The 72,089-nt window shown below is 45.5% G+C and overlaps 1 protein-coding gene and 1 long non-coding RNA gene across 2 annotated transcripts in view; one reads left to right on the top strand and one right to left on the bottom strand.

Annotated features, from left to right (window-relative positions):
• PIK3R3 (phosphoinositide-3-kinase regulatory subunit 3) overlaps positions 1 to 7,938 on the bottom strand; it is a 311,112-nt gene extending 303,174 nt beyond the window's left edge. The window contains exons 1-2 of the mRNA XM_083157435.1: positions 7,774 to 7,938; positions 6,628 to 7,240 (exon numbers count right to left, since the gene is read on the bottom strand). The gene's annotated coding sequence lies outside the window, so the exon portion shown is untranslated. The remainder of the gene's footprint in view (positions 1 to 6,627; positions 7,241 to 7,773) is intronic.
• Positions 7,939 to 18,652: 10,714 nt separating this feature from the next.
• LOC146027141 (uncharacterized) lies at positions 18,653 to 59,268 on the top strand. The gene is made up of 5 exons (XR_014454702.1): positions 18,653 to 18,866; positions 29,310 to 29,461; positions 30,927 to 31,073; positions 49,975 to 50,073; positions 59,194 to 59,268. It is a non-coding gene; the product is annotated as an uncharacterized LOC146027141 (long non-coding RNA).
• Positions 59,269 to 72,089: the final 12,821 nt, after the last annotated feature.

Genomic DNA, 72,089 nt, shown 5'->3' with positions numbered 1-72,089 from the left:
TACAGTACCGCCACAACCATAAGTACAGAAAGAACCCAAAAAAACTCAATGGGGTAAATTGGGAGTTATATGGGAGTTATATGGGGTAAGATGGGAGTTATATTAAAATGGGATGTTGCCCATAGTAACCGATCAGATTCCACTTCTTATTTAGCACTTTCTAGAAAATAGACAGAAATATTATTGGTTGCTATGGGAAACATCCCTTCTGAAATTGAACTCCCACCGTAGTAAATTTACCCCAATGAGTTCAACAGTCAGGGTCCAGCTGCATGAGCACATAACTGAATACAAAGAGCGAGGAGCACTGATAATTACTGAGCCGTGGTGCTGTCCAGCTGCCATAAATGCTCATCTGTATCTGATGAAACACTAAGCATCGATACGGAGAAAAGACAAAGGTTCCAGGTGATAAAGAATCAGCTGTTTCTTAATGACACGGACAATCTCCCGCATCAGAGAAATGACTGCCAAACAAACCTATTATCTGTTGTGACAATATGAACAGAGATTATAGCAGAACCCCAACAGGATAACCGAATTTGCGGACAGTTATCAGACGATAATAAAAGTCAGCATGTGACGGTGCAGTTTTACTTACATGCAGAATATGAGGGTACATCCACAGAGAAGAGTGTAAATACAATTGTACTATGCAGATGTCTATCCATACAGATTGAGTGCAGCTTACAGGAGCCGTGGGTCAATAACTGCTGTAGGGCACCTGCTGCATGGTTAGGAAGTTGGCTAAAGCCAGATGCATTTTGGAAATAACATGAACTGGATTACACCTTGATTTCCACTAACTGCAACACTGCAACAATTACACGCTCGCTCTGCCATGCAATGGCTACATTAAGTTTCACTTGTAAAGGAATGGTTCATTAAGATGTACTATAGACAGGAGGATACACAGATAAACATTACAGGTAACATCCATGAATGCAGTGGAACGTATACAAACGCAGTCTAGCATACTGTACCTAGTAATGACCGCTATATAATGTAATATCTGTATTATGTAAATGACCAGTCCTAGCAAGACTTAACATCTTATACCAGCAGTAGCCAATTATCCCAGGAATGCTTGGTATACAGTGGGTGGTATTCAATGCCCTCGGCGAGCGGCGCTGAGGGGTGGTTTGCATGGCGAGGATGGCTTTTCTTAGAGAGGAAAAGTCATCCTCTGCATCCAGCTCCCTTGCAGGCTGCTCGTCGTATTTAACATTCCGCGACGACAAGGATCGCCGCAAATGCAGCAAGCCCACTGCATATAGTGGCAAACCTGGTCATTTGGCAGCCGCATTCACCGATTCCACCTCACTGAAAAGACCCAGTAAGGTGGAAACAGAGGGCAGTATTCAATGTCAAAGTTCTCCGTGCATGGAGAGCGTTTTATTTCGCTCTCCATGCACTCTCCGTGTTCCGGAGGGCTCTCTGCCAATCCTGCTCCCTCTATTCAATGTGGCTGATGCTCTCCGCCACTCGCGGAGAGTCTTAACCCCTGCAGGGAGCAGGGAGCTTTCAGGGAGCCGGAAGCAGCCAGAGAGATTAAAGTCTCCCTGGCTGCTCCAGAGGAATGTGGAGAGGAGGGGGGCTCTCCGGGACCCAGGCAGCCCCCCCCTATAGCCAGCGGGGGACCCAGTATTCACTGCACCCGTTCGTGCATACTAACGTTCGGGTGCAGTGAATATATGAATATGTAATGAGCGGCTCGAGCGCTCCGGCCCCCTGCTGGCTGCACTGTGTAAAAAAAAAAAAAAAAAAAAAAAAAAATTTAAAAAATTATTTTTTTTTAAATTAAAATATATATTCATGTGCTATAAGCACATGAATAAAAATAACATGCCCCTTCACAGAAAAAAAAACTGATTTTTTGACACCAAAATTTCTTAAAAAAACTTTTAGTTTAAAAGTTCACATTCCAGCTCCCCATCAAAAGATGGAGAATTGCTACACGGAGAGACACGGAGAAAATCACTTAGAAAGACGGAGAACATTTCACATTGAATAGGGTTGCTCGCTTTTGGAGAGCAAAAAGGTCCGTCCAAGGCGAACAAAGCACAAGTTCTCCACAAAACACGGAGAACTTTTCTCATTGAATACTGCCCAGAGAGTGAACGGGGTCAGTTGAATACTGAGCCACAAGCTATGACGGCCTGGGGTTTGGGGGCCGTAGGGACTGCTGGTGGCATGGGAGAGAGTGGCGGAGTAGCGTAGCGCTAATGTTTAGTGGCAGAATTGTTTAAAACACTGGGAAGCCCTCTGATTGGGAGAGAGCGTAAAAACAAACAACAAAAAAAAACAGGGAAGTAGTTCAGGATGACGTACAGATGGAGCATGTTTCATCTTTGGCCGGCACTCGCCAGACCCCTTGCGCTGGCGAGCGTCGGCGAGAGAGCCTGGGATGCGCGGGCGTCTAAAACGCAGGCGCGTCCCAATCTCTTGACGGTGACGATGCGTGTCCCTGCCTGTCTCCGCTTCAGGGAGACGGGCAGGGTTAGGGGGGACGGTGAGGGGCACCGGGGGAGGCGGCGGGGACCCGGGACAAGGTCTGTTGCCATGGGGCGCGCGAGCCGGCCGAAACGATAGAAACGCCAGCCCTGCAAAGTTAATGCCGGCTCCATCTGTAGGTCGCGATCACCATCGCTCATTCTGTATACACAGAGTGATTTGCAGTCACTTGCTAAGCAATTTTACTAGATTTTGACTGCATGCACTGACTTAACTAGCGGGCAATAGCAATGTGCTGGACCGCTCATCGCTTAGAAAAGAACACAAAATCACTCCTTGTGTATGCCCCTTTATGCCAATTGAATTGGTCTCTTACTGAACACCAAGCGTGTATGCACAGCAATGAGGAAAATCGCTGGGCTGAAAATCACTCAGTGTTTAGTTAAATCGCTCAGTGCATACGCCCGTCCAAGCGATTTTCCCAGGATGGCTTTTCATAGTAGGATGATATGGAAAGCCGTCCACCCCCATAGTAGGATGATATGGAAAGCAGTCCACCCCACCGCTCATCTGCTGTTAATACCAGCAGATGAGCAGCGACAATTGGTTTGGCGATGATGTGGGAGTGCGCATTAGCGCTGATCACCAGGCCATACACACTGAAAGCAGCTCAAAGGGTAAAATAAAGTGAGCTGCTTTCAGCTCAAAATCGCCCAGTGTGTATGTGAACCCTTTGAGTGCCAACATCCGTGAGAGATGCGCAAAATAGGAGCTAAAACTGCCAGCGTCACTCACATTTGTTCTATAAATGTTAAAAAAAAGTAAAAAAAAATAAAAGATTTTATTTCCTAGATAAGGTAAATATTACAGATCATTCTATATGTGTCTAGTGGCCGTGAGTCTCCGAAACACTACCATCTGCTGGCAGAGAGTGAAACTACATCTCTTTCTCACACATGCACAAACACAGAAGGTAGCAGACTAGCTTACAAAGCTTTTGCTTCGAGCGAGCTTACTAGTGATGCATAAAAATGTTTGCTTGGCAATTTTCACACCAATTTTTGCCAAATTCGCTTGGCGCTCAAAGGATTAAGTTATACACAAATATTATGAAGCTCTTTACAGAAAATATTTCAATGATTCGTATCAGTCCCCACTTTAATGGAGAGAACAATCTATAGGACAAATGTATTAAGCCTTAACAAGGGATAAAATGGAGTGAAAAATGGAGTGAATAGTACAAGCCAATCAGCCCCATGTCACTTGTCAAACAGCCTGAACATGGCAGTTAGGAGCTGATTGGCTGGTACTTTATACATTTTTCCCTATATTCCCTATGTCACTGTCACACATGCACACGCTAGGATTTTAGGTTTATTTATTTATTTTCTTGTCAATTGCCAAGAAAGCTCATGTAAAATACTTGGAAGTAAATACAAGCTCCACACAGATAAGTCTGAAGTCATGACTTTAGTGGTAAGACAGCAATACTAACCACTATATCACCTGGGCTGCTCCGGTAATAAGAATATTGCTTTGAAGAAGAAAAAATAAAAAGGCCAATTCCGTCTGCTTGGTATCTCATAATGCTGTTCATACCTGTCCCCACTGTGTTACAGTACTGTCTTAGGGGGCCATTTAGCAAACTGGGCACCAAAGTAGCACTGCAATATGCAATCATATTGGGTGTATTCATTACCACGGCAAGTGGGGTTTGTACGGCGAGGATGACTTATTTTCGTCAAGGAAAAGCCATCCTCCTCACTGTCCAACCCCCATGCCGTATTCAAAATTTGCCCAGAATCCGCTCCAATCCCGCCGCATTTTGTGGCAAGCCCCGCCGTTTTAATGGGCACACTTGCCATTTCCACCGCGTTGAAAAGAACCAGCGAGGTGGAAACGGTGAGTGAAGGGGAGGCAGCTGAATACTCTGACGGCGAGCTATCGGCACTGAGCAGGGGTGCCATAAGGAACCCGATCCTGCGATGCACTGAGTAGGGTGGCAAGGCCTCTGTGTATGTGCATTCACACGGACACCATGCACTGCAGGGGCAAATATCCGCAATGCTTCTCCGATTGGTAAATTGGGCAGCATCGCATCCACCATAGAAACCAATGGGGGATGCGGCTACATGCAACAATGGAGGAGGGTTTACAGCTGGTATCCACTGCAATCCTCCTTCTTACATTGCAGGGATACATAATATTTGTGGCATGTGGATGTGTTCAGGGACAAATCCTCAAACCCTTTATCCTTTTAACGAATCCCATATATTTCTTGGCTCCTTGTTTATGGCATTTACAGTACAACCTTTACCAACAGTAAAAATTGGAAACCCTTTATCCCTATACATCAGGCATTCCCAACCACGGTCCTCAAGGCACACCAACAGTGCAGGTTTTAGTGATGTCCAGGCTTCAGCACAGGTGGTTTAATCAGAATCACTCAGATACTAATTAAGTCCCCTGTGCTGAAGCCTGGATATCACTAAAACCTGCACTGTTGGTGTGCCTTGAGGACCGTGGTTGGGAAAGCCTGCTATAGATTGTAAGCTTGCAAGCAGGGCCCTCCTACCTCTATGTCGGTTTGTTTCTACCCAGTTTGTTTAATCACTGTTTCCAATTGTAAAGTGCAACGGAATCTGCTGCGCTATATAAGAAACTGTAAATAAATAATAACCTTCAATCCTTAATATTTGGCAGAATCCCCTCTGCTTTCAGTCTGTCGATGTTTATAGAAGTTTCTATCATATAGTTTCTGTTTTCTCACCCCTAAGATAAATATATTTACTGTGCAGAATGACAAATGATCATGCAGTTGCACTCCTTCGGGTTTAGTATATATAGAGGAAAAGTTATTTGAGAAAACCCACCTACAATTGGTAAAATGTTGCAGAAAATGATCCCTGTAGATCAGGCATGTCCAAACTGTGGCCCTCCAGCTGTTGTGAAACTACACATCCCAGCATGCCTTGCTACAGTTTTGCTATTAGGGTATGCTAAAACCATGGCAAGGCATGCTGGGATGTGTAATTTCACAACAGCTGGAGGGCCACAGTTTGGACATGCCTGCTGTAGAGAGATGATTATTGCTCTAAATAGGCCATTAAAGGAAGCCCATCGGATCTCATAAATAACATATCATACAATTGTTTTAAACTGCACGATCTGTTGGGACTGACATCACAAATGGGTGGGAGTGTTTGCATGCGCCCGCCCGCTCCTGGGCAGTGTACGGACGGTTGGTGGATTGCCTGTACACACAGCAAGATGCGCCGATAGATCTGTAGCTATATTGGGCAACCACGCCGTTCACAGATATATTGATGGTACACAGTGCATCGATCTATAGGCCATTCAATCGATATATCGGCCAGTGTGTATGCACCGTCACTTATCGTCTGGAACACACAATGTTGCACTGCAAGGGAAGCAAATACATTTCTATTGTTTCACTGCACAGTACAGACTGGCTGCTTTTGCATGTAGCCCTCAGATGTTAGATGGTTTACACTGCAATTCAGGTTTAAGTTTGAACACACTCCACCCACATCTAAATCTCTGCACGTTACATCTGCCCCACAGTGCAGCATGACTTTGTCCAGTTGCTTGCAAACCAGGCCCTATGTACTTAAAATATGTATTGCACAATTAGGTTAAAATAGCAAAACACAGCAAAATTCGTGGGACACCGTATGGGGATTCTAGTTGCAATTTGAGGGTTGGTTATGGGGACCAATCTGTATCATTACAGTATATTAATAAGTGCAAACAAAATGGCATCTGGGCCTCTTATCACAGGTTTGACAGAACATCCCTTTAATCTAGGACACTTATGACTTACACAGGTTCTGTGGCTGGTTCATTTCAAACCTGCATGTCACCTGATTTTGATCAACAGAACCTGCGTAAATCATAGGGGTCCTGAATTAAAGGGATATAATGGAAAACCTACTTTCATACATACAATCTAATGCTAGATTTCACTTTTGCTTAACTCAGTTTCTATAGTTCTAAACAAACACTGTATATAAGCCAATAAGGTCAATTAGCCTTGTATCCATTGCCGAGAACACACCAATACACGACATTTTTGCTTTTAGGCGATTGGACACATACCAGCCTGTCAGTAGGCCAGGCCTTGCGCATAATTACAAACAGTGTGTAACTTACCCCCCCAGGTTTGCAGTCACTGGGGTAGGAGGAACTGTCCTTGCTTCACGTTTTGAGATCAGTTGCACAAACTGAAGAGACACAACGTACTCCACACAAGTTCCAGGACAATCACCTGTTTGGTCCGGTCAGACACACCATAAAGTCATCCTTTAGATTGTAACTCATGTTCTGTTTAAGAAATGTTTTGCCCACACCATGTAATAAGGCAATGTCCTCCTGACTGTCCTTTCTATACTCATATGAGTGCTACTGGGAACCATTCACAGAAATCAGATCTCAATAGAAAACAGAAGAGGTTTTACCCCTTCACTTAGTAGCTGGAACAAATCCTCAAGTGTCAAATGAAGGTGGAGTTGGTGGAAGCTGCCATGTTTGGGGAACATAAAACTCCAGCATACAGTTCCAAACCAGCCATTCTTCTATCTGGAGAGCAGACACATACTGTAGCTGCCTTTTATTTAGACTTGGATCCCACTATATACAGCACAACGGTCACAAAAGTAGAGTATAGGTAGTGTCTTGTTGGGGCGTGGAACGGGTTTCTATATGTGTGCTCCATCCAGTTAAGCGTTACGTTTTCCTTGGTTGTGGCTTCCTCAGTTTCAGATTCCTTTTAAAATAATAAATTGTGAGTGAACATTTAAAAACCCAAAAACACACAAGTGTACTTACAGACATGACAGCAGGACTGGTAATAATTTATATACAGACGTGAGCACACAGCACTGCCAAACATATCAACAGGTCCCTGCAATACTGTACATTACTGCACGACCATAAAACCAGCAAAGAGATTCCAAGGGGAGTCATGAGTTAACATTGACTGTGAACATTATTGGCAATGTCTGAGAAGTATTTGTAAATTCTATGGCTATATTATTATTATTTTGGACGATAAAGCACTACCTGTTCAGCATTATAAACTCATTTCTATCAGAACTATATTAAGCAAAGAGCCAGCAGGTCATCCGTGAATCTCACTGTCTCTGGCAAGTTACTGCGCATTACGTCCATGGAGAGCACCTGTGCAACATTGGTCACTACCCAGCTAACAAAACGCAGACATCAAGTACACAACTGTCTGACACAATAGGCTGTTTATCCCCAGGAACTTATTACTGATGCATACAAGTTATAACTTACCACTACACGCAGTCAGCCAATGACAAGCAAAGGGGCCATGGACATGGGTCACCGGACGAAGCCGCAGTGTGCATTATTTGGTGATTGCCGAAATACAGAGGGCAAAAATAAAATCAAAACACAGGAGCCTCAGCAAAGAGTGCAGCTTTTACCCAGCCCAAATCTCCTGCACTGCTGTGTGATATTAGGAGAATGATGTCACAGCTGCAGACACACCTCCTATGCCAGTGATATATTGCTCAGACACTATGCTGCAGGACGACTCGGGGAGAGAATGTTAAACAAGGGGCAGACAGATGATTTGAACTGGGATGACTCCACAGAGGGATGATAACACAGAGGAGCAATGCTGCATTATTAGGGTGCACCAGGATTACACATGATGGAAATCAATGGACCAGACAAAAACATGACTTTTAGGGAAGACACCACACCCTCCAAAACAATACTATGCAGCTTTAGACTTTCATGCCTGCAGCACCTGTAATCCTTATTTACGCTAATGAAGAATTCTAATATCTGTATCTTGCAATTACAGCCCCCAAACAGCAGGAGTGCAGGATGAATCCTGTCTGTATGCCATGACTGGTCGTGTAGTCTACACTAGTATTGCTGCAGACAATCTTCCCCGTCTGTACCGTGTGCTGTGATATTAGCATGTAGCGCCCATAACATGAAAGCTCTGAGTCTCTTCAGCTCTCCATGTTTCCGAGAGAAGTTTGGGCGGTTCTGTTCAACTCCACGGGACAGAATTATACAGTGATTTACCTAAAAAAACTATTATTTATTCAATAAACAGGCGTTCTCTATCCACTGACAGATGACCGAACGCACTGGAGGACACATACAAAAGGCACAATACCCACACTGCACGGGACGGCACCACAGGGGCTCCTGCGCCCCTCTTTTTACAATGTCACTCATTGTAGTATTATTATAGAGTAGGCTGCCTCGACAGAGGGTGGATGTAGTGGGAATGGAGATGTACCAAGCACAGTACACAGCAGACGCACTTTTCTTTGAAAATGGGGTAAAGGGATTGGAGAGCTTGCATTTGTGTGGGTGTTCCCTGATGTTTAGAGGCAGAGATTGGGGGTCATCCTATACATTGATAGCACACATTCAGGGGTGGTTCTGCTATTAGGGCACTGGGACCAGGGGGGAGGGCACCACGAGTCTGCTTCTAACAAAAATATAGATGTATATAAGGGGGGATTGGTACTAAATCCCGGCGGTTGGAATCCCGGCGTTCAAAATCCTGACGCCTGAATCCCTACCGCCGAAATCCCAACAAGGAGGGACGTGGATCACCCACCCTTGCGGGCTCGCTAATTTATTCTCCCTCTATGGGTGTCGTGGACACCCATAGAGGGAGAAAGTGTCGGGATTTCGGAGGTCAGGATTTTGACCGCCGGGATTCCGACAGCCGGGATTGTAACTGCATCCCATATAAGGAATACATCCTTGCTGTACTTAATGCAGGTGACAGAGGTGGATTATCTAAGATGCTAGCTCCACACTTTCACTTGAGGAGCTGGAAAGTGGGCATTGGTGGCAGTGTTGGGCATGGGGGGTCAGTATGCTAAAGTTTTGCTTAGGGTGCAAAGAAGCCTTAAGCTGGCCATACAATAGGGTGACTTCTCAGAGGGGAGAAGTTGCCCGAGTTTCCACTTGAGCCACCCGGGAACCTTCTGGGCAGCAGTACAGCATACAATACAATATATGCAGGCCTTTTTCTATAAGTGCAGGGGGGAGGATCCAGGGGTACTGGAGTCCCAGGCCCGGCTAGAATTGGGGCCAGGATGGCAGCATTGTGGTTAGTACCTCGATACCAGAGACGAGGTACTAACCAGCCTCTAACTATAGTAGTGGTATGCCCGGAAATTTTCGTGGACAGCCCGCTGTGGCAGCGCGGCTGAGCCCGGAAAATTTCCGGGCATGCCACCCAAGGGGTTAATTGCATATCAGGGGATCTTTGTTCTTTTTCTCCCGGGTGACTATTTACAAATTGATCCTAAATGGACTTGATAAAAAACAAATATAGGCCTTTATTCAGATCTGATCGCAGTACAAATTTGTTTGGAAATTGGGCAAAACCATGTGCACTGCAGGTGAGGCAGATGTAACATGTGCAGAGAGAGTTAGATTTGTGTGAGTTATTTTGTTTCTGTGCAGGGTAAATACTGGCTGCATTATTTTTAAACTGCAATTTAGATTTCAGTTTCAACACACCCGACCCAAATTTAACTCTCTCTGCACATTACATCTGCCCCACCTGCAGTGCAGCATGGTTTTGCCCATTTTCCAAACAAATTTGTACTGCAATCAGACTCTGAATAAGGGCCATAGTGCAATAATGTACTTAAAAGGGAGAAGTACTGTATTTATTGAATGCACTCACATGGTTAAAAACATATTCTCACATATAACTCATTCAGGGTATCGGATTCCAGCAGCCAACAGTCAGAGTGTAACAATCCTTACTCCCCGAAAGGCAGGTAGTTCCGTTCAGTGGTGATGGATTTGTCCCCCAAGGCAGGTGGGGATCGTTTCGCTTGAGCGCACTTTCGGGCACAAACTGCTCTTCTTCAGAAGCGTATGGATGCCACTTACGCTGTAACACCCCCGCCTTTGCCCTATGGGGGCCCTTTGGTCAGTCCTGGGCCCCATGATTTGTGATGGCAGCCCTAAATACGTGTATTGTATGCGATCCCGTGTGATCCTAAGGCTCCGATGCGATGAGCAAAGCCAGATTAAGGTCTAAATGGGCCTGGAGCTGAAAATTATCAATGGCCTATTATGCACAATAATAGGGGTTGCGGCCAGCACCTAATAATGTGGGGGGCGTGACCAGTGTTCTGTTTGGGTGGTCTGCTCATGGGTGTGTCTGTATTTGTGTAAATACTTTAAACTAATTATATATGCCTGGAAAAGGCAGGGGGATGGCATAAGAAAAATGCAGGGAGATATATTGGCGGGTGCCCTCCAAAGGTGCACATGCAGGATACCGATGTTCTAAGATACTTGCAGGGCGAGGCAGCATTCCAGTCATAAAAAAAATACTGAAAGCCGAAACTTGGTAGACAACATTTCAGCACCTTTTATGTGGCTACCTAAATTTACCACACCATATACCACTTATACAAATCATGCAACACAATAGTAACCCCCTTATACTGTACTTGCCTCTTACACATTGTGCCACATGGAATTAGCCAAAATTCACACTGACTGAGCTAAAATTCACACTATGGCACACAGATTGAGTCAAAATTCACGTTATGCCACACAGATTAAGGCAAAATACACATTTTGCCACATGGATTGAGACAAAAATTGGTTTACCCGCAATATCTCTAGAACCAATGAACCCATATGGACCAGGTATCAGATTGAAGGCCCAGCGATTTGGGTTCGACTGAGATCAACCTCAAGCTTCTGTGATGCCGGAGGGGGAACTGGCAGCCGTTGGAACTGGGTGGAGGTCGGAATTAGCGGGTCCCATGTTATCCTATGGGGAAAACGTTCCAGGTTTGCCTGTCGGTATCTCTGGTTCCCGGGGGGCTACCGACACGGGGCTGGGCTCGTTGGAAAGCTCTGTCCCTCAGCTACAGTATGTGGAGAATGGGCCTGGAGCTGTAGCTCCATCAGCCCCATTGTTAATCCGGCCCTGGCGATGAGCACATGACCGTGCACTGCATTGCACTTGAAGTTAAATACATGCGATTTGGATGCTTTTTAAGGGACATATCGCTACAATCGCACAAAAAGTAACCAAATCGCATGTACATCGCCCTAGTGTATTGGCCCCTTCACACCGGCCCTGTACACATTATGCAGCTCCTTGATGCACTGTGGTGAAGCAGTGTATTTTCTGTCTCACTCTGAGCAATAACAGGCTTTGCAGAACTATATTTACCTCCTGTAAAATAACAGTCACCCATACTCTCATGATTAATCATACTTGCCTATTTTTGTTTTTTCCTCTATGGGAGAAGCCCAGAGAGGAGACCAGATACTACACTTTAGGGGGGTGGGGATGAGGCTGATGTCACCAAGCCCTGCCCCCACGAAAGTCACTACAATTTGCGGAGCCGCAGATTGGGGGAGGGGCCAAATTAATTTGAACTTACGCTATTTGCATTATATTAGCTCTTTCCCCTCGCTGCGGACTCCTGAGATCCGGTATTTATTTCAGTGGGGAAGGGGGTGCGGGGGCTGTGGGAGAATTGCCCACCGGGAGGGTAAGCAAGTATGTGATTAGTATAAGCAGATCAATAAAAAGTAAAAGATGAAAGGGTTAGTGCAAAAGTCGGACATTGATTTGAAGTTTACAGCTTTCTACATTACACCAGTGAAGGTTTGTCTGCTCCCTTGCACCTAGAAGCCAAATTCTAGTTTGTTGTGTTAACATTTAACAGTAGAGGATATAGACACTAGGGGTACAATCAAAGCCGTGCACATTACACATAACCTATACAATGTCTATGGAAGAATACAGAAATCCTTCAAACCAGCAAGTATGTCCTATCAATTTATATTCCTGTGACAACTGTAAAAGTCTGGTCTCTATGGGCAGGAAATGGGAGCCAAGATGTTCCTGCAGGTCACATTGTTCCTATAAGTCTTTAACTCTTTAAAGAGACTGGATTGGATGACACAATACATTTAAAACAAGGGAACTCGCTTAAATACATTTTAACACATACAGAATAGACTTTTGGATTTCAAAATAAACATTTCAATGTATGTGTGAACAGACTATGCCGCACTGTGTTTCCCCTGAAATCCGGTCGACAGTGATCGGATCCTGTTCTACAGGATCTGGCCACAACAATGTGTGTGTGTGTGTGTGTGTGACCCCCACACAGCCTCCTTGTGACTTTCTGCAATGGTGAATTGTGTGTGCTATAAGAAAAGCTGTACAGAGTTTCAAAGTTTTTAATACTTGCACCTAACGGCTACCTGGGGAAACACTTATACCCCTTTCACGACACAAATGCCGGGTCGCACGTGGGTTGTGAAAATGGGTCCGTCCCGTGTGCGACCTGGCATTTGCAAGGTGAAGCTCCCCTGTGCCACCCGGCAATAAGCCCGGTCGCTGACATCACATGGGGTGGTGCGGAGGTGCATCATCAGCTGCCGGGGAGGAGGCAGCACTTGGAGCTGATGCTGGCTCCTCCCTATATTGTAAATGGGAACCTTTCTTTTAACCGGAGTCAGAATGCCAGGTTGCTGGACCCGGGTTGTTCCTCTTGGCGCTTTGAAACCGCACAGTGATCTGGGCTATTTGTAAGGTGTGAAAGGCAGGGGCGAATTTAGGGGTCAGGCCGCCCCTAGGCACAGCATTTTTGCCCCCCCCCCCCTATATTAATGTAATCATATATGTATATACATTGTTATTTATATATTTCATTAAAATTTAACTGTAGCCCGGAGGACCCGGAGGGAGGGAGGCACTTAGTAGTACAGTGATTAGCACAGTGTCTCCGTCAGTCTCTCTCCGGCTCACACACTGTGACTGACTGAGCGCTCAGCTCAGCTGCTGGATACACAGCAGCCAATAGACTGTGCGTCTGTAGAGTAGCCAATGGGCGGGAGCCGGCAGCAGTGAGCCTGAGCTATTTCCGGACGCACAGGGGGACCATCGGACCCAGCCACTAAGCGGTGATGTAATGTGCATGGCAGAGTGGGTGGGCAGTGGTGAGTGACGAGCGGTGCTGCCACCAACATATGATAATTCATGTCTGCGGCGGCGGCGCTCGTCACTCGCCGCTGCCCACCCGCTCTGCCATGCTGCTATTTAACAGAATGTCAGCCTGCCTGCCGCCCTTAATTGGTGCCGCCCTGAGGCCGGTGCCTCATGGGCCTAGGCACAAATCCGGCCCTGGTGAAAGGGGTATAAGGTGAGTGGTCACCTATAGTTGGATGATGCTGAAATAAAACCCTTCATTAAATACTTTACCAAAGTAATAACTTCCAGAAGCTCTGAGGCCCGGGGAGGTACTACTGAATTATTCAATCTCATACAGGACATCTGATCCTTTATTGGAGTTTTAATTAAAAATGACTCCATGTCTATAATTATAGGGCCTCTCTGTAGGGATTCCTGACTCTCTTGAATATAAAGCTAAATTATGGTTCACTGTAATTTACCTGCCGTGATGCCATCAGGGACAACACAGATTCTGCATTTGTAAAAATAGTTATTGAATGTAACTATAAGAAACACTAACCTGAGGATTGGAGCTATGCATGATGGGGCTGTCCTGTAAGAGTACATAGACACTGGCATTCAACTAATACACCTGGGTCCTGCTCCCCCCCTCCCTCCTTGCAGGGAGCCGGTCAGTGGGGGGAGAGATGACAGGCCGCCGCCAAAGCACAGCCTCTCTCCCCAGCTCAATGCCATGTCATTGCTCTCCCCTCTGTGTGTGTGTAAGGAGGCACCTGCCGGCCACCCCGCACAAATGATAGTTTTTTTCTCTCAAGGGGGCGTGGTCATGTCCCCTCCCAAAGGCCACGCCTCCTTTATTTTACCAGGGACCGACTGACCTGTCTGCACCCCTGATTGTTAGTGTGTCTATTATAGGTATTCTCAACCTAAGAACCAGTCATCCCATTATTTGTTGCTGAAAACTGTGGTCTGTGCACCTAACTGGCAGTTTGTATGCCCTAATCGGGAGATTAGACTGGTTTAGTCACTGTACTCATCAACAGAAATAATTAATGGGTTCCTGGAAACATTTGTATTGCTCTGTCGGTTGCTCATTAATTACTGCACCACATAAAACAATTGATCATGGTGCACATAATGTAAGGGCACACTAACCTCTGCACTGTCATGGATATCCTTTCCCCTCCTGGCCATGAGATGTGACAGTGGATACTAATAGACCACAGCAATTCAATACTGCGGGAACAACTGTTAAGTAGCCATCTAGAGATGGGCAAAACGGGTCACTAAGATGAGCTGGGATCCAACGGTACACTCCGTGAAAAGATCTAGATCTTAGACGAACCCACGGCTCGCTTTGAAAAAAAGGGCTAATTTGACTGAGTAAAACACTGATCGATGGCTGGGTGCAGAATCGCCATTGATGACAACCATCCATGGCGTCTGCACCGATGGCCATCCCTAGCAGCAGCAGCCTTGTTGTTCTTTCTTTTACTTGCAGTCGCAGCACTGTACTCAGTTTCCAGAGTTAGTGGTTGGGATTGGCGGCTCACTCGCTCTTACATGGGATCCGTTCAAAAGATCCGCTTCATTTGCAAACCGCCCATCTCTAATCTACGTGATACCTACCACTGATGATGAAGCAAAATGTTCCATTATGATAATAATATTTTTTTTTATATAGCATTCTTTCTCCAATAAGACTCAAGGTGCTTAACAGAGAGAATGAATGTAACACAGTACAGGAAAAATAAAGTACAGAAAAGCTTTTAATAATCTACAGAGAGCATACTTGAGGGGATTACAGAAATGCTTGAGTAAAGAGGAAAGTCTTGACTAGATTGGGGGAGGAGTCTCAAACTGTGAGGGGAAGTGAGTTCCATAGAGTAGAAGCCACATGGCTAAAAGCGCGAATCACGGGAGATTGTACTTACTGCAAAAAGTCCTTCATCTACATCTACAGATCAAAGTAATCGGATGGGACAATATGGAATCAGAAGCTGCTTCAGGTACCTTGAACCTTGATCATGTAGGGCTTTAAAAATGTAGTAAATTTATCTTGAAGATAATTTCCCATTTTATAGGAAGCCAGTGAAGGGAGTAGAGAATGGGAGTTATGTGGCAAGAACAGGGCTGTTTGGTTAAATGCCAGGCATTTATTTTGCTGGGAGACCAAGGTAGAGGACATTGCCAGAACCAACCCGGTGGGGATAGTATGCATGTGTGAACTGAGTCCAAGCAATCCCACAGCCAGAGGGGACGTAAGTTGCGAGGGATTGACTTTGTTTATTTCTAATAAACTCATATGGTGGTAAACTTTGCAGCTGAGCCTCTCCAGAGGTATTCAATTAGCAGGGAAAACCCCACAATTGAGTCCCAGCAGTCAGTCATGAAATTGCAAGGTAAAGGCTGTGTAAAAATCCACAAAATCTGGGCAGGTGCAGGAAAAACCCCATTGATTCTGCAGTCTATATGGAATCAGTGGGTTTTCAAACTTGAGTCCCTGTATTTTGGCGCAGGAAAAAAGTCTGGTTAATTGAATAGCCTTTACCTACTCCACAGGGATTTTTGATGAATTAATCGCAGGGTAAACCCCCAGGTTAACTGAATCCCCCATATACATCCCTAACATGGTCACAAAAGCTTACTATGTACCAGAGCAAAGAAGAAATACTTAATCAACAACATGGGGACATACTGTACGCAAACAGCCAAATCACTAAAATTCCGCTAGCGAACATCATTGACCATGTCTGCCTGCATACAAAATGTTCCCATTATGCTTGCATTTTTACATGTCCTTAATGGGGATTTCAATTAGCCATGGTAAATTACGATGGCTAATTGGTCTCTGGGGGGTACTTCAATTGTCCCTGGTTGCTGCCATTATCGGGGATTTGGTTTCACCTGCCTGAAGGCAGTCAAAACGAAATTCCTGATAACTGACATTTTTTTGTGTCTTCGATCACTACAATACATGGATACTGTTTGTTGTTGCACAATTTTCTTTTTTTTTTTTTTTTTTTGCAGGAATAATGGTTATTAAATTACCCAGAAAATAAATTGCAATATAAAAAAAATTGAGATATACAGTATTCCTACATTTAATTTGTGAAAAAAATACTGTGCCTAATTGAATTCCCAATTTAGTGGTACAGGTTGAGTATCCCTTATCCAAAATGCTTGGGACCACAAACAATTTGGATAAGGGATTATTACGGATTTCGGAATATTTTTTTTACAAACTCACCTTGGCCCCTGGCAGTTCTCCGACATCCACGGTACCATCTTCAGCGGCATCCCCAGTCCCAAGGATGCATTGCACATGTGCTGGTGATATCACCGGCGCACCCATGCAATGCATACTTGGGACTGGGGATGCTGCTGAAGACTAATCCAATAGCCGCCATCAACACTAGGGAACAAGGTGAGTATTTTCAGAATATTTGGGTTCTGGGATATCCGGTTAAGGGATACCCAACCTGTATCTAATCAGCAATGGTATTTTCCCACTACCAATGGATTGCCAGGGCTATCCTAGTATTCCCTGTTCTGGCAATGAGAGTCAGGGAATCGGAAAAATTCAGCATTTTTGAGAATCAATATTTGCCTATTCCAACCTGAAAATAATTGGATTTTTGTGTGTGTGTGTGTGTGTGTGTGTGCGCGCGCGCGCGAGAGGGGGGGATATCCCTGTAATATAATTATTCAATACAATTACAGGTTGAGTATCCCGTATCCAAAATGCTCGGGACCAGGAGAATTTTGGATAACGGATTATTCCGTATTTCGGAATATTTTAATATTTCAATGATGTATTTTGAAGTATCTTGCATTTATGCTGTATAAACACATAATATACACACAAATATATTTTATTACCACATAAAATACACACAAATATATTTTATTTGTTCAAAAAACAAGGTTTCAAAACGTGAAACAAAATGTGTGTACTATCTCAGCACTGAATTTGAATGCCAAGCAATCATTTTCTTGTACATATATAGTGCCAGTTACATATCATGTCCCCAGTGATGCTGTTACAAATGTCCCCAGTGAGTTTTTAGCAAAAAAAAAATTTTTTTTCACTTTCTGGAATGTCCGTATTTCGGAATAATTCGGATAACGGATATTCGGATACGGGATACTCGACCTGTATTACAGTTGGGAGGGCAGTAGAATTTTTATATCGTTGAGATATAATTCTTACATTTTGGTGGTTGTGGAATATTTATCCCTGTGGTGTATATTTATTAAATGAGGCCAGAGTTCCATTGCCTGTGTGTTATTATATTATATAATTATTACATTGAAAAAAGGGATTTAGAGTAAAATAATGATAGTATAATTGTTATACAGCGGTCTGGAGATCTTTTACCTGTGACATATTATTGTATGGGGGGGGGGGGGTTCTCGCATTTTCTATCACTGTGGTATAACTATAAAATGGAGGGTCTGGAGATCCCTGTGCTATGACGTAATTCTTATATGGGGTGGGAGGAAAGTTTTGCGTTTCTGTTCTCATGGTATAGTTATTATAGTAGTATAATGCCACCGTGAGGTGGCATATTCCGAGGTGCCATATTCCGTGTCTCCTCAGCTTCTGAAACCCCCCTCCCCACTGTCAAGACAGACATGCTCCCTCTCTGCTGTTCTGTCACCCCCCTCCCCCCGCCCATATTTAACTCACTCTAGGGACAGCCATTGGTGGGTAATTGGTCACCATCGATAATAACACCAATTTTGGACCCTGATAGCATAAATTAAAAATCCAACGGACTACGGAACATTGGGGGGGGGGGTTCAATTGATGCCAAAGCCATCTAATATTATCATTTAACCATTGATGATCAGCGGCCAACCCTATCCCCTTCCTGGTGGTCACCTCTCCTATTCTAGGTGTCCCTTGGTCTCTTGGGATGGGACGGACCTTGCACAATTCTGAAGTAGATGGTGTATGGGAGAGCAATTATAAAAAAAATGTAGTGCTAGTGTTTTTGTGATATGATGGGGGTCTTCCATACCTGTCCCTGTAGAACAATGATATGGGGGAGGGGTCTGAGGTTCCTACATCTACGACATACAACACAGGTGACAAGGTGGAGTACAGTACGACCTGACAGTGTGGAGAGATCATGGCACAGCACAACCGGAGAGTCGCCGTCTTCCCGCCAATTATCTTCCCGCGCTGCCCACGCGGTCTGCACAACGCCCCGTCCGCATTGCTCCGCCCATCGGCAGCCACCACCAGGCAATGCGGACGTCCGTCGTGGCGGCAGCAAAGCAAACGCCCTCTAGCGGCCGGAGAGAGAGCTGCAGAGGTGAGCGAGAGCGAGTCGTCAGTAGTGTGGACGTGACAAGGTCACAGGAGTCCGGCAGAGTATCGGATCCCCATCATCCCCATATATTTCCGGTAATGACTCTTACAGCCTGCTGTTACAGTGGCCCCTTACTTTTCCCTGGTGGACCCTGCCTGCCACCTCCCTGGTGGGCCTGTCTCCTCTCTGGTCGTCCTGCCTTCTCACTGGTGGTCCCTGCCTGCATGAAGCGTTCACTCTGACCAGTGAGCAGAGAGCAGGTGAGTTGGGGGTGGAGGTTCCCAAACTCGGTCAGTAATCATACCTAGCAGGTTTTATGGATAGCCATGCTTGGTCATAGATGACATTTATAAAACCAATGTCAAATTGATGTAATCCTCTCTGCTTCATCTTGGCTATCCTTATCATTTGGAGTATTAGGACACCCTGGGGACCGTATTATACCTCATTTTAGGACTCGCTGTAGGGGTTATGGCATTCATCTAGTATTCAGCAACAGGGGTTAGTTTTAGTGCTTATGACTGCACTGCTTACACCATCTACATATGGGATGCATACGATATCCAAAAGACTGACCCCAGCATACCAATATGCAGAACCGTGATAGAGGCTCTGTAGTACCCTAACCCCCTCCCTTGCAACTGCCTAACCTCTCAACCCCCGCCCCTGGAGCCTAACCCTAAAAGTCCCCTCTGTAGTGACTAAACATACCCCCCCCCCCCCTTCCCTTTCCCAGCAGCAAGATTATGCTCTCCGCATGCTAACCGATTGGAATGTTGGCTGACAGTATACCGGTGCCAGCATCATGATCACAAGCGCCATCACTTACTGCTTTAACAGTGGTTTGGGGACTGGGTTGCAGAACCATAGTGAGATTATTGCCGGCATAACTCTTATTATATTATAAAATTTCATGCCAAAGCAGCAGTGGATAAAATAGTGAAGGGGCCCCTGATGTTGGGTGGGGCCAGTTGCCCAAACTGACCAGGGATATAATCAAACCACTCGTTGGTCGAATATTGACACAAAAACATTAGTATTTCATTTAGAACTGTCAATAATGTAGAAAATAGCACATGATGTTTATGAGAGTGATATACCCCAAGTATATTTATTGACAGCGTGCCATGTTCATAGAAACAAAATTACAGGGTTTGTATAAAAAGTAATGAGACCAAATTCAGGGAAAAATATTTATTGAAGATATCACTAAAAACAATGAAAATTCGGTACTTGTTTCCTAGCACGGCCACACCGATTTACATCGGGGTGGTCGTGTCGGAAAAATCGGGTCGATCGCATGCGATGCGATCGACGCGACTGACCGATTTTGGACCCGATTTTTTTTTTTGAATGAACCGATTTTACATTGGATTCAATGTAAAAATATTCCCAACCCCCCCAAATGTAACGGCGTACACCCCACCCCACGATAGACGCCATCCCGAAGCGTGGCGAGCGCAGCGAGCCCGCGAGGGGCGGCGGTGCGCGTCCTCCGACCTTTTCATTCCCCTACTATCCACGTCAGCGTGGAGTTGAGAATAGAATAGTGTGGCGAGCCACCGAGCCCGAAGCGTGGCGAGCGCAGCGAGCCCCGCGAGGGGACGCGTATACCTGTGAAGTTATACGCGTCCCCTCGCGGGGCTCGCTGCGCTCGCCACGCTTCGGGCTCGGTGGCTCGCTGCGCTCGCCACACTATTCTATTCTCAACTCCACGCCGACGTGGATAGTAGGGGAATGAAAAGGTCGGAGGACGCGCACCGCCGCCCCTCGCGGGCTCGCTGCACTCGCCACGCTTCGGGTTGGCGTCTATCGTGGGGTGACGACGGGGACATCTATAATGTGAAATGGGTCATATTGGCCCATTTCACATTTTTCACATTTTTTCACGATTTCAATGTTAAAAAATATTTTAACATTGAAGCCTATGGAAAAATCGGGGGCATCGCGTCGGGACCTATGTTAATGGTCCCGACCGACGCGATGCCCCCGATATTTTACCTTTCCCGACACGATTTCAATGTTAAAATATTTTTTAACATTGAAGCCTATGGAAATATCGGGGGCATCGCGTCGGTCGCGTCGGGACCAATGTTAATGGTCCCGACCGACGCGATGCCCCCGATATTGTCTCCTAGCCGGCAAAATGGACCTGATTTCAAAGGAAATCGGGTCCATCGTATGGATCGTGTACCTTAACTTAAAGGTACACGATCCATAAGATTGTGGCCGTGCTAGGAAACAAGTACCGAAAATTCTTCAAAATAAGACCCTTGTGCGTCGACACACTTCGGCCAACGAGTTGTCCACGCTTGGATGGTGCCCTGGAAGTCCTTTTCCTGAACGTCCTTCAAGCAGCGCATCAAAGCCACGTTGACCTCTGCTACGGCCCCATGGCGCTGTATTTTGAGGGCTGTTTTCACTTGGGGGAACAGGAAAAAGTGCACCGTGGGCCAGATCAGGACTGTAGGGGGGCTTGGGAATCATTGCGATGCCAATCCAGGCCAGGTAGTTGTTGACTACGAAGCAGGTGTGGCTTGGTGCATTGTCATGATGCAGCTTCCAATTGGTGGCAATGCATGGATTATGGCTAATGTCTCCATAGCCGATTTTCTGAGTCCCACACAGAATTGAATGGCGTAGCGCCGTCCGATAGAACATTGCCTTTTTTAGCATCAACCGAGCCTAGGGACAGGGGTCCACTAAAACCACAATATGAACTACCCGGAAGATCGTAGGTAGGGAGGCCAATCCCGGGGCATTTTTTCAATTCCGGGATTCGGGATTGAAAAATGCTCAATCCCGGGATCCCGGGAATCCTGGGATTGGCCTCCCTAATAAAAAAAAAAAAAAAATGACCCGCCCCCCAAATATCAATATTAATGCCCTCTTACTTCGCCCCGCCTGCCCGCCCGCCACTCTTCCCCATCCCCCTGCCCTGCGTTGTCACTTACAGAGGTAGTGGTGACAGGCAGCAGCAGGAGCGATGTTCCTCCATCCATCCAGCGGCGGGGCGGGCGGGCGGCTGAGCGATTGTGTGCTTGTGCTGAATTTAGTGCACTGACAGGCATGGCGGCGGACGGGCTGCGCAGCGTGGCATGATGTCAGGGGTCACGCTGCACAGCCTGGGCGCCGTCATGCCTGTCATCACAGAGCACCTGCACACAGTGGAGAGCGGACCAATCGGCCACCGGGGGGTACGGAGCAGACAGCCGGGCAGCATCTGAGCCATTCTAAAGTGCTCAGCGCTGCCCGGCTTTAAAAAAAAAGTACATTTAGCACTGGGATACTAATCCAGAAATCCCGGGATTGAAACCTTCAATCCCGGGATTCAAATCCTGTCGATTTTAGGCCTAAATCCCGGGATCCCGCCAATCCCGGGATTGGCCTCCCTAATCGTAGGCGACTGATGCATCGAACCCACCTGGAGCATGTACACTGCGACGTACAGTCACATAAGAAAAAAAAAAGTCTCATTACTTTTTATAAAAACCCTGTACAATAACATCCTAGTTAAAGCCACTGCATGACATTGAAAGTTTCATCAGAGGAATCGAGGTGTATTGGGACAATCCACAAACCCCTGACTGTTGCGCCGGTGGATCGGGTATATTAATCCTGTGTAAAAATCCCAGTGGAAATGTGAAATTTTGAACATGTTACATTTCCCTGATCCGCCAATGGATCACCAATTATTGATGCCTGGGCAACAGAACGGTGGAATTGACGGGTCGGGAGATTGCCCCCTGCTGGTGCATTGGCCACTTTACTCCTGACATGTTTGTGGAGAATTCCTCTTCTTGAGCTGATCACAAATTCGCCTAGTGAATAAATTGTGTGCAGGCATATGCAGCAATCTGATATAAGTAAGATAATGAGATTTTGAGTTATAATCAATTAACAGTAATCATGGACAAAAGATATTCTCTTTGAAGTGTACAGTACACATATCGGTATCTCCGGGGTACTGCGTAGCGGCTAGCGAACACCAGCTCATTATGTACCAAACAAAACATAGGTAAACACTTGCAGAAGATAGGTTTGCTGTAATTGGTCTTGAAAACACAAATGTTAGATACTTTGCTTTGTATATTGAATAAATCTTTTCTCTGCCAGAGCAGTAATTCTCCTATGTACAAAGTGCATATTGATCCACCCTCTGCAGACATCTGGAAAGAAAGAAACATACATCCATAGATTTCAGTATATCTCTCATTAGCTGTCAGACAGAATCCTGCATCTATTGACCTAAGGACATAAGATCTTCGGCAGAACCATAAGACACAGTCAGCTGTCAATTCGGGAGCCAGGGTGCTGACCAGAGTGCTGAATCCTTGTACGATATATTTTGTATAATGAGGCACACAGTGTGCGGCCAATCTGGGGCACGGGAGGTCACATCCAGCATGCCTTTCTGTATGTTATCAGTGATGAATGGAAAAGGCAGCTTTATACTTTGTGAAAATGGCCGAACTTACGGGGGATATTCAGACTTGATAACTGTTGTGCGAATTTGCAATCCATTCGATTATTGAATAACCGCATATGCTTACCGATCTCATGCGTACAGAAGCCAAATAGCGACAGAAATAGGAAGAATATCTAATCACCTTCCCCTCGCAATTTCATGGACGGGAAGTCAGCATTTGCGGATGGTAACCTGCTATTTTCTGGGACTGTCAAAAAAGCAGGCGCGCCCAGGCGTTTCGATCAGCCTGTCTCTGTGTCAGAGTTGTGGAAGGGTCAGCGTTACTCATATTTGCACAGACTGGAAAAATCATTTGATGGGGAGTGAATTGTGTATGGAAGCGGGACAGGATAGCGGATTTACACAGGGCAGGTTTTCTCTCTTGTTGGCTGGTGGCTAACTAGGTGCAGTCATCTGCAAATCTGCAGGTGAGCGATCCGGTCTGAATCAGGCCTCTAGTCCATATTCAGTAACTAAATATGTTTTCAGTTCCACAGTTTTAGCAAACAGACATTCTGGTCCAAATCACCTCCTTACCCCCCCCCTCGCTCAGGGCCAGACGTATCAAGCTTCATAAAGTGATAAAATGGAGAGTGATAAACAACCAGCCAATCAGCTCCTGCCTGTCATATTACAGGGAGGGTTTGAAAAATGTCAGGTAGGAGCTGATTGGCTGGTTGTTTATAACTCTGCACTTTATCACTTTGTCAAGCATGATACATCTGGCCTCTTGTACTAATAATGTTAGCACTGTGGCATAGCGGTTAGCACTGCTGCCTGACAGCCTTGGGATTGTGCATGTTCTTTCAGGGGTTTATTTACTAAAATGGGAGTTCTATTGAAGATGGAATGTTGCTTTGGGCAACCAATCAGATTGTTTATTTTATCTTCTAGAACCAGTGTTTTCAACCACTGTGCTGTGGCACACTAGTGTGCCTTGAGCTGTTCTCAAGTGCGCCCCCAGATCTAGAGGTGCCCAAATCAGTTTACAGCACCACCAGTTCAACTGTTATTTACTGGTCTCTTTTCATGTAAAGGGCCAATGGGGCAGATGTATCAACCAGCGTTAAGTGCAAAAATGCACTTAACGCTGGTTAACTGGGGGGGATTACGTCTATCCCTAATGTATTACTAGCGCACTTAACGTGCGCTAGTGACAGCCCGCCAAGTTACGCTCGGCGGGGCTGTCCCTGCAATCCCCCCCAGGGATTAGCGGCCGGGGCGATGTATTAACAGCCTTTAAGGCGTTAATTCGCCCCGGCCGCTTCGGCAGCTCAGGGCTAGCGTTGTCCTATCCCCCACTGTGGGGACAACGCTAGCCCTGCTTCTGGCTTGGGCTGCGCTGGAGATCTCACGTTTTTTGCGAGATCTCACGCATGCCCAGTAAGCTGGGCAGGGGGGGCGAGTGCGCATGTGCGGGGCGGCGAGGGAGCCGATAAGGAGAGCCATTAACGCTGGGGATAACGGCTCTCCTTATCGGCATGGGGGATGTTAATACATCTCCCCAGTAACGAGTGCCCGCTTCTCCTCGTTATGCAGGAGAAGCGGGACGTTATTTCTGAAGCGCAAAAGGGGGGGGGGGGGTTAGTACATCTGCCCCAATGTGTTTTATTGTGTTACCTGTGGGGACCAGTGTGATTGTTTTTTTATATGGGGGCCAATAGTTGTTTTTTTTCTTGCCCTGTGGGGATCTCATGGTGTGCCTTGTCAATTTTAAAATCTTATTTAGTGTGCCGCAAGGTAAAAAGGTTGAAAATCACTGTTCTATAAGGTACTAAATACATAAGAAGTAAATTCTGAAAGGTTGCCCATAGCACCATCACATCTTCAATAGAACTTCCATCTTAGTACATAAACTCCCCTGTGTCTGGTTTCCTCTAAAACTTCAAAAAAAAACAACACACAGTACTGCTAGGCTAATTGGCTGCTGACTGGAATGCACTTACTGGGTCTGTGTTAGGGAATTTAGACTCATAAGAATTCCACAACATTCGACGTGCACAGCTGCATAATTGGTAGTGCTGCATAAATAAATGATTACGATAATAATGGATAGTCCCATAGAGAATTTCTATCTTAAGGAAAGATACTATTGTTCTTCCCGTTCTGTGTTCTTCCTGTATATCTCAATTCCAGCATGCCGGTACCTGTACATTGCAATACTTGTATTTAGACATTAACAATGTAATATTAGGACAGAAGGGATTGGCTGCCTCTGACCCTGTGGCAAGAATGGTATTTCTTAGATCGATAATGGTATACACCCGCCACTAACCTTACATTTTCTGAGCTTCATGTGCATGAGGTCATGGGTTCGATCCCCACCATGGCTCTAACTGCGGAGTTTGTATATTCACCCTGTGCTTGCGTGGGTTTCCTCCGGGTACTCCGGCTTCCTCCCACAATCCAAAAATATACTGGTAGGCGAATTGGCTCCCAACAAAAATGAACCCTGGAATGTCTGTGTGTGCGTGTACATGTGGTAGGGAATATAGATTGTAAGCTCATCTGGGGCAGGGACTGATGTGAATGTTCAAATATTCTCTGTACAGCGCTGCAGAATCTGTGTGTGCTATATAAGAAACTGTTAATAAATAAATGATGTGGTTTGGGAAGCGTGTTGCAGTATAAGGCTGCATGTCTGATACAGTGACTGATCATTTATTGAAAGGGTGAGTTTAAAATGATCTGCTTAATAATACACACATAGATTTAAAGTTTCATGATGCTTTCACTTCAAAGGAAATCTATACTCAATTGTTTTCTTTCTTTGTGTTGGCCAAAGGAAAACTTCTGTGTTTCATATTTGGGCAATGCAGAGGTTCCCAAACACGATCCGCAAGGCACTGTAACATCCAGGTTTCTTAGCTATCTATGGATCTGCACAGGTGGTTAAATCAAATAAACGGAGGTACAAATTAAGTCAGCTGTGGCCAAACATGGCTATACTTAAAACCTGGACAGTTAGGATGCCTTGAGGAGCGCATTTGGGAACCTCTGGGGTAAAGAGCCAATGATTGTGTGTGTGCTCACTGCAGGCAGTGATGAGTGGTCCTCACTGGTCCCTTCATCTCTCCCCTATTCTTTTCCCTTCTTAAGGGTACATTTACTACGATAGGATTTTGCCAATCAGATTATATTACCTTCTTGAAGGTGCTAAATAAATAGAAGTAGAATCTGATTGTTTGATATGGGCAACAAACTCCCATCTTAGTAACTTTACCCCTAAAAGTGTAATTAGTAAGTAAAGTAATTCTGCCTGCAGTGGGGAAGGAGAACATGAGAATAGAGATAGTGGTGAGAGGTTTAGGACCCACAGGGACAGATGTATCAAGTTTAAAAAAGTTATAAAGTGGAGAGTGATAAACCACTAGCCAATCAGCTCCTACCTGTCGTTTTTCAAACCCAGCCTGTAATATGGCAGTTAGAAGCTGATTGGCTATCTGTTTATCACTCTCTATTTGATCACTTTTTGAAGCTTGATACATCTTGTTGTCTGGAAAGACCACAAGAAGATTGTAATGTATTATAGTGGGCAGTGGAACTGCCTTTTACTCTCACTGAAAATACTGAATACTTGTTACGTGATCATATATAAATATATAAATGTCTGGCACCAGTAAATGTGACAATCTACATACTGTATAAACCATGGCATCCATCACAATTTAGCAGAACCAACAATTTAGCTTTGTGAATAAACGCACCAGGGGTGAAGTATTTGACATTAAGGGATCCATTATACATTCCTTAAAGTAGGTGGAAACATTATTTTTCATCTACTTTTTAAGTTATGAAGAAATGTGCAAATTAATTATAAAAGCAATACAGGACATATCACTGTGGTCCGCTATTCCATATATATATATATATATATATATATATATAGATGTATATGGTGGTACTAGCGCTGGTAGTCCCCTGATCTTTGGATGTTAAAGGTTCTTCACACCAATTTGTGTTAGGTCTTATATACACTTCCCTCTTTCCTTTAGGGTGGCAGCACCTCTCCTATGGGTTCTCGTTCTCGTGAACCCTATGTGTAGAAAATCTGAAAAAAAAGGGTGAGATGGGCGCCTATAGTGTAGTATTTTCTGAACCAGTTTCGTCTCCCTTCACCACATGTAGACAGACCAACACCCCCAATCTTAAAGGTGTACCGTATAGGGTGGTTTTCCACCACTGCTCTATGCGCGTCTTATCAAGAAAGTCCCAGCGACTACTCAACAGCTTTCAAGGAATTCCAAAGCCTCCCTTCTTAATCCACTCCTTAATGTAAATTGCGGCACATACATGTAGGGAGAGAGTACAGGGAAGATGGACTAGTGCAATATGTTAAACAAAATTTATTCACACCGCAAATGACACAAATTAAAATCCGTACAATATATAAAAGCAAAATGAGCTTATCTGGTGGTGATGCACACACGGTTGTCATCCATCCATCACAGTAATAATAGCAAATGGTCCCTCTCAACGCGTTTCATCCCTCTGGACTTCTTCAGGAGACTCTCCTGACAGGGTAGATGTCCCTCCATACCTTGGAAAAAGGGCCACTAAGGGACGTCCCGAAACGTGTTGGTGAGGAGGAGTACAACTATCCATGTGTCCTGAAGTCCCCAGCTACCTTTCCATCTGTGTGGCACCCATCTTGTTCTCCAACCCGGGTGAGATTAAGTTGATGTTACAAGACCCAGCAACCATTAGATTTTTATTCGTTTTTTTGGAACTTTTATTGTAAATGTGGAAAATAAAATCCTGCTGTGTTTTTACATTGGATTCCTCGCTTATTCCATACCTGCCGGTGGGGATCCATGGTCCACAACAAAGATACCGCTTTGTGAATATAGGGCACTTTGAAAAGGTGAGCTTTTGGTACCTATGAGCATGTGACCTGAATGGAATAAAATAAACCGGTACTTGTGGAGTATCACGGCTCCCACGACCTTGATTGTATGCTGATCGTATGCTAAAAAATCGCATCGCATACGATCAAATCGCATGCGATGCGATCGCACCCGATTTTGCACTGAAATGCATCCAAATGCATTGAAATGTGTAGTAAACTTGTGAAATGCCCCCAAATGCCATTTTTCATAGTGTACCACCCCCACTATCAACGTCAACCCGAAGCGTGGCGAGCGGCGGCGGTACACGTCCTACGACCTTTTCATACCCCCACTATCCACATCGGCGTGGAGTTGTGAATAGAAAGTGTGGCGAGCGCAGCGAGCCACCGTGCCCGAAGCGCAGCGAGCCCCGCGAGGGGACGCGGATACCTTCACAGCTATGCGCGTCCCCTCGCGGGCTTCACAGGTATCCGCGTCCCCTCGCGGGGCTCGCTGCGCTCGCCACGCTTCGGGCTCGGTGGCTCGCTATGCTCGCCACACTTTCTATTCTCAACTCCACGCCGACGTGGATAGTGGGGGTATGAAAAGGTCGTAGGACGCGTACCGCTGCGCTCGCCACGCTTCGGGTTGGCGTTGATATTGGGGTGGTACACAGTGAAAAATGACATTTGGGGGCCAATTAACATGTTTCATACTAATTTTAATGCATTTGGATGCATTTAAGATTAAAAACATATGCCATTGCATCGCATCGTATGGCATCCGATGCGATCGCATACGATTTTTGACCAAAAATGCTCAAAAATCAGTAAAAATCGCATCGCATCGTATACCATCGTATGCCACTACATATGGCATACGATACCATACAATGGGAGCCGTGATACTCCACAAGTACCAATAAACCTTTACGTGCAAATAGGGCAAGGTTGAAAGGTCAGTCATGAAGTGTTGGGAGTTTCTGTGATTTTATTATCCAGAAATCGTCCACTGACCATTCTCTCTTTCCCACATTCGTGAATCCTTCATATCCATGGGAATTGCCCATTGACTGAGAGGAAGTTTGAAAAATATGCATGTCTAAAACAGCGCAATTGTGCACATCTTTCTGGCTATAAATTGTTTCACGTAGGATTGGTAACCCTTGGTGGACACAGTGCAGCAGTTTGTGAGTTCAATCATCTCCTTACAAATTTGTATCCTTATTGTTTGGTATATAGATGATCTCTTGATGTTGTGGCACAGTGGACCTATGCTGTTTGAACACATGATGGAACAAATTAATCAACCGGATTCTCCTTTTAAGCTCACGTATAGATGGAGTGACGCCACCATTGACTTTTTGGATGTATCGATCAGCCTCAATGAATGGGTAAATAATACTTCTATATAGCGGACAGAAATACCATATTAGTCAGGGGAAGCCAACATCAACCCCCTTTTAAAAAGTGATTGCCTTATTTACAAATGTTACGAGCGGCAGAAGTAAAGCTGACAAACTACCTAAACAATTGGATGTCATCATAAGAAAATTCCTGGAACGGAACACTATAGTAAAGATTTACAAGCAATTTAGAAGCAAGTTTTATCTTTGATATGTGAAGAGCCGTTACATCCGAAACAGGGTCAAAGGTCTGAGGATCATTTTGTATGTGTGACTTCCTTTGACAAATCAAGTGCTGCCATACCCCAGGCATGTTGGGCAACTAGGCCAATTATCACCATGGACAAAGAATTAGCAGCATTACAAAAATTACGCCCAATGACATGTTGCAGAAGAAATTGGAATAATTGTGACATGCTTGTACGTAAAGATGTTAGGGACTATAATACCATCTATAAAAAAAAACAGGATGTTACCATTATCGTGTGTGATTTGGCGTTTCATGCTTACGGGTCACAGTTTTCCCCATCCTCATTCTAGTAAAGAATACACCATAAACCATGAAGTATCCTGCAACACAAAATTTGTAGTGTACGTCATCATTTGCCCTTGTAAGTTTGACTACGTCCAGGGCTGCCGAGAGGTATGCCAGATCCCGGTATAATTCTAATGTTTACAGGGGGTGAAAAAAAACACTCTAAAGTCGGGGGGGGGGGGGGGGGGGGGGTATTGTCGCGCCCCCCCCCCCCCTGCAGAAGCAGCACACACCTACAGCATGTGCTGTGCTGACAGTAGGCTCAGTATGAGCTCTCACGCTGTCAGACACTCATGCTGAGCCTGCTGTCAGTTCAGCACATGCTGTAGACTTGTTTGCTGCTGCCAGGGAGGGGGAGGGGGGGTCAGACCAGGGCCCCCGCCAGACCCCTCCAACATGCCTGGGTAATTAGTACCCGCTCCCCCCCCCCTTCTCAGTGGCCCTGACTACTTCATCATGAACATTCAAAGAAAGAATGGCATGACACTGTTCGGTGAGTAAGGCGGCAATTGCAGATAAACTCATGGATCAGCCTTTGGGGGCACATTTCCAAAACTTTGGTCACCAGCTAACAACTTTGCGCTGTAAAATAATTGACGGTATCACCTTATTAATGGGTAGCGTGGATCATTGATCAGCAACAATTAAACAGGAAGCTTGCTGGATTTACAGATTAAATAATGTTGCGCCTCATGGACTTAATGAGAGGATCTCTTTACATTTTTAATATAATTCATCAATATTATCCTTCACATTTGGGAAATTGACATTCTCTATTGGTTATTGTTCATTGATCAACTTTAATGTTGTCATGTAAGGGTAATCATGCTATGAAGGTTATTTAATAGTTATGAATACTGTCCTCATAATACAAGATTCACTATCCGTGTTATATTATCTTTTTGTCTTTCTCTCCAGGGATCGAGTTTGGTAGCGGCAAGTGTGCTAACCACTGGGGATCTGTAATGGCAGCATCAGCAATACGCAAATCTTGCTACTCTGGTCACGTGACCTGTTTCCAGCTCCTCCCGGAGAGCACACCTCTTTCTGGGTAAAGAGTATAAAGTAAGCTTGTATGTATTTTTCTGTGTGCTTCCTAATGACGAAAGACACCTTGCATTTGTGTGTGTATGTGTTTGTATACATATATATAGTAGAGCAGTAGTGTGCGGCACTCAGGACTTGAATAAATATCAGGCAGACACCAATATGGAGATCAACGTTTCAATCTGTAGTAAGATTGCAGTCACCTTTTATTCTTGCTGACAGATGCAGCCTCTATACTGGCCCAGGAGCCCGCCTAACACGCAGGCGGGATTCAAAGTGCAGTGGGATGATAAGGGGGGCCGTGAGTTGCGGCCGGGAAGAGGCGAGCTGCAGCCGGCAGCTCGTCACTACCCGGCCGTTCTCGGCAGAACGAGCCCGAAAGCTTGTGAAGTCGGGCTCCTTCTGCCAAGATACCCTGCTCAATGCTGTCGGGGAAAATGGTTTTAATGCAAAATGGATCCTGTGTCTTGTCTGAATAGATGCTGGCATCAGACACATTGAAGAAATATTGAATGTGACATTTTACGATGACATATTAGTGTCATTTTTGTTATTGCTGGTTGGTACTTTTAGTATCAGTTTAAGTTTTAGAATTGAGCGCACTCTAATTGTCTTTTGCTCTACTCTCTCTGCTCTACTTGTCTTTTGAGGGGCTAAAAGAAATGTTCAGGGTGCGCTAAGAAAATTTGAACACCATTAAAACAGTAATTGTAATTTAATAAAACAATGCCCCATGGGCAGTATATGAAGCACAAATAAAAAGCATTTAGTACAACACGTGTTGAGAATTATTTTCAAGCTTTGGTCTTTCCAGTAATATAATAGGCCCAGCGCATTTCGTCAACTACGTGACTTCATCAGGGGCTTAGATAGCAGAAAGCCAATTGACACTAAAAAATATGATTTCCATAATAAAAATCAATAAATATGAGTATATTAAATAACAGCATGGTGCAGTTTGTCTATTTCACTTTGCACTTTATCTTCTTTGATGTATGACCTGATAAAAAGACCGCAGAGGTCTTGAAACGTTGTTATGTGGATTGTCATGTGGATTACAACAATGTTTTAAAATAATACAAAAGCACTTGTAATATTACCAGATATCTGGTTGAGAAAGCCGCCCTGTGTGCGGCGAAACGCGTTCCAAAAGGATATTTGAAAGGACGCCCCCGTTACCGCATCACCCGTCACCTACAGAGCCGGACACACCATATCCTCCAGCCGCAGACTTCGACCCACCACCACAGACGCAGTGGCAGAGCGCCGTGTGAGCTATACACTCTGGGAGGTCTGCACTAAGGAGGCGGCTGCTATCGGGACAGTACAAGCCTGCTGAATCCCTGCACAAGCACAGGACAGCCGAGCGGTATACGGGGTGAGCGAGCGCTGCGGCGCACATTCGTCACTTGACTGACACTTATTTTTGAATCCACTGCCGTGCCGTAAGAGCCTTGGGGAGGCAGGACGGACACTGTCTACCTCACCATCTAGACAGAAGTCCTTGCCCCCAATTGTACGGGTACCTGCACATCAAAGCTAAGTGCCGTATTGCTAAATCTAAGTGCGCATAATAGCTACTCACTCAAATCCATATGGTCAATTCTTTGGACAATTTCAGCCCCAAATAAGAACTCTATTGGGATCCACTTGGTACAGTAGCTATTTCTCCCATGAGGAAAAGGATTAACGCATATGGTTGTGTTCACATCCCAGTGCTATTAACCCTGTCACATCAATTAATGTGCTTTTAGACATTGTATTGTTTGTGTTTGTATTGCTTGTTTGTTTTAATAAATTGTTATTCATCTTGTTCACCTTTGAGCGCCCCACATATTTCTTTTTTTTTCTTGTGGTTTTTAGAGGTTGGCAATCCTCTTATGTGGTGGCTGTAGGGTGGCAAGTTACACCCCTTTAGCCTCTAGCGCCTAAGACTAAATTTCTGGTATTCTTGGTTTTATTCTTGTTTTATTCATCAGTCCGTGTCTCACACTGAAGTATCCCGGCCGGTGGCCGTTGGCTTGCTGCACACTGCTGGTCTCCTATTGTCTGCTGGAGCGGTGAATCTACATCCATATGTGCCATACACTATAATCAGATCCCAGCAAATTAAATCTTTGATAATGGCAAAGATTAAAAACAGCAGGGGGATGGGGGATGGCAAACTGATCACAGCCACACAGTGCAACAGTGGGAGATTTTCCCAATTGCCATCCTCTGGATCCACCACTGGCAGGGCTTAAAGTGGTCATGCAGAGGTGGGGGAACTCATTTCTCTATGCCACCTTTGCCCCCCCTCCCCTACCACCATTAGACAGAGACAGGGCCAGTGGTAGGGTTTTTGACATACCCCTGCAAACTAGAATGCATTTCTGTGAGAATTACTGTGCAGGGCCAATGTGGAGGTTCCACCTCATGGGAAAATATGGACACCATCTAAGTGTACCGCGTCCGTCGGCTTGCTACGCTCACCATGCCTTTGGGCACCAGTGGATGGTAGGGTAGGAAATACCGCCTTTCAGCACATGTCGGCTCAAAGGACGAGAGGTGAACCTGTGTGCAGAGGAAGGTCGGGGTGCCGTATATGGAGGAGGGGAATGGGAGGAGAGTTAGCAGGAGAGTTGGACATTTGTGGGGTGCAGTGGTGGGGGAGGCTGGTTGGGGGTTCCTTGGATGGAGGGGGATTATATATTTTTTATACTATGTCCATGCTGGAAAAATGGCTTATTGCTCATAAAATTGGATTTGTTCTTTTTTTTTAGATGATCCATTGCCCTCTCAATAGAAATAAAACCCACCCAATGTAAATTTGCAAGTGAATTGCACATGGATCGCTAATTGCTATCCACTCACAAATCCATACACAATTTACAAAGTATCAATGATTTTTCCAGCTAACATTACAGACCCTCTCTTAAAACGCCTGGGCTTGCCTGCGTTTTTCCGGACAATCCCTGAAAACTTCAGGTGTTCACCCCCAAACTCCGGCTTCCTGTCGGTTAGGCTCCAGCCGCTTTGCAGATACAATCCATACAGATTTTCTATCAATATTTCCCTCGTACATGTTCAATAAATAAGGTAAACCGCTTGAACTGCGATCAGCTCTGAAGAGGCCTCTGCTGCATTCCCTATAGCTGGAGGCACCTGAGGTCCGGAAGATAAGCCACTTTTCTTCAAGCTGCCTCTGTATGTAAGTCTTAGTTCCCAGCCGTGGCTTTGCAAGCAGGGATGTGGCGCGGGTGGCCAGTTCTCCGGCTTGTACCGAGGTGCGCATGTGCTCATCCTGCTGCAGGTGCACCGGGCTCCGGGGGCTCTGTTGCCAGATGGGACACTGTGTCAGCGGCCGGTCTTCGACTGGGGTCACGTGTTGCGTGCGCGAGTCCTGCAGAGAGGATGAGCTGCAAAAGCTCTAAGTAGCTGAGCAGGCTCTATTTTAGATGTCAAGTTAGGGGGGAAAGACACAGGGGTGTGGTATATGGTCCCGACAGTCAGGATCTTGACAGTCATTAGCCCGACGTTGGGATCCCGACTGGCTGGACTCAGACAGCGGGGCAAGCACAACAAAACCCCTTGCAGGCTCGCTGAGCTCACCATGCTGCGGGCACAGTGGCTTGCTACGCTCACCACCTATTCTATTCTCCCTCTATGGGGGTTGTGGATCCCGAGTGTCGGGGTTTTGACTGTCGGGATACCGACGTCGGGGTAATGACTGTCGGGATCCTGACTGTCAGGAAACTGTCCGGCACCCACTGCACAGTGGTCTGGTAACAGCACAGTAACAGGATTTGGGGCAGCGGGACGGTGGAGGGGCGGAGCTTATTATGTAACAACTACCAGTTTATACAATAGTTTTGCAAGATAGTGTAATTAATACAAATGTTTAATGTTACTATTGTTATATGGAAAACTGACATGGTTTATGGTAAATGTTTATAACTTAGTAAAGCCTTGAAAGTCATAGTATATTTCTTCCATTGCTATGTCATTTATGATAAAGATTGTGAAAACGTAAACTGTTTTCAAATGTTGTTATGGTTCTATTGTTTCCTCATGTTATGCAATGCATGGGGACACGCATAATTCCAGCGGCGTAATATGTGCTACCCCAACACCATACTTAACGTTCATCAGAAGGGGAGAATGTTAGCTTTCAAATTGCGCCTTATTTATCGATTTAGGTTAAATATGAAGGGAGAAAAAGCATCATGAAAACTTGCCTTATAGAAATGATATATATGATAGTATATATAATACAAATTACACATCACAGTTGAAACTGCCAATGCCGATTTTATTTGTCGCTGTTATTCTAAACATAATTGGAATCATATGCAGAAGTCGGTCAAGGCATCATTCAGTTACATAATCCTGGTCACAGGCAGAGGTTGGTAGAGGCAGCGATCTATAACGTAGTCACGGTCACAAGCAGAGGTCAGTCCAGGCAGAGGTGTGTAGCAGCTCTACGATGACATTGCTGCTTAGCGTTTACTGGTTATCACAGCCTCCAGTAGTTGGTTATAGTGATCTCCGTGCTGTGCGTAGTCTTGGATTGCGCAGTATATAATTATACATATGCATACCAGCAGGAAAACGCCAAATATGACTAGCCACTTTGAAAGCCAAGTAATGGCTGCCTCTATGAGTCCCCGGTGGTGAACATGGGAACGTCCCCTCCAGTTCTCCAGGTCATTATTCTCCTGGGTGTCATTGCCTGGTGGAGTTGGCTCAGCTGAGACCTCATGTGCCAGCAGCAGGATAATCCATATTCTCCACAGCATGGTGGGTGTTGGATCCAAGCTGAGTAAGTGTAAACCGGGTTCCTGGTCTCTCCTCCGACACCTATATTCTGGTGTGTGCAGATGCACACACCGGCGTGGTGCTGCGATGACCTCCTCAGCGACTGGGATACTTTCAGATATCAAGTCTTATATAAATACAAGATAGTCATCAAGTGATACTCTCGTATATGAGAAAAAAGCAGAGTTCCAGCAATGAACAGCAGAACGCTAGCTCATCTAATAACTCAATGGCCTACACCAAGCAGGGACTTGTGTGTCATGCTGTGCCTTTGTGACATCACAAACGCTGCTTGTCAGCCTCACCCTACCTGCATTTCCCACTGGATGTAAGGATTCTTGTGCTTTATTATACAGTGTATTTACAAGGAGCCGGTTCAAATGTAGGAGCAAATTCCTATACCATCAATTTAATCACTTAAATAATCCAGTTATTTCCTGGCAGTAATCACCTGTAAATCCGAATTTCTCTTTGCGATTTTTTTTTTTTTTTTACCTCTGATCCCAATCTGCCATTTCCAAGAAAATAAAAAAAAACTGAAACCAATGCAAAGAATGAAATCAAGTCCCTAAAATGGTGTAACTCTACCTCCAAGAGTTAACACCAAATTACAAATACTGTACATACAGTATGTACATAGGCCTAACTAATATTATTATCTTCAAATCCATATTTTGGCAATTACAGAAAAATCCAAAGTAATACAATTGAAACATCTATTTTCTTTAACTCATTGTCATACTTTCCTCGCTCATTGGCCAAAAATAATTGCAACAAGTAGGGACCCTTCTGATGCCATTCTCCTGGATCATATACATCATGCATGTTGTTAATGCCAGTCAAAATACCCCCTTTTCCCCCACCTTGCCTTGGATATTTAAATAATGTATTATACATCCCAACTTTTGAGAATCAGAGGGTGGAACCTTTGTGTCCACGCCACAAAAGGGTTCATGTCCTCATGGGAAAATATGGACACCATCTAAGTGTACCGCGTCTGCTCGCGTGGCTTGCTACGCTCGCCATGCCTTTGGGCACCAGTGGATGGTAGGGTAGGAAATACCGCCTTTCAGCACATGTTGGCTCAAAGGACGAGAGGTGAACCTGTGTGCAGAGGAAGGTCGGGTGCCGTATATGGTGGAGGGGAATGGGAGGAGAGTTAGCAGGAGAGTTGGACATTTGTTGGGTGCAGTGGTGGGGGAGGCTGGTTGGGGGTTCCTTGGATGGAGGAGGGGGATGGCAGAAGAGGGGAACCATGCTGGGGAGGGGAATGGGAGGAAAGAGAGAGAAAGAGTGAGCGGGGGGGGGGGGAACCTGTGTGGGGAGGGGACCCTGTTGTGCTGGCAGTGGATCTGGCTGGTGACTGGAGGAGCTCCCAGTTGCAGAAGCACAGACTCCTCCAAGTTATAAGCCTCTGTAGTACAGCTAGGTTTATCATGGTATCTGTGCCATTTAATTTTAGTTTCCAGATTTGAAGGGATAGTATGGTACGCCTAACTAAAGCACATAGCAGAGGCCATGTCTGCTCAGGAGAGAGTGTGTAGTATAGGACATAGCCAAGCTCCCATCTGCCGGGCAGAGAGCATAGTAGTAGTATAGGACATGGCTTAATCTACGCAACGGGAAACTGGGTGTTCCCCTAGGATCGCAGGCGGGTGATGCCACGTTGTCAGCGCCCACCCCCTTTTGCGACCATGTTCAGCAGAAATAAAAGACAGTTTAGACTGACTTTGATTTCCGAAGGCCAGAAAAATGCGATGGGATGCCGAATGTAACAATATACAGTATCTCATCTCAGAGAGTGCAGTGTTCTTGTATCAGGGGAGAACAGTACAGGAGCACTGAAGGACGATATGATGTATGTGTGTATAGCTAACTGATAGTGATATCCTCTTGGGACCTTGTCTGAAACTATACGTTGGGGTTAATGGATGGAACACAGTTGTGAGACATACTGACTTCTTGGCTAATATCTTGGAGCACTCTGAATCATTGGTGTAACAGCCAGCGATGCCCCATTCCACAATGATAACGCATTAGTGCAGCCTAATCGTATTCTTCAGACAGGATCTGTGAAGCCGGAGGCCGCAGAGATTGTACATGTCACATTGATTATGGAAGAACTGTGTAAGGTGCCTCTTCGTAGTCCCGGTAGGTCCACGCAGAGGAAATATCGTGCCAGCTCACTCTCCTGCAGTTGGTTCAAACCTTCTTTTTTGGGTGACAAATTCTATTATTACGCTGAATAAAATCTGTTATAGCCACATGGACACAAATATCAGGCATTGTAAGCATCCTTATCACAGATGTTACGCAGTATAGTGGGAGACTTAGGACCTGTACAGACACCTTCTGACAAGTGTGCGCACAGCTGTGCCAGTGTCTCGTCAGTGTCAGCATGGTGTTCCGGAGTGTTACTGGTCGGAAGAAGATGATGGGGATCTGTGGTAGTGATCATTAAATGCATAGGGCCTGATTCAAAAATGTATGTCGTATTTATATTTACAGAAATATCTGATGTTTTTGGATCAACGCGTGTGCAGGAGCTGAGCATGTGCAGACTGCATCATCGGACGCAGCAGCAAATCACAGGAGCCGTCAGTGGGCGTCTGTTTACATGCCTCCAGCGGCTGTAGCATGGCTGTGATATGAAATCCACCTCTGAATTATGCCGATAGTACTTCATGTTTTTAAAGATCTGTTTAAAGCCCCCCCCCATACACTAGTCCGACTTGTCCTGATGGCAAATTGGAGCCAATTTCCCCTGAGCTCCCCTCAGGGGAAATCCCATGTAAATTCCCAGGGAGCTGTGGGGCAGGAGAGTAATTAAAATAGAAAACCTGGGCAGTGCTGCGCTGAGCACCCAGGGGGTGTGTGGGTGCAACGGCGGGGTGGGCAGTCCGACTCCGCAGTATCGGGGAAGTGCTGCGGAGCGGACCTGCGGCGGGAGAATTTAAAAAAAGAAATTCAAAAGATAGGCCAGCCACTGATTGGCTGAGAGAGAGCACTCTCAGCCAATCAGCGGCCGGCCTATTTTTTTTATTGTTTTTTTTAACTCTCCCACTGCTGGTCCGCACAGCAACACTTCCCAGGCACTGCGCACTCGGACTGGCCATCGCAATGATGCTGCATCCTCGCCCGAACCGTTCGCCGTGGCCGCACACACCCAGTACATGTGCAGAAATGCGCAAAGCAAAACATCGGCCCCTTGCAAATGCACATGACCTTACGAAATGACCAGAATAGGGCCCAGAGTATAACAATGTGATGCTGTTTTTAACAGGCACTGGTTTCCCAGGTGCCAAATGTTCTGCACTCAGGTAACGTGGGCTGATCCCTACCAAAGCTTTACTAGCAGTAATGCTGTTTTAAAGATGGTCAAACGTACAAGTGCCTGCACAGTATACTCACGCCAGTCATCATTTCAGGCTATTTCTCTTGTAGCGCTACTAAAGTCCAGTTTAGTAGCTAATATGATGCAAATCCAGCAGAATCTCATGTAAAAAAACAAAAATGTTGGGTAAAAAAAAAAAAGATTCTATTTCCTATATAATGTAACAGTCGTAGCACAGGTCATTGGCCCTTATTCTGATTGACGCGTACTTTACCGCATACTTTCGGATCGCGTCTTTACGGCGTCTGCGCATGCGTGGAGAACGCAACGCGCATGTGCCACGCCTTGACTCCGTACCTGTTCGGCCAAATCCCGTCCAAAACTGTTCCCCGCAATCAGTCGGGAAATATGGGCGTATTATGGGCGTCATGCGGAATGACACATGGGCGTAGTTTCAAAGTGGGCAAAACGGGGCGGAAACATGGGCGGACACGGGGGAGTACACTTATGTTGGGGGGCGTACATTCGGATACCACTCCGAATGCACGCGATCAAAAAGGGAAGAAATGTGCGGTGTCCACAAGTGTACTATTGCTTTGCGGACACCACTCGTTCATGCGGTAGGCGAACGTACGCCTAATGACTACAAGCATTAACACCTGAACCCAATAGAATCGACTCCTTTACTCATTACTCACTAATAGGACGCTTGTCAGTGCTTTAATTGAAACCATTGCACTTCAATTGCTGTAAGGGTTAATGTGTGCAATGCATGTGTTAGGCATGCTTGTAAGGATATATTGGCATCTAATTGATTCCAATTCCAAATAAGAAGTTTTTTATGAGGATAGGTAATTGAATAAGTGGGTCATGTGATGTATTGCAGAAGATACATAATAGTGGGTTGTTTGGCGTAAATACTCCGCTTACGTGCGGTAGCACCGCTTGGCTCCCGTTCGGATGCGGTATTCCCGAGCATACTCTGTAATACTCTGTAATACCGTGCAGAATCGGAGTGTTTCTCCCGCACACGCATGGTTTGTATGTCGTCCGTAAACACGCCCTGTTCTTAAAGAGTGAGTCCGTCCGAATGCGGAGGACCCGTGGGCGTTTCTACGGACGATGGCCGCACGCGGCAGAACACCGTGGCGTGCGGACCGCTCCGTAAGAATGCGGGAATATCCGCACCGATCAGAATAAGGGCCATTATGAGGATTTAAAATCTTTGCTTGGCAATTTTCACACCAATTTTAACAAATTCACTTGGCACTCAAAGGGTTCATCTACAGATACAGCGCCTGATTCTGGTTCACTCGCGAAAGCAGATTCTCTCTTTAATGAGCAAAACCATGCTGCACTGCAGGTGGGGCAGATGTAACATGTGCAGAGAGATTTGGGTGGGGTTTGTAGTTCAATCTGATATCTATATATACATGTGGCCGCACGAAGGGAAACTCATTTGATGGTCGTTCACTGTCAAATGATTTTTTTCCTCCCTTCGTGGATAAGTCTACACTTACTTTTATCCTGGACAGAGATGAATGAAACAGGGGCGGGCGCTGACGTCTTGTGATGTCAGCTCCCACTCCAAGCAGGCATGGGCACGCCATCGATAGCAGGGGTAAGCCCAGCATTTCTATGGCACACCGATAACACTCTGGGCAAGCCTCTGCCCCCCCCATCAGCGAGCGAACGCTCTGGCGAGTGTGAAACTCACCGAAGACGCTCACACATGCCAGAGCATGCACATGCACATATTCACACGTGCACAACCACCACTATCGGCCGGAAATTCGGACTGCAACACGCAAATCTGAATCGTCCCCATAATTCGTGATAAACAACTTTTGGAGCTGTAATAACATACTGTATGAGATTGGGAATTTATCCCAAATCCCAAGTTATTCCCCAAATAGGGATAATTTTCCACCCTTAAAAACAGGCTACACGTGGTATAGCCGGAAAATGGACATTTGTGCTCATATCATGAAAATAGCCCGTGAAAAAAAACAAATCCAACTGGATAAACCCCAAGTTCGGAAGATATCATTTAGAACAGTGGTTCTCAACCTCGGTCCAACAGTTCACCCTACATTTGCATTCATTACTCACTGACACATAAAAGATCCACAGGTGGGGCTAATTACTTCACCTGCGATTCTGTGTGGAGACCTGGAAAAACGTGAACTGTCGGGGGGTCCTGAGGACCGAGGTTGAGAACCACTGCCTCAGAAAATCAGACAGTTGGTAGTTATTGTATAATGGAGGATTAAACAAAGGTCTACGAAACAAAGTGCAAACATCCAGCCTCTGAGAATGGGTCATCTACTTCCTGTCTGACAGGTGCTTCAGTCCTTAAATTTGATTTTATTAACTCAGCCAACGACCCGCTGATCAGATAACAACGTTCAGGAGTAGAACTGATGTATTGTCGCTATAAATCATCGCTGTGTACCAGTGTTGACCATGGGAGATAAAGTTGTAAAGTAAATCTGATTCCTGATTCCTAACACAAACTGGTGAGCTGTCCTCCCACCTGCTGTGCGGATTGTCCATGACCGTGCCACCCGCTGTCGGAACTGGTTGTAAGCATGAACCATCCAGCTGCACTGTCACATAAGGGAAGCGCCGGAGCGTTGCTGATCTCACCCCCACCGCTGTAACACCTCAGAGGGAAGAGGTCTCTCTGACTTCTCACGGAATATGGGAAGTACGGTTATGTCTGGTACAATGTTCCAGTGCTCGTGTGTATGAACCCCACGGTGAATACATTTACCTGTATAAGGGGCTGATGTGACATGTGAGGCTGTAGTGACTTCAGGGCCACACGTTTTTCATTCCCTTCAATGAAGTCGCCATCTGTTAAGTTGTATTTGCAGGTCAATGAGACACAGGTTTCTCTCCATAGACCTCTGCGCCCAGCCCTGGAGCTTGTGAACAAAAACAAAAGTCTGTCAAGTAAAACTATTTCAAATAAACAAATTGATTGAAGAAAAAAAAAATTGGCAGTTTAAAGTTAACCCCTTTTACACCACCGAAAAATCCGGGTCAGCGGCGGGTCAGACCCGGATCCGCGGCGGTGTAAATGGGGGGTATCCGTTTCCATTTACACGGGTCCTCTACCCAGGTCCTGACCTGGGTAGAACACGGATAGGACCCGTGTAAATGTCGGTGTAAATGGTCCCGCTGCGGGTGCAGGCACCCGCAGCGGGTCCACAGCGTGCAGCGCTGGGGAAGATGTTCCCAGCTGCTGCGGGAGGAGGGGGGTCCCTGCGGCTGCTGAGGAGAGGGGGGTACCTGTCAGCCTGCTGTGCTGGGGGTACGGGTGTGCTGGGGGTACCTGTCCTGCCTGCGGTCGGATCTCAGCGGAGAAGATGATGTGCGCCGCTGCTGTATCACCCCCCTCCCCCCCATCCGGCAGCCGGTCCCTGCGGCGTATGGAGTGTCAGTATCGGCGGTCCCTCCAGCGCATAGGAACTAGTACTAGTTCCCATGCGCCAGAGGGACCCCCGCCACTGACACTCCATACGCCGCACGCCGCAGGGACCGTCTGCCGGGGAGGGGGGGGGGGGGGGGGGGGTGGTACAGCAACGGCGCACATCATCTTCTCCGCTGAGATCCGACCGCAGACAGGACAGGTACCTTCAGCACCCCTTGCACCCCCCAGCACCCCGGTACCCCCAGGTACACCAAGCACAGCAGGCAGGACAGGTACCCTCCGGCACCCCCAGCACCTTTAAAAAAAAAAAAAAAAAAACACTTAACCTGGGTCAGCCCTGATATATATATATATATATATATATATATATATATATATATTATATTATATTTCTATATATTATATATTTCTATATATTTTATATTTCTATATATATATATATATATATATTTCTATATATATATATATATTTTTCTATAAATATATATATAAAATATTATTTAAGGCAGGGCTGACCCAGGTTCAGTGTAAATGGTGCAGACCCAGGTCCGACCCAGGTCAAAGTGCTGTGTAAATGGGGTATAAAGCAGGGTCAGACCCTGGATACTCCAGCATTCAAAGACCAGGGTCCGACCAGGGTTTTTGGTGTAAAAGGGGTATTAGTTAGATTCAGAGGTTGATGTATTTATCGGCGATCAGGGGAATATGCGCTATTCCCACGCATTATGGCAGGGGTTAGCACTTCCCCTGATCTATCACACCTGCGATGCGCGGCAGGCAGCATAGTGCAGGGACGGTAATTTATAGTAGACGCCTGCCAGAGTTGTCCCTGCTGCTGGCTCTCAGCTGCGCTGGGGATCTCACGTGAATAGCGAGATCCCGCGCATGCCCAGTCTACCCAGCCGAGGGGGATGGAGACGGCACGTCAGTGTTAACTGATGCGCTGTCTCCAGAGGGGACATCGCCGGAGGGGGGAGTTAGGTCTATCTCACACGCTCCTGCCGGGCGGCGAAACCCCGCATGGCCAAGAAGCCGTGCCACACTCAGGAGTTTAGAATGGTGGGGATGGCAACAGCCTGGCAGCCGCCCCTTACAGTGGTGGGATCCGGCTGCAACCGGGCGGCCGGGCCGTGGCCATACCTCGTGAATGGACACAATTGTGTCCATTATTAACCATGGTGTGCGGCATGGCTTTTTGCCCCCCGGCAGGAGCCAGAGCGTGTGAAATAGCCCTTAGCGCTCCCCCGCTTTGGCGGGCAAGATGTTCATACTGTACATCTTGTCGGTCTTCCCTTCTGCTTCGCCTGGCTAATGAGGCGAAGCAGGAAGTGTAACGCACCGCTATAATAAATCTACCCCTCAGTTCTTTATATTCTAGTTGACACTAATAATTTACTAAAATGGGAGTTCAATTGAAGATGGGATGTTGACCATAGGAGCCAATCAGATTCTACTTCTGATTTATTTAGCACCTTCTAGAAACTAATAGAGGGCAGCATGGATGGTGTAATGGTTAGCATTACCGCCTCACTGCTGAGGTCATGGGTTCGATTCCCACCATGGCCCTAACTGTGTGGAGTATATTCTCCCCGTGCTTGCGTGGGTTTCTTCTGGGTACTCCGGTTTCCTTCCACAATCCAAAAATATACTGGTAGGCTAATTAGCTCCCAATAAAATTAACCCTAGAATGTCTGTGTGTGCGTGTACATGTGGTAGGCAATATAGAGGTACTTGTTTCCTAGAACGGCCACAACGATTTAGATCGTTGTGGTCGTAAGATAAAAAATCGGATCGGTCGCATCGCATGCGATTTGGTCGCATACGATGCGACCGATCCGATCTGCCGATTTTTCACCCGATTTTTTTTTTTTTTACACCAGATTTGTTTAAATTGCCCCCCCCAAATGTTAATAAGTGTGCTAGACCCCACGATAGACGTGAACCCGAAGCGTGGCGAGCGCAGCGAGCCCGCGAGGGGCGGCGGTGCGCGTCCTCCGACCTTTTCATTCCCCTACTATCCACTAGGGCGTGGAGTGAGAATATAATAGTGTGGCGAGCGCAGCGAGCCACCGAGCCCGAAGCGTGGCGAGCGCAGCGAGCCCCGCGAGGGGACGCGTCTCACTTCACAGGTATACGCGTCCCCTCGCGGGGCTCGCTGCGCTCGCCACGCTTCGGGCTCGGTGGCTCGCTGCGCTCGCCACACTATTATATTCTCACTCCACGCCCTAGTGGATAGTAGGGGAATGAAAAGGTCGGAGGACGCGCACCGCCGCCCCTCGCGGGCTCGCTGCGCTCGCCACGCTTCGGGTTCACGTCTATCGTGGGGTCATGGCGGGCACATAAAAAATGTGAAATGGGTCATATTGGCCCATTTCACCTTTTTTATCATTTTTCCCTATGTGAGATGGACTTAATCAAGTCCATCTCATCTTGTGCCATTATAATGGCACAAGACCGACCGATTTCAATGTTAAAAGATTTTTTAACATTGAAGTCTATGGAAAAATCGGGTCAATCGGTCGGTCGCATCGCGGCCGATTTTAATTGGTCGCGACCGACCGATTGACCCGATTTCTGTCAATCAAAGTGAAAAAATTGTTAAAAATCGGCCACATCGTGAGGATCGTGTCCCTTAATTAAGAGCCACGATCACTCACGATTGTGGCCGTTCTAGGAAACAAGTACCATATACTGGTAGGCTAATTAGCTCCCAATAAAATTAACCCTAGAATGTCTGTGTGTGCGTGTACATGTGGTAGGCAATATAGATTGTAAGCTCCACTGGGGCAGGGACTGATGTCAATGTTCAAATATACTCTGTACAGCGCTGCGGAATATGTGTGCGCTATATACAAAACTGTTCATGAATAATAATAGATAAAATCTTATTGGTTGCTATTGGAAACATCCCCTCTTCAATAGATATCCCATTTTAGTAAATGTACCACTACGAGGTGATGTTGCCCATAGCAACCAATCAGACATTCATTTCTCTACTGTATCCTAGAAAATGATAGACAGAATAGGATTGGTTGCTATAAGCAACATAACATAATTTTTTTTTACAGATTTTAAAGGTTCATTTAAAAAAAGACGGCGAATGTCATTCAGAATTTACAGGTATACTGTATCATCTAATAGTGCATGTAATACAGTTTAATTTCTTATGGTTTTGAATATGATACTGTCCAGATGGCAGCCTTCACTTGTGAAACGCACTTGTAGTCGATGTCGAACTTTTGCATCACTTGGCGGTCATTTCAGGCTTCATTGCTACAGTGTCCTGACCAAGCTCACTGTCATCTGACTGAGTGACCAAGCAGAATTTTTGTTACTGGGAGGAAAAAGTTCCCCATCAGCTGCATAAGAGGCCTCTACACAGCCAACGGGGACATCTGACAGCTGAGGTCTACAGACATCAACCAGGAACCATTAATGAACTGATGGCTGCTGTATGCCAAGAAAGGATGACATCATATTCAAAACCAACTGAAAATAAACCATGTTCCATCACTTTTAGACTATGTGCATTGTGTATAGTACTTACCGTGACTTTTTTGTTAGCCTTTAAAATTCGGGATGTTTTTTTTTTACATCACCCTGTGGGTGGAAGCTGTACAGGGCCTACGGCAGCTTGCAGACCTGCAAGGTAAGACATCGGGCTGATAAAGAAGCCTGCAAATCTTTATATAATTACATCTTCCTCGGCAACCCTTGCGTTTTGTAGTCACGGTAGAATCCAGACGCTCTCTCTAATCTACACCCCCCCCTCCATTTCCTCCAATCTTGAGAGGCGAATGTTGAGTCTAAAACTCTCGTCTGACTTTATGTATGTGCAAGGTCAGATGTGGCCTTTTCAGTGAAGATTTACTGTCATCAATGTGTCATCATAAGCGGGGAGATGGGACTGTCATCTTATCATCTCTGTCCATGGAAGCGCAGATAATAATAGAGCAATTATGTGATTTGCCCACCTGAATCCTGAGAAGCGCAGCTCGGATGGTGCAGCCATTAAATGATAGCAGCACTTCTAGAGGTCTTCAAGTGCTCGGCTGTAACATCCTTCAACTTTTTCCCTTCATTACCGAGAACAAGACATCTATATATCTCCTGCTCCTGGGAGATTGCACCTTTCCAGGGCTGCGGAATATGCCTCCTACACAAAAATTATAGGTGCTCATGATAGACATTAATTGCCGAGGTCAATCTATATCAGGAGCGCTGGGGAGGGCGGGTGACAGTTATTTCTATCTGGCTTACTAAAACTCGGAGAAGTTTATGAGGGAAGTGGATGAAACTTTATCTGATGAGCGCACGAAACAAAGTAAAGACTGTCAGAAATTACAGCTTGACGCCATCGAAGCGTTTTATCTAAGGAATCAAAGGGCAAGTAATCATCTATTCCTTACCAAGTCCTAAAGTGTTATAAACCTAATCTTATATTATTAAGAATAATACTTTTACTGTATCTAACAGATTCTATTATATTACAGGTTATCATTTTGGATAAGGGATTTTTTCGGATTTTGGAATTCAATTTTTTTTCATACTTACCTGGACCCCTGGTGGTGTCCTGATGGTCTCCCCATGTCCACGGTGTTCCCCCGTCGTCCACTGCGGCCTCCAGGATCCTCTTCAGCGGCAATCTCTAGTCCCAGGGGTGCACCCATGGGACCGGAGATGCCGCTGAAGAGGATCCTGGAGGCAGCAGTGGACATCAAGGACGAGGAAAGAGAAAGAAAACAAAAAAATAAAATATTCAGAAAAACCACGGTTATCAAAATATTTCTTGGAATACACGGATAAGGGAGACTTGATGTACTTGATCATAATATCTTTTTATTGTAATGAATCTTTTCCTGTCAATAAAAACTTTTTGAAAAAGAAAAAAAAAGAGGAATAATTTTTATTTATATAGAGCTCTTTCTCCCATTGGACAAATAAAACAACAGTTTATACTTTTATTCAACAACAAAGATAGGGGCTGGATGCGAGAGATGTGCCCACTTTTTCTGGGCATCCGGGAGCGCCACGCGATTTTCCGGAGCCTCCTGGCCGTTTTGGTTGGTTAAGTATGTTTTATTTCTTAGGGGTAAATTGACTAAACATTATAAATATGGAAGATGTGATGTGTCAGATTATGTCTATCAGAGTACGTGCAAGATTTATTGGTCTGCTGTGCTGCAGGGCTTGATACACAAGTTATATATCGTCCATTGACTGAATCGATAATCTATCTCATAGTGGGGGTAATTCAGACCTGATCGCATGGCTGCGAATTCGCACGGCAATCTTTCATTTAGGCCGGCCGCTCCACTAGAGTGAAATCCCGCCTTGCAAAGCAATGTGCTCGCTTTGCAAAGGTATGTGTATGGCTACACATCCATTCGGAAACATCCAAACCCATTGTTACAGGTTCAACATCAAATTATTTTTGCACAAGTCATCGCTGGCTCAGAGTAGTGCTGCGATGGAAACGGCACATCCGGCCTGTTGCTGACATCGTACACCTTCCCCTCAAATGCTCATACACGCCTAGTCTCTTTCTGGACATTCCCAGCTGTTTCCTAGATACACCTGTGTTTTTCTTAGCACTCCTACTAAACGTCCGATTTCCACCCCCAGACACCTCCTTTTTGTCAATCACGTTGTGAACCACGTGCAAATAGAAAAAGTAGCAGGATTTCATTGCAGGACGACCTCGTTCATGCGTACTACGGGGTGTATGCATGCACAGTCTATTGATAATCGGGTACTTGTGTATTATAGCGGCGCCCCCGATGTGCATCGCGCGATGTTTTAATCGCGTCGCATCGCAAGGCATGCATCGCATGCCATGCGATGCAACACGATTTTTGCCCCCTATGCGATGAAAGATTGTATAAGCACCATAAAGAGTGCTTTTAAGCACCCTAATAGGTGCTTACAATGTGAAATGCACCCCCACGCCCCCCCACTATAAACGTGAACCCGAAGCGTGGCGAGCGCAGTGAGCCCGCCAGGGGCGGCGGTACGCGTCCTCCGACCTTTTCATACCCCCACTATCCACATCGGCGTGGAGTTGAGAATAGAAAGTGTGGCGAGCGCAGCGAGGGGACGCGGATACCTTCACAGGTATCGGAGTCCCCTCGCGGGCTTCACAGGTATCCGCGTCCCCTCGCGGGGCTCGCTGCGCTCGCCACGCTTCGGGCTCGGTGGCTCACTGCACTCGCCACACTTTCTATTCTCAACTCCACGCCGACGTGGATAGTGGGGGTATGAAAAGGTCTGAGGACGCGTACCGCCGCCCATCACGGGCTCGCTGCGCTTGCCACGCTTCGGGTTCACGTTTATAGTGGGGGGGTGGCGGGTGGTGCATTTCACATTGTAAGCACCCATTAGGGTGCTTATACAATGTTTAATCGCGTCGCATCGCATTGTATGGCATTGTATGCCATGTACAATGTCATACAATTTTAAAATTGTATGACATTGTACAGCATCGCGCGATATCGCGTCGCATCGCATACCATCATATGCCTTATGGTATGCGATGCGATGGGCGCCGCCAAAATACACAAGTACCGATAATCGTCCCCTATACGAATTTGCAGCTGTGCAATCAGGGCTGAATTACCCCAGTGTGTACCCAGCCTCCAGCTATATACACGCTATAAGATTATTTGTCCAATCAGGCTGGTTTGAATGAAAATCTGGTACTGTCTGGGAGCACATGCCAAACATTCGTCCCAAAATTTTGAAAATGAACAAAAGCATTTGATTGGATAAACTGGCTAAATCAAACCAGTCGTGTGAAAAATTGCCATATCATACTAGTGCATTGGGGCCTTTACACGGTGTTCATAAAGCTTTTACAAATCAATATAGTTGTCAAGGTAACAGCTTACCCTTCCCTAGTGCTCAGCGAACTAAACACCAAGCAGGAGGAGGAGTTTGCCGGTGCACAATAAATCTAACTGCTAAACCTATTAATATCTTTGCTATATTGCATTTCTGAGGTTCTTAGCATAATGATGGCCATTATTATGGGCTTGTCCACAGTGTCCAGGTCACCTCAATCGGCCAAGTCCCTAACACTACTCTGAGACAAGGCCAGCCCAGCAGAACCACCCCATGGCATCACATTGGTGTGAAATTAAAGGGGTTGTAAAGGGATATAAGGGAAATTATATGTGAGAGGAAGAAGGTGGCCGCACCTGGAAGCCGTACCCTTACTCTATCACTGTGCCTGTAGCAGTAACTCAACCTGTGGCAACAGGTGGGGCCTCTCAGAGTGGTGGTTACATGCCCATGAGCTCCTCTCCTCAAGCCAGTTTTGCCAACTGTGCCACCTTTATTCTTTTATTTAGGTGTAGAAAAATCAGCTGAAGAATCCAAATTGGTGCAGCATACGTCTCTTGGTCCTCCCTGGTTATTGGAGTGTGCAGGTTGAAACTGGTCCCTCCAAGGTGAGCAGCCATCTTACTGCATACAGCTGCTGTCTAGGTTCCTCCCTGGTCTACTCTCTTTCTCTCTCAGATTATCCCTGTCACACTCTCCCCTAACCCTCTCTCACTCTCCCTCTATCTCACACCCACACTCTCCTCTAACCCTTTCTCACTCTCCCTCTATCTCACACCCACACTCTCCTCTAACCCTCTCTCACTCTCCCTCTATCTCACACCCACACTCTCCTCTAACCCTCTCTCACTCTCCCTCACCCACACTCTCCCCTAACCTTCTCTCACTCTCCCTCTATCTCACACCCACACTCTCCCCTAACCTTCTCTCACTCTCCCTCTATCTCACACCCACACTCTCCCCTAACCTTCTCTCACTTTCCCTCTATCTCACACACACTCTCCTCTAACCCTCTCTCACTCTCCCTCTATCTCACACCCACACTCTCCTCTAACCCTCTCTCACTCTCCCTCTATCTCACACCCACACTCTCCTCTAACCCTCTCTCACTCTCCCTCTATCTCACACCCACACTCTCCTCTAACCCTCTCTCACTCTCCCTCTATCTCACACCCACACTCTCCTCTAAACCTCTCTCACTCTCCCTCTATCTCACACCCACACTCTCCTCTAACCCTCTCTCACTCTCCCTCTATCTCACACCCACACTCTCCTCTAACCCTCTCACACTCTCCTACCTCTTTCTCACACCCGCTGTTTCTCTCTCTTTCAAACGCACACTCTCTCTCTCTCAGATTCTCCTCTATCCCTCTCACACTCTCTCCTCTAACTCTCTCACACACACTCCTTGTGAGTGAGGGAGTGTATGTGAGACACACACTCTCTCCTAATCTCGCACTCTCTCACACACTCTCTCTCAAGAGTTTCTCCCTGTCTCACACTCTATCCCTCCCTCTCACACATACACAGTTTCCCTCCCCCTCTCTAACACATACAGTAGTCATGTTTTATCATATTACTTTATGTTTCCAAACATTTCAGTAAAGCATGATGATTACAATGATGCCAAACCAGTTGTACTTAAAATAAAAAGGTGTCTACAGAAGTTACTGTGTAACTAACATAAAAGTGTGGTCATCTTTCCCATAAAGCAAACACTCCCAGTATCATATAATATCCAAAAATATTGAGATTAACTCAGTATAATTGCACTTGTACTCATTTAAGAACCACTCTGTGCTATATTACCACAATCTGGCTTATACTTATATGCGGTTAATCTTTCTATAGGTGTGGATCATGTAGTGACTCTGCAATACCGACCCTGCACTGCAACATAACAACAGACGGTATCTACTGCAGTGAGACCACCTCTCTGCTCTTAGTTCAGGGCTATACACGGGGAATCTCACCCTCTCACTCCTCGTCCAATGCCCAAGGGCAAGATGAGTGAGCAGCAGAAGTGACACCCCCGGCTATATAGTCCAATAATTGGCAGACAGACCGGCCATCGATATAATCAGTGCTAAAATCCTATACAAAATGCCCACATAATTTGGGTGCTGTGTAATAGGAAATATGAGGGTCATTTTTGTAATTGTGTTTCTGTGACCATCTGACTAATTGACGACACTGCAACAATATTCAGCAACTCAAGCTACAGTTATAAATATGGCATTAATATTTCTGCATAAAACCAACAAAAAGTGTGCAGAAATACTTGACACAAGGGGATGCAGTCAAAATCCCGACGGTCAAAATCCCGACGGTCAAAATCCTGACGTCTAAATCCCAAATGGGTCATACTGTAATTCCGACAAGGACAAAATCCTGACAAAGTCAAAATCCCGACATTTAAAATCCCAACAAGGACAAAACCCCGACATGGACAAAATCCCGACATTTAAAATCCCGACCAGGACAAAATCCCGACATTTAAAATCCCGACAAGGTCAAAATACAGACACATAGAATGTACAGGTGGAACAGTCAACATGACTTTCCGTCGTCAGGTCGCGAGGTCGACATAGGCTTTTTCACTGTTTTTTTGACCCAACATGTGCCGACAGGCGGTATTTTATGCCCTACCATCCACTAGGGCATGGTGGGAACATAAAATAGTGTGCCGAGCGCAGCGAGGCACCGTGCCCAAAGCATTGCGAGTGATGCGAGGGGCTGCGGTTCACTTCCAACTGTGTCCATGTTGACTGTGTCGACATTCGGTTAAAAAAAACAGTGAAAAAAACCCATGTCGACCTCGCGACCTGTCGACCGAAAGTCATGTTGACTGTTTCACCTGTACATTCTATATGTCGGTATTTTTACCTTGTCAGGATTTTAAATCCAGGAAGGGGGACACCTGCTCCAAACTCCCGCAAATGCCTAGCGCTGCCTAGTGGTGGCGCTGGCCCTGCATATATTGCACCTCTCTCACAGAGCTGTTGGCACTCAATGAGTTAAATTATTTGCAAATGAGTCCAGTATGGAGTTGGTGAGGTAACCCTGTCAAACTACCCCCTCAATATACAGATGATGCTATAGATATATACTCTCTGGGATATGTGTCTGCTGTCCCTACCTATCGGGAGTCTGACAGAAATCCCAGTAGAAATCTCAGGTCCCTGCAAGGATCACACAATGCATGTTTTTTCAGGTCACCCGACAGGTGCACTCATTATTGACTGACACATTTTAAAAGATCCACAGGTGGAGCTAATTACTTCACTTGATTCTGTGAGGAGACCTGCAAATCAATGAAAATTGTGGTAAACCCCCCCCCCCCCCCTTCAGAGTTTTACCGCATTTTCAAATGTACTGAGACCTGGCCGCCGCATCTTCACATCTTCACAGGGCAGGTTATCGCCACCTTTGGGCCGGGGATGTGACAGAGACACCCCCCCCCGCACACCACATTCATAGGTATCGCGAGGGGGGGGGGGTTCCGGCACCGCTTTGCGATGCTAGACGCATGTGTTAATACATATGCGCTACAATCGCTGCGGTGACGAGGGGTGGCAATGTATAAGGGCAGTAAAGAAACGCACACAGTTTTATGGCATTAGTATGTGCTGGTATTGTTATCAGCGCAATTACTGTATATGCAGAGCAAATAGACCAAAATACTTTCCTGAGTGAGATTTTGTTTTGCTGGACAAGTTAGTTATTTGCATTGAGAGAGACCACTTATGGCCCATTCCAGGGTTTGTAAGGTCGGGGTGCATGGGAACATGAGCATTACCAAAGGTCAGCAAAACTAGATTCCACATGTAGAATGAGGCATTTAGGGGAGCTGCAGCAGATTACAGGAATCAAATGAACATAAACATATATTAAGTGAAAAACATTTTCATATAATAATGGGGTGTTATGATTTGAGCTAGTACAACACTTCCACGCCCCGTCTCAGTCATCATCCCTGTATCTGACTCTACAGTAAATGCATTATCCTTTTGAGGTCCTGAACCTTGGAAGGCTTTGTATCATACATATCAGGCAGCTTTCTCCATGGAGGATCAAGTGGTTTGTAGGATTCTGGATTGTATGGTTTGACATAGACTCTTTACTTTCTTGAGTCATCACAGGACGATTCTAAAAAAAACCAGATCAAATTAAAGTAAAAGTCATTTCTGAAACTGTGACCTGCAATCAGTGGACTAGTCAGAATTGTATGGACCCCATATCAGCATTTTGAAGATGTCCCTATAATCAGCAGTTAATTTTACCCCCCATAATAGTCTTTTCTGGACCATAGTAGTGCCCTACTTCATGCCATGGCACATTGTATGACTTCTAGTACATATTCTGAAACAAACACAGTTCCCCAAGGGCCAGATTCTCTAAGCTTCAAAAGTGATCAAATGGAGAGTGATAAACAGCCAGCCAATCAGCTCCTACCTGCCATGTCACAGACTGTGTTTGAAAAATGTCAAACAGGAGCTGATTGGCTGGTTGTTTATCGCTCTCCGTTTTATCACTTATGAAGCTTAGAGAATCTGGCCCCAAATCACATTATGACATACAGCACAGGTCTTCAACCTGTGGCCCTCCAGATGTTGTGGAACTACATGTCCCAGCATGCCCTGACAGTTTTGGCATGCTCTTATAAGAAAAAATGTGGCAATGCATGTTGGAACATGTAGTTTCACAACATCTGGAGGGCCATAGGTTGAAGACCCATGACATACAGTATCCCAGTGACGTGCGGTGGTGGTTGTGAACGGAGAGGCACTGTTACAGCCACGACCGCACTGCACCCCCCCCCCCCCCCTTCCTGGCTGCCGCCGACACCCGCTGCCCCCCTCCTCCAGCAGCAGCCAGCACCCGTCCCCTGCCGTAAACCTACGTCCCCGCCCGCTGTACCCCCCCCCCCCCCCCCCCCCCCCGCTGAAAAAAAATGATACTCACTAGGCAGGGGAGAGGGGAGCAGCAGCCACACAGCCAGGGAACCGGGACTCGGGAGCCGGCAGTAGCACAGGTCACAGCATAGGGAGCAAACGTGGCACTGTCGGCTTACATGACAGGGGCTGCTGTGATTGGACAGCAGCTGGATCTGCTGTCCAATCACAGCAGCCCCTGTCAATTAGGCACTTCTAGAAGTGCCGCTTTTAGTGTTATTTTTAATGGATTTTTCAGACCACTGCTTAGCCCTGCCCCAAGCCCCGCCCCCCGCTTCGTCCCCTTGCAGTTCTGTTTGGGAGGCATGCTTATCGTGCCTCCCAAACTAGGTTAAATCATTCAAACTAGTAAAATAATATAAAGAAAATACTTATGACACAGAACATGTGTCATAGGTATATTCTTTGTATTATTTTAAAACAAATTGACAGGGGAAGCACTGCCTCCCCTGACTGCACGTCCCTGCAGTATCCCCAGCTCATATTATGCCACATTTCATTTCCCCCATTTATTATTATGCCACACTATAGTGCCTCCACTTCTTCTGCCAAATAGCAGTGTTCCAATTAATACTATATAGTATTATAATCCCCTTCAGTTCATTTTATACCACAATACAATGAGCGGGTCTAGGGGCATAGCTATATATAGATATATTGCAGGCCCCAAGGCAAACGTTTGTAATGTTCCCTATGTAACAAACAGAGTGTTCGCCGGGCGCTCGCACCCATCAGTGCAATCGGGAGAGCGGGGCAGCAGCGGGTAATTGTGCGCCTGGGAGTGGCCAGCGTTTCATTTGTATTCCCATGAAAATGTTGGGCGTTCCCATGGTAAAGACCCAGTGATGTCAGCTGCCCGCCATGTTCCTCTCCAGGACACACGCAGAACAAAGACACCTGAGAGTGTCTTCGGTTTGGGTGTACCTTCCACATCATTCGATGGTCGGCGACCATCGAATGATGTCGGTTTGGCCCCATAGGCTGCGAATGGATGTTTATGCAAAACATCTATTCGCAGCCGTGCGGGCGAATTTGCCCTGCAAAGGGGGGGCAGCAGCCTGTGCGAGCAGCCGGCAGGTTTAAAAAACACACAGCGCTGCAACTTTGCAGCGCTGTGTGTCAACCAGAGTGGCCTCCTACATCTCTTTCTCTCTCACACATGCACCAGCGCAGAGGCAATCACAAGGTAGAAGTAAAAAATTTTAAGGAACTCGGCGGGGAGGTTGTTGCAAAGTTCTTGGGGAACTAACCACAGATCTTCAGTGGATGTAGGCTTGCTCATATCCTTCTCTCTCCCAGTAATCCCAGACTTCATGCGGGATGCACTAAAGTGAAAATTGGGTAAAACCCCCTTTTTTCAAAGGCACTTAAGCCCCTGACGTTGCATACACTGCAACAATTTATCCCTTCTAAAACTGTTTCAGGGCATGCTGGGATGTGTAGTTTAACAACAGCTGGAGTGCCACGGTTCTCCATCACTGTCCTACTGTAATCATACTTATTGCTGCATTTGCACAGTACAGTAATTAAGAGACCCCAAAGACTGGGCCACTACAAGCACAACTTCCTGATATGATAATTCACATACAGAGTAGCTGAATAATCTACTTTTTTTTTTACTCTTTGATTATTGTACAACAAAAATATTTTCTGTTAATAAATGAAAATATTCTATAACACCAAATAATAATATTATCACAATGCTACGTCTCGTAATGATACTCACATTGTACGCCTCTTGTGAGACTGGTGCACAAGTCACAGTGATCACCAGGACGCAGAGCAGAATGAGAGTCACCCGGTTGTCCATCTAGTCCGCTGGCCGCGCACCGCTCCGTCTCTCGTCTCCTTGTCTAGACTCTCACTGGGAGCAGATTATTCAGCAATCTCTGACTGGTGTCATTGCCCTATAATTAACTGCATCATTTACTGTAAACCAGTTCTGCTGAAATAGATGGTAATGCGATTCATATTCCTCACCTACAGATCTGAGTCACACTGCTCTGTATAGTCTACCCCCTGACAGATACACATTGGTAAATGATGCAAATTGCTACATTACTGATCTCCATAGAGAACTGAACAAATCTACCCCCTATCCAGACTTTGGGCCTTATTCAGAGGTGGTCGCAGTGCCGATGTTTGGGCAGTTGAATGATTATTTGTTACTGCACCTACACAAAAAGTCAGTGTTCCCACAGACTGCTGCTGAGTCACTGGCATCAGAAATAGCAACACAAAACCGTGGATGTTCCTGGGTGGTGGCCGTGTGAACAAGCCTCCCTGCGAAACGTACGTCACAAACAAGCAAGAAGCCGATCACGTGGGCGCTCACGTGACCGGCTGTCCGTCTCCACTACGCCGGGATTTTTCCTGTGTTAGCTGCCGCTGGAGACAAGCGCTACGTAGCGCCAGACTGGTAACGGGACCCCTCTTGTGAGTCCGCGGCTAGCCGACCCAGGAAGGCTGCCGCTGGCTCTGAGTAGGATCACGGTCCCCCCCACTTCTTCTTCCAATTATATGTATATGTTTTTTGGCTCACCTAATTACCGGGCTGCACTAGCGGCAATGGGCAGATTTATTTGAATGATCATTTTAATTATATGCCAATGTTTGCTGTATGTAAAAACTGAGTGATTTTGCTGCTAAACCAGACTTCACAGGTGGCATATTAGATTGTCAGCTAATTAAGTATTACACTGTGGGCATGCCGCTTAATTTACCTGTGAACGAGAGTTAAATAGCAACCTTGTTACTGAACGAAGTGAGCACAATTTTGATACTTCTAATAGACATCACCAATTGATACTATGTATAGCTATCTTAAAGAAATTGCAGCAATGAATTGTCTAGATATACAAACAATTTTTCCCTGAAGAGAAGTGTGAAAGGCAGATACTATATATTTGTAAATATAGATAGGTGTAAATACTTCCGTTTGTCTGTTTATATTATCATTTGACCAATGATTAGACCCTGTTCACTTATATAAGTGACACCTATAACATCAATGGTGTGTGATTGATGGGTATATGATGGTCATCCTTTATTTCAGAGAAAATCACTAAGCAGACGGGGTGTTATTTGCACCATTGTATATCTTTTATTACCTATATTCGCAGGCTAACTTCAATTTAATTTATCAGCACACTTTAAGGTGGTTCTTTGTACTATTTTGTTCTCTCATAAAAATAAACAAGAATCAAAGATTTAATTTGAGCACAAGCAGAGAAAATAAAAATAAAAATGAAAATAGAATACTAATTCCAGCAGAATAATTTAAATAGGGGACTTGGAGTGCACCCCACCCGAGTTTCTTTCTCTCCCCCAGTTTTTGAATATGGGAATGTCACAGGCGTGTCATTGAGCGTGGCTGCGATCCCAAAGGTAGATTCACAGCCACAGATGCCATTTTTTAGATGATTTTGGATTTACAGCACTTTTTATTATTTTATTACATATTTAGGGGCCCACATATGCAATGGGACCAGGTTCGCAATGCAATATGCGGTCCATTCTCCCGGATGTATGTCCTCGCAGATACAAGGGCTCCGAAAGGAGTCCATCCCTGCGGTATGCTTTGCCGCATGCTGGGGTTCTGCGCATGCACCGATCCGGTCCGTAGCCCATAGCTGGTAGGCCAGGGACCCTCTGCGGTGCTGCCTGATATTTACAGAAACCTATGGGGAACACGAATGGCGGCTGGGCTGGAGGAACCAATGGTTCCTGCAAAGGTGTTCAGAGCTACTGTCTCAGGTCTTCCACAGTCCAGCGCGCAGTAGTACACAAGGGGAAGGCTACAACTAGAATTTGCTCTGCAAAGCGTGGCATCTCCGCAGTTTGTGGCTCACTTATGCGCTTTGCTCTGCAGCAGAGAGTACGGTGATCCCTATCCTGCTGCAATCCGGAGATGTCAGGACCAGTTCCCATCATCCGGCTGGCGCTGCTGCATGAAGGCTACACCTAATACCAGATCTATACACCACCTCTGGTTAACAAGACATTTCCCAGATTAACAGAAGATAAACAACAACTCAGTCAGGTCTCTCGCAATCTTCAAAAAGCAACTGGATTTAGGGCCTGGTTCAGATTGGCTCGCTAGGCAGTGTACAATTGCTGCCTAGCAAGCACCTTAACACCACCCTGATGAACTCCCGCCGCCCACATCCCCTCTGTAACATGCAAGGGGGTGTGTCCGAGAACACTTTCCCTCCACCTGCCCCAAGCAGACATCGACTCGTCTGTGTACCCAGAGAAGCGCCCAGAGTTTTCATGGGGACTCCCATAAACCTCTGGGCACTCCCCTGCTCCGGCCTTGTGTCCGCTCCCGAAATTCACCAAAGCCGTTCTCTTTAATGGTCTGCATTGCGCAAATACATGCATGCGCAGACAACCCCACCCCCCATCGGAATCAATATCTTCTTCCTTTCTCCTGCATGTACAAACCATGGAAGAATGTCAGCAACATTGCGAATTCAACCCCGTCTGATCAAAGCTGAATCACCCCCTTAGTTTGGGGAACACCAAATAAAACATATTAGAAGCTTGTACTGATTTCTGGCGGCTTTGCAGCAGAATGTAAAGCAATGATTTCCAGTAAAGGTTATACGCGCTGTGCATTGCGTTTAAAAACCCACAACTTTGAATTCAAATTAAAAAAAAACTGATCAACAAGAAGAAGACTGATAAACAAACTGTGATCAGCAGTCCTGGCTGGTGTGTGGAGTGGGGGAGCAACTTACTTACTGTATGAACCTCTCCCATTCATTACAGTATGCAATTGCCAATCATACATTACCAGTGGAGCCCAGGAACAGAGCATTGTCTTCCTCATGGAAATAGACAGGTAGGCAAGTATGTCCCCTGCACTACAACCTGTCATCGACTCCATACTACCACAGTCCCCAGGGATATACACTATCCATTGCTTATATCACTAGAACAGGGGTAGCCAACTCCAGTCCTCGAGTGCTACCAACAGTTAATGTTTTCCAGGTCCCCTCACAGAATCACAAGTGAAGTAATTATCTCAACCTGTATAACTTTTAAAATGTGTTAGTGAGTAATGAGTGCACCTCTGCAGCAGCTAGGTTGAACTGTTGGTAGCTCTCGAGGACTGGAGTTGGCTACCACTGCACTAGAACATACGTCCCACCATGATCCTCTCCAGGAGGGACACAATGCTCTGTTTCTGGACTTCCCTCTGATTGAATGATTGCCATCACCCATGTTGCAATTCCCCTGTTCGGCACAGGTGATGGCAATCATACATTAAGGAGGAAGTTCTCAAACAGAGCATTTTGTCCCTCCTGGAATGGGTCATGTTGGGAGCTATGCTAGAACCAGTGCTATTTTTCAGCAGGAACTCAGTTCCTGAACCTCTAATTAAATAAGTCCTCATCAAGAACTGGGTTCCTGAATCTGTTCTGGCCTTTACATAAGATACGTTTTATTTTGAAGTCCCCTGTGAGGGCCTTTGTTTCTAAATACAAAATACACATCTCTTTCTTTCTCTTTCTTTTTCTCTTTCACTTTTTTATGTAATCGATCTACCCCCAGACCCGGAGTTCCTGGACCAATTTTTCCAGAAAAATAGCACTGGCTAGAACTATTAAGAATTGATCTATTTCTTGGATGGTACTGCTGGATTTGGCAACACACAGAAGCGTTCAATGTATTTCATGGACTGATTAAAACCATACTTGCCTACCTGACCCTCTCCATGACGGAGACAATGCTCTGTTCCTGGACTTCCCTGGTAATGTATGATTGCCAGCACCTGTGGGGAGCTAGGTCATTGATGAGAAAGGCGTTTCACCACAGGTGATGGCAAAACCAGGGAAGTCCAGGAACAGAGCATTGTGTCCCTCCTTGAGGGGGTCATGTTGGGAGGTATGTATCATGGACATGTAGGTAGCTCATACTTGCCTACCTGACCCTCTCCATGCGGGAGAACATGCTCTGTTCCTGGACTTCCCTGGTAATGTAGGATTGCCAGCACCTGTGGGGAGCTAGGTCATTGATAAGAAAGGTGTTTCACCACAGGTGATGGCAATCATACATTACCAGGGAAGTCCAGGAACAGAGTATTTTCTCCCTAAAGGAGAGGGTCAGGTAGGTAAGTATGGCGCCCGCCCTCTCCTCGGCGGACACAGACGGAAATAAAAGTCAGTTCAGACTACCTTTTATTTCTATCCCCTCCAGCTGCATGAGAGGGGATGTGTTCGCGTACACCGGATTCAGCTGGGCGGCGTTTCAGGGCTCGATAAGCAGAAAACGACTGCTGCTGAGCAAGCCTTGCTGAATCAGCCTCTGTGAGGCAAGGGCACGGACATGAGTCCTTTTTCTGGTTAACTCACTGGTTACCTTTGCAGCCTTGCAAGTCCACCAAGGGCCGGCCGCTGCGCGCACGGCCGCAAGCGTCTCCTATTTTCAAGTACTCCCGACTGGTCTGCTGAGTACCTCCAGGGGTACTAGTATCCCAGGATGGGAATGGCTTCCACAGTCCAGCACACTCTAATGCACAATGGGCAGGCTGCAACTAGAATTTGCTCTGCAAAGCGTGGCATCCGCACATGCATTGGCATTCGCTTTTGAATCAGGCCCTTTGTGCCCAGCGGAGCCTAGTATAGTAGTTTCTGTTACATTTTGATGCTCTTGGAATCCCACAACCTGTAATCACATATCTCCGCAGGTTGTGGCTCACTTATGCGCTTTGCTCTGCAGCAGAGAGTACGATGATCCCTATCCTGCTGCAATCCGGAGATGTCAGGACCAGTTCCCATCATCCGGCTGGCGCTGCTGCATGGAGGTTACACCATGGGCCTTATTCTGGTTCACTCGCAAAAGAAAATTCTCTCTTTAACAAAACCATGTGCACTGCAGGAGGGGCAGATGTAACATGTGCATAGAGAGTCTTGGGCCAGGACAGAAATGGTGGCCCTTTAGCGATCAGACTGGCAAGCAGTGTGAAGCTGATCCATACATCTGCAATGTGGAACCCACCCTAGAAGTTGTCATCTGCTCTGGCAAGTGGGCACTTCTGGGGGACGTTAGCCGGGAGCACTGGAGCGGTGTAGTGTTGGTGGCTGATGTGTTCCCACATGCACTGCAGACAATCACTACACACAGGCATGTCATTTATTATTGGGTCCCGTGCCACACCTTCAGTATGTGGTCAAAACCCTCCACTGCAACCTGTCAGCGCCCCCATCATCCCACTGGCCCCAAGGATATACACTATCCATTACTTATATCACTAGAACTAATATGAATTGATATATTCCTTGGATGGTTCTGCTGGATTTGGCAGCACACAGAAACATGCAATGTCTTTCATGGACTGATTAAAACATGTTATCAATCATTTTCTTAGCTGCCTAATTAGTATCCACAAACACAGACTCGGAGATCTCGGTATCTGCTGTCTCTGCCTATCAGGAGTCTCACAGAGATCCCAGGAGAATGCTCAGGTGACTGTTAGGATCACCTAGTGATAGCATCTTCCCGGGTATGGGTGAAAACCGGACCAACACAAAACCGCCGGACCGGACATCAAACTCTGCATTTTGTAGCTTGTAGCCTCCGGTCCGGGTGGTGTCCTGTCCGGGAGTGTCCTGTCCGGGGGGGCTGTCACACCTGTCACCAGGTAGAGGAGGAGGGGTAGAATAAAGCCTCCCTGTATGGTCCGGGCATGTAGCAAAAACCGGACGGTCCGGACCACCCGGGAAGGCTGTAATCTCCCCTCCCCCATGTCCCTGGTGATAGCTATCACAGGGACCCCCCTGGACAAGACACCCCTGGACAGGACACCCCCCGGACCGGACCCTACAAGCTCCGGACTGCAGATTTTGATGTCCTGTCCGGCAGTCCGGGGTTTAGTCCGGTCCGGCTTTTACATAGTCCCCATCTTCCCGGCTCATATGCTGTCTACACATGTAGTTACACATTATACTCCTTATTGTGAGGCAGGGGCATGGACATCATGCAAACACTTACTGTATATGGCATTATTTATATATGCTGGTATCGTTATCAGTGCACTTATAGACAGGACAGAATAGACCAAATATTTGTGAAGGTTCTTTACTGAGTGAGATTTGTTTTGCTGGACATGTTAGTCACAGGATATCCATGGAGACCACTGATGGAGCGTTTCTGGGTTTGTAATGTCTGGGTCCATGGGCAGCTGGGTAGAACATGAGCATGGGTAAAATGAGGCATTTAGGTGAGCTGGAAATAAGAGCAGCAGCAGATTACTGATATCAAATGAGCATAAACATATACAGTATTGGGTGAAAAACATTTTCATATAATAATGAGGTTGTCAGGACTAGATGACTTGTGTTTCCGGCTGCGTCCATAGTGGGCCAGTGGTGGTAGCTGAGTAATAGAAACTCTGAGGTGTTATGTACCGGTGGTGCATACACTAGGTAAGGCGGAGGGATACACGGTGTGCACAGCTGGGAAGAGTGTTGGCTAATACTTAGAGCAGAGGCGCGGAGTCTAAACCCGATGGTGGCCTTCTCCAGGGAAACCTCAAGGGGATTTGGGTTCAGTGTGGCCAGCGGGCAGGTTGCTGCCCTCTGTCTAAATCACCCTACACCAGCCTGTGACACTCAGTTAATGCAGGTACTGTAACAGGCAGAAAGCCTATAACGCAGCCTCTGGGAATACTCTCAGGAAGATAACACTTGTTGAAGGCGCTGGAGGGTTGTGTGAGCTCTTATTGCCTCCTCAGTGGCTGCTGATTGGGTGGCTGTGCACAGGACTGCAGCTGGCTACTGGATTGGACAGCAGTATTCACACTGGGAAGAATGTACCTGAATCATGTGACAGCTTCTGGGAATTGGATATTGGAGTTTGCAGGTCAGCTGATAGTGATACTGGGTGTCATGGTGGCGCCCATGCTGCATGATGCAGGCAGGGAATGCCGGACTGCAGCAAGGAGGTGACATGAGCATCATGCCAGTGAGAACTGCAGGAAGTGCCAGACCTGTTATGCCGGATTGACCAACATGCTGGTAAGATGCGCTTTCAAGTGCTGCGATTCCCGACCGGGGTGTTATGCTTTGAGCTAGTACAACACTTGGCCACCCCATCTCAGTCATCATCCCTGTATCTGTCCCCAAATGCATCATCCATTTATTGGCCACTTGGGCCTTGGAAGCCTTGATATGATACATCCCAGGCAGTTTATTGCAGGGGAATCCAGCTGAATCGTCTGGTTTGTAAGATCCTGGGTTGTATCTTCTGGCGTAGACTCTTCACCATCTTTGTTCCACACAGGACGATACTAAAGAACAGAGCACAATAAAGAAAAGGTCATTTCTGAAACTGCGACCTGTCATCAGGGACATAGTCAGAATTTTGTGGGCCCCATATAGCAACATTTTGAAGAGGCCCCTATCCTTAGCGGTTAATGTTATGCCCAGAGGAAAATTTGCGGTTATGTAAATATATTTACTTAGTAGGACAGCTTATGGTAATATATGCATGTTTTACCCATTTACACTCCATTTTAAGATGGAAATATAATGGAAATACTTGGCAATTAATGGTATTTTTCAACACAAGCATCCAACTGCCACCCCCTAACAAGTGCCGCCCATAGGCACCTGCCTCACATTCCTAATGGGAAATTTGACACTGGTATAACATTGCCCTAGTTGCTTTACTGTGCCAAAGTAGTGCTTTACTTCATGTTTTGTCACATTGTAGGGATCCCAGTACATATTGTGCAAGTAACATACAGGGATAGATGTAATAGGGGTGATTTTTTTAGGTGCCTAATACAAAATCACACCAAATCGCACATGTCACATTTGCATGCTATAGGGTGCGGTTTTTTGGACAAAGTCGGAATTCACATTCGAACTTTAGCAACGAAAATGTGTGATTTTTTTTTTAGTAACAGAAATGTGAGATTTTTTGATGTGCAATGTTTAGTTATGATAATGGCCCTTATTCACATTGACACGTTCACATGCGAATTCGCATGTATCACCCAACTGCTCCCATTGCGCATGTGCAGTGTACGCAATGCGCATGTGCAAACTGCGAAATTCCTATTCGCCAGCAATCTTCCAAGCGGTTTCTGTCGTCCGAGCGAAGGTTTAGCCAGTAGGCGTGATGTGGGCGTTTGTATGGGCGCGTCCAGTATAATGAGCAAAACTGGGCGTACACATGGGCGTACACGTGGGCGTTCACTTCGAGTGGTGGGTTTGCTTTCGCATGACTGCAACAGGGATTGTTCCCACACAAACTCCAAAACTTTCGCAAGCTCAAAGCAGGTTTTCAGTTTCGCACACCATACTTCTTGTGAACTGCTCATTTGTATGCTTAAAACACAGTAGCGAAATGGGGAAATCAATAGCACCTGAACACCATTGTGACCAATTATTGGTTGATTATGACAATCATTTAACTCTGCTCCACTTCAGTTTGCATCACAAAACCAAACAGGTGTTAGCAGACACATTTAAATTATTATGGTAAGGTGAATTGTAGGCCACAAATGCACTTAACACATTTATTAATTGCCCTTATATAACATACCTTTATGTACATTTTCACTCTGCCATGTGTAGCATGTTCGCACGCACACTGTGGTGCGTGTGCGTGTGAAAATGTGTTGGCGCGTGCGAGCAGTTTTAATTGCACGCAATGAAAGGCCACACCCTTTTTAGTATGGATGCGAACGCATGAGTTCGCAAGCCCTATAGGCGTGACTCTGCAAGATGCGTACGTGCTGTTATCAAGTGTAACACTGCGTGCGTGTGTGCATGCGAACGAATGAACCTGAATAAGGGCCAATGTGTGATTTTTTTTAGGCACGGAAGTGTGCTTTATATATATATTTAAAAAAAACAGTGTGGGATCCCCCCTCCTGAGCCAAACCAGCCCCGAATCATTAAGCCTGTCAAAATGTGTAAGGATCCCCCATATTTAAGAAACCAGTACCAGGCTCTTGGACTGTTCCTGGTTTAAAAAATACGAAGGCCCAAAAAAACAGGGTGTCCCCATATTTTGGAACCGGCATCGAGGTCCTACAGCCAGCGGTGTCATGCCACATTCGGAGGACACTTTATATATACGGCCCCCACTCTGGGTTAATGTGTAAAATTAGATTTCAATTTTTTTTCAGTCCAACTGCAAGTCCAAGAAGGCCTCCCCCGCATGCTCCCCTAAAGTGCCAGAAGTGACGCTGGGGACATTCCTGGGCTTCAGCCCTAGCCCGGTGACCCCCCTTTAATTCCCAATTAAAGGGGGGAATTCAAATTAACACATTTTTCAATTTAACAGATATTTTTGGATGGAAACATTTTGTCCAATTTACCAGGATGGATCTAGTCTATTTATTTTGTGATTTTTGGTCATTTTAAGGGTGCGAATTGAAAATTTACACACTGTTACATTAGCGATTTTTATTTTTTCTATGAGAAAACATCTGGTAGTGCTTTTTAATGTGCGATTTTTTAGACAGGTCAAATACGGGGCTGACGTGGTATTTCAGACCAGCTCACCGTCGCTCCAGTGTGTACCTGGCAATAGAGACAATAGCACAAAAAGACGCAGAGTTCGCCAGGCATGTCTCACTGCATGGCATATGAGGACACATCTGTACGATAAAGTAACACGTGAATCTGGGTACACACTATATGATTTTAGCCAACAATATGTACAATAACAATATAGTTAATGTTCTTATCGTGCATATCGTTTAATGTGTACCTACTATATCATTACTGGTGTGCTCCCACTGGTCATTAGTGTTCCCCCACTGTCATCTGAACATGCAGCTATAACTGGCTATATCATCAGTGACTGCATGTTCAGCGAGTCCTGGTGATGTCAATGAATGATTCAAATCCCGGCAATATCCGAGACAAATCCCGCTATCCTGACTATCCCGGCATTAGCCGCCATATTTAGGATATTGCTGGGTTAATTCTCCACCTAGCACACAGGTGTATCACAGGGGTGTGACTAATTTGAGGGTAGTGTTTGGAAAGGAGGGTTATATAGTTTGTGACATGTTGGGGTCAGTGCGGCAGGTGTTGGGTAAGCTAGCTTGTCACTAGGTCAGTGACCAGTGTATAGCCAGTGAGAGATACAGTAGGATCTTGTGGAAACATTGCTGATATATATCGTTCTTATCGTTTGTCGTTGAAGGCACCCGACAAAATACTTTCCTTCTGGTGGTGTGCCTGGCATTTCATAAAAAGTATATATATATATATATATATATATATATGCTTCGAAAGCTAGTCTGCTACCTTCTGTGTTTGTGCATGTGTGAGAAAGAAATCTGCCAGCAGATGGCAGTGTTTCGGAAACTCACGGACACTAGACATATACAGTATATAGATATTATATATACTGTATTACATGGGGGGAGATTCTCTAAAGCAGAAATGCGGTAAAAACCCCGTTATCGGGGTTTTTACCGCCTTTCCGTATGCTCTGTCCCCCCTTGAAAAAGCTCTACTACAGAGCGAAACGCATTGGTGGACCCTACTTGGGACCAGTGTTCCCTCTAAGCTGTGCGCGCGTGCGCGCGCACACAACTCGACGAGCGTGCGCACAGACATTACAACAGAGCGCACAAAGCAGCAGTGGTCCCTTTTTGCAGTTCTGGACTCAATTAACGTGTGTTTCACCCATTAACTACATTGTGTGCTGTGTTTTGAATGTTTAACAGTTTAGAATCATTTTGAAGTAAAGTTAACACAAATGGTGAACATTATTTTCCAGTTATATATAAGTGACGCACAAAAATGTAAATTTCCTTCCAAAGTTGCACAGCCAAAATCTTTTGCCGCACACAGCCTTCGTAAAATTAGAGGGAACATTGCTTGGGACTGACCAATACCAGACTCTTACCAGACAGCTGCAATATGCCCTGAGAGACCGGACCAGCCTCCAGACCCAATATTGGCTACCACACTGGGAGACCATTTAATTTCCAGCCCACGGTACACCTATATGGCATCAAGGAACAGCAAGAGATCAAATGCTCCTTAATGCCAAGCTGGAACATCCCCTTGCCTTCCAGGTCATTTCCAACTGAGGCATCATAGGAACGGATCCAAACAGCTCACAATTATCTTCTTCATCCAGCTGGTCAATTCAAATACGGTACCTTATGGACGCTTGTTTCAGTCACTTCGTCAGTTTTTTATGAGCTAGCTATCCTTTTTTCAAAACATTTTTCTTTTTGTAATGTTTGGCCATGATGTTCATGTTACAAAGTTTTCTTTTTAATATGTGCTGCTAATACATGCTAATATACAGTATGTTTATATATTTATTAAAAATTATTTTAAATATCTCATGAAGGTTTCTTGCACCATTTCTTAGCATTTGAAATTTATTATCACATTATTAATGTAGGCGCAGTCAGGTTGTTTTCTGTATGTCCTTCTGTATGAATCTACACATATATTGTATTTTCTCCTTTCTTTGAGCACATCGGAGAATCACCTCCCTCCCTCACTAAGGCCCTTATTCTGATCTGTGCGGCCGGAGCCGCATACGTTGCTCCGGCCGCACAAACCAAACCCCGCCTACAAGACGGATCGCCACGGCCGTCCGTACGCGGACGGCTGGCGATCCGCATGAAAATGGTGGGGCGTACGCCTCCACCATGGTGGGAGCTGCCCCCTGCATTCGATGGTCAACGACCATCGAAGGCAGGGCCGCACGCTCCACCAGCTCACGCAAGCTTAGACCACACGGACAATCGTCCGTGTGAAAGCTTGTATTTGGGCGGAGAGCTGACATCCGGCGATGTCAGCTTTCCGCCCCCATCACTGGCGTCATAGCCTCATTACCATGCATACGCCCCGCGTTTGCATGGGAACGCCCATGAAACGCGGGGCGTATGCATAGGGAAATGAGGGTATTAAGCCCCTATACGCCCCCTTTGCGGCGTATAAAATTTTTGTGCGGCGATTTCGCCTGCACATGCGCAGAGTGACCTCTGCGCATGTGCAGAGTGAAAACATCGGCGGTACGGCCGCACGCGGGCCGTACCGCCGAGATCAGAATAAGGGCCTAAAAGAGGAAAAACATAATAGAAGCTACCATCACGTCGAAAGATACCTTTATAAGTTTCGTACCAACCTGTTTAACGTGAGTTTGGTACGCACAGTACACTTTCACTCTATTCCAAGAGCACCTAATTGTCTTACTTTATAGACTCAAATTAAATAACCACGCACAAGTTGAAACTCATTATCATTCTTTCTTTATTTTTTGATCACGGACACTTACCTTGACGAAAAAACGGAGAATAAGACTAAAAATCCTTGCCACCACAGAATAACCAACAAAGAAGAAGATCCAAGGAAGTCTTTAAGTATATTTTGCGCCTCACTGTTTAAAGTTCCTATTTTTGTGTTTTTCGTACAGTGGTAAAGTGTTGGTGACACTTTAGGAACTGTAACACCAGGGCTGCATTGCGCCATATAGAATCCTGTGACCTCCATTTGCATCTGTTTGTATCTAGATCACCAATACAGGATTATATAAGGCAGCATATCTATTTTTCAAAAAAATGTTTTCCTTCAGGGAACAAAGACAATCCCATCTTGATAAAGTCTTTCTAGATAACACTGAAGATATAGAATTGATAGATGAAGATTTAGAAGGCATTATGGCCAAATTGGAAACCCTGATTCTCCGAGAAAGTAAAATCTGGTGGGAAATTGTCACATTAGAAAAGTACCTAGTACACAAATTAATCCCAAAAGGATTAAAAATCATAAAAATCTCCACTTTTGCAACAGCTAGTGAAGAATTCAAAGAACAGTGGGACTCCATAATTGACAATAGTTCAATCAGACTAATGGAACTCATTATAAAAGAGAGGAAGCAAGAACTTAACAAAATTGAGGGGGAAATAAAAATGTATAAATCTTTAGCACAGCCGTACTCTAAGAATGATGGATTTAAGGAACTTGAAAATTCAATAGAATATAGTGTGAAAAAATTAGAAAGAGCTTTAATCCAAAGAAAAGTAAAAAAATTCAAAAGAGACAAAGAAAGTGCTCTACTCCCCCCGATAGAAAATCCTCAACCATTAAGAAAGGAAAGGGCCCCCCAAAACCAAAAAATAGAAAAAAAGAAACATCCAGGCCCACCATATCAACCACCCACTAGAAACTACCGGAGAGAGACAAATAGGTACCAATATAACCACAATAGACCATATAGGTCCCCATCACCAAGAAATTATGGTAAATCTAGACATAGAGACTACTCAGGCGAAAGAGACAAAAGATATTTCAGGGCCAATAAAACTCCAGAGTGGAGAATACCACCAAAACCCCATAGGAAAAGAAACGAAAAATTACATACCCCCTCAGAAAGGGTAACCCTGAGAAATCGCTTCTCACCGTTAGAAGACTATGATTTCGAGACACCAGAAAGATATGTGGAAATCACCACCTCCTTTTTTAGAGAGGGACTATCTACACTCCCCGAACAGATTAAAATACCACATAGGGGCAAAAGGGGAGGAAAAAAGAAACCCCCAAAAAGACACATAAAAAAGAAAAAGAAAGTAGTGCCTATGTTAGAAGATAACCATGTTGAGAAACTTATGACTACAAAAATATTTAATCTAAGTTCCCACACACTTTCTACGGAAGAAACAAGTTTACTCCAAAAAGGTCTTAAATAAACCATATCGATCCATTTAATTTCTATATTGATGTACAGAGGTTTATCCGTAAATTAACACTTAAACGGTTTTTCTCTAAAGAAGAAGAAGCCAATAAAGTGGAAGAAGACGAGACTCACTTTAAACCTAAGTCTGTCTTTTATCCACAATATTGCAAAGGCCCTTTTCTGGAAACCTTTGCCACTATGGTACTTGAAGAAGCCAAATCCATTGAAATCAATAAAAAACACTCCAACCTTTCCAAAAAAGAAAGAGAGGCAGTCAAAACGCTAAAAGATAATAACACCATTATCATCAAGCCTGCAGATAAAGGGGGGGGAGTGGTCATTCTAGATACCAGCAAATACGAAAAAGAGGTCATGCGACAACTTAATGACACATCTACGTATAAAAAACTAAGAAATGACCCAACCCCCACCACCCTCCCCAAATTACAAACATTTATCCAAAAGGCAGTTGAAAATAAGATTATCACTAAAGGAGAGGCCCAGTTTCTTGTCAACGACAAACCCCTCACTCCTGTACTATATATTTTACCCAAAGTTCACAAACAACTGATCGATCCTCCGGGTCGCCCCATAATTTCTGGGGTAAACTCCCTAACAGCGAATCTATCTATGCTGATCGATCATCATCTACAGCCACTAGTGCTGTTAAATAAATCACACTTAAAAGATACGGGAGACTTCCTCAAACTATTAACAACCATCAAGTGGGAGGAAGGGTACACACTTGTCACTGCTGATGTCAGCTCGCTCTACACCATCATTGACCATAATGATGGTGTGGAGAGTGTCAAGCGTTTTCTTGAACTATCAGACAAATCTGTGGACTTACAAAACTTCATCATAGAGGGGATTAAATTTATCCTTCAAAACAATTATTTCATTTTAAATAATGAATATTATCTACAGAAAGCGGGCACAGCAATGGGCACCAGATTTGCTCCGAGCTATGCGAACCTGTTTATGGGCGCATGGGAACTCGACAACATCTGGGTAACCAATCCCCTCGGAGCGGGTCTGGTGTCCTACGCACGCTACATAGATGATATTTTTTTCATATGGAGAGGAAACAGGAATGCTCTAGACGCCTTTTGCACATACCTGAATACCAACAATTTGAACATTAAATTAACATTTGATGTTCAATCGACAGAAATAAACTTCTTGGACATTACTGTATATGTGGAAGACAATAATCTTAAATTTAAAAACTATGTGAAACCCACAGATTCAGGCACATACATCCCTTACACAAGTTGCCACCATGACCATTGGTTGAATTCCATACCCACTGGTCAATTTAAAAGACTAAGGAGGAACTGTAAGGATGATCATGTTTTCTCAGAACAGGCAGAACAAATGAAAGATAAATTTCTGGCCTGTGGATATGAGGAAGAGGTAATACAGAAGGGCATAGAAGCTGTATCCTTGAATCCATCTCAAACAACCAGCCAAAAGAAACAGCCAAAAAATAAGAAAGAAAACAATCCATTTTCTTATGCCTTTGTGACTACATTTTCGAATGAACACAAAAGAATAGAACATATATTCAGGAAACATTGGAATATTATCCTCAAGGACCCCATCCTGGGGAAAATTATTCCAAAACATCCTAAATATATATATCGTAAAGCACCGAATTTACGTACCAACCTAGTAGGTAGCAACTTCTCTACTAAAAATACATCGATGGGAATCACATCAAAAGGATTCTATCGATGCGGAAGTTGTCTGGGATGCAAAAACACCAAAAGCACAGGGTCAAATAAAATCCAGGAGTTTTGCATTAATGGTTACAACATTAAAATTAAGGAATTTATATCATGTAATTCAAAAAATTTCATATATATGATTAAATGCAGCTGCAATAAGTATTATATTGGGCGCACATCCAGACCCCTTAAAACTCGTCTAGGAGAACATCTTAGAAATATAAGAAATGGGATGGAAACCCATGCGTTGTCATCTCATTTTAA

This window comes from Crinia signifera, chromosome 8, assembly GCF_055691185.1.
Source record: "Crinia signifera chromosome 8, ASM5569118v1, whole genome shotgun sequence".
Lineage (NCBI taxonomy): Eukaryota > Metazoa > Chordata > Amphibia > Anura > Myobatrachidae > Crinia > Crinia signifera.
The sequence above is the reverse complement of the archived record's forward strand: the minus strand, read 5'-3'. Positions and strand labels throughout refer to the sequence as shown.